This window comes from Hetaerina americana, unplaced genomic scaffold, assembly GCF_022747635.1.
Source record: "Hetaerina americana unplaced genomic scaffold, ioHetAmer1.1.p SCAF_84, whole genome shotgun sequence".
In the NCBI taxonomy this organism is placed as follows: domain Eukaryota; kingdom Metazoa; phylum Arthropoda; class Insecta; order Odonata; family Calopterygidae; genus Hetaerina; species Hetaerina americana.
In genome coordinates, this window is record NW_027287472.1 from 1,548,042 (window position 1) to 1,609,147 (window position 61,106).

The window sequence follows — 61,106 nt, forward strand, 5'->3', positions numbered from 1 at the left end:
ACTTAAGAGCAAACAAGGCACTAAGGATAGACGATATTCATTTGCTTTTACATCAATATAAACACCCCTTTATCCACCAAAAAGGTATGTGGCAGGGTGTGAGAGCACCAGAAGGTATGGGCAAGGGTTAATCTTCATTAGTCCTTGCCCATTCTTCCTGTTGAAGGGTTTGTAATGGGCGAAGGAAAGGTAAAAATGCACGAAAATCGAAATAGAATCACGTGTGTAGCGAAACTCTGGAGGGGAACCGACCCCAGCGTGCACACGCAAACACATGTTAACGCTAAATCTCGTTTAATAAAGTCTCACTAATAACTACCGCAAAAGCTTATATATTACAAAGTAGGATGGGAAAATAATGAACGCTGCTGTATTTTCCTCGGAATCAACAAATTATTGAGGAAATAAGAATCAAACCCAGTAATTCAACCTGGAATGGAATAGTATGCTCCGTATTGTAAAGTAAATTGGAATGAACTACAACGACAGGATATTAATACACGTTTGAGGTAGAGAACAAACAACAATCGTTTAATGTGGAAAAAGTAGGAAAGAAGCTAAAAATAAAGAAAGGAGTAAGAAAGGCCTGCTCAATATAGCCACTGATATCTAATTTATATATTAAGAAGGTAGTTAAAAAGATAAAGATAGTAGTTGTTTTCCAAATTCAATGAGAAATAATGATAATTCTACGCTTTGCAGACTATATCAAAGCAAGTTTTGCAGACTATATTGGCAAAGAAGAAAGAAGACCTTGCAAGGAAATTAGCAAATATGGTAAAGTTGATGACAAAGTTCAAATTCTAAATTAACTAGATTAACGCTGAAGTTTGGTCTGGCCTGCGGTAAAAGTAGGGAAGAAAACCTCCGAAAGAGTAGGGAGAGAAGAAAGTATGGAAAGTAGAGTATGGAAATACACACTGGAACTAGCGGAAGAGTTTTGCTATTCAGGTAGTGGATCACTAGGGATAAAAGAGACATGGGGGATATAGCAAGCACAAAAGGAATTCCGAAGAAGGTTTCTTATCAAAGAAAATAACAATTAACGGAAAATGGAGCTATGATATCTTAGGGAGGAATTCTTCTAGAATTATGTATTGAGTCTATATTTCTACGGATGTCTTAGACAATTATTTATTTTTTCTATTTTTCATTCACAATCTGAATAAACAAACAACTGCTTACAGCAAATAATGTTAGCCTGCTCAAAAGTAAGCGATTTATTGAAACTTATATATGGAGTCAATTTTTTGCGATTGTGACACGTGGACGACATGGAGAAAAAGAGAAAAGAAGATTGGAGACGATGTGAATGTGGTGCTACCGAAGAATGATGCAAATCAATTGAATAGACGGAGACATAAATGAAGAAGTACTTCGAAGATTGTGTGAAGAGGGAACTCTACGGAGGACCCGTACAAGAAGAGGGAAATTGATTGAACATACCCTGAGGCACGGTAGTCCACTGAAGATCAAGGAAATTCAAGGAGCATGGGAGGGGAAAAATGATAGAGGAAGGCATATCGTGAAGAAGATGATGGAAAATGTTGGAGCAAGAAACTATGAGGGAATGAAGAGATTGGCTAGGAACAGAATGTAATTTGGAGTGCTTCTGCAGCCCAGTCCTCAGATTGCTAACCCAATATGATAAAACCAATATGCCACGAATTTGTAAATATTTTTAGGAAGATGCTTGCTTATTTCGGATATAAAAATAGTCATAACTTGCTAATTGATGTCTGTTGCTAACAAAATAATTTGAAATTAGGTAAAGAAAAAACGAAGTCACTCCCTGCGCAAAAATTGCCCACTATTTATTGAACAACTGAAATTTCTTTCAATATTAATTGTCTAATAAGGTGTATATATAAGAACGATACGTAAGGAGTCCGAGATGAAAGAGGTGAAAGATATCGACAAAGTGGAATAGCGATTTCCATAAAAGAGAATAGATTTTCATTTTCGTTGAACCAAAAGGTGGAGGATATCGTCAATGTAACGGACCCAGACGAGTGGTTTCATATTTGCTTTTGAAGGAAAGTTTTCGAGTTGGCCCATATGGAGGTCGGCATGAGATGGATCAATGCGGGTGCCGATGGCGGTGCCTTTAATCTGAAGGGAAAATTCGTCATTGAAGGTGAGGGCGTTTTTTGTGAAAACTAATTTTGCCGGATCCATCCTCTTTTCTTGCAAATCTCAATTCCTCTTTCTTCATGTCCTTTAAATTTTCCGTCTGCAACATTCTTAGACATTGGTATCCATCTCCTGAATAAAATGTGTTCCACTGAAATCTAGAAAAAGCCAACAAACTATGAATAATGGGTACATTCCTTAGTTGTCACCCATTCCATACTCAACGTTTCATACCTTTGTCCACTCCGGTCTCGGCCACTGCATACATGTATGTAATAATGCCCCATCCCTAAAGTAATTGAAAATCAGCCAACCACACCTTAACACACACACCAGTAACATACCTCCATAATAGTCCCAAATATGTAATGAGTATTGGTATTCTGACGGTTTAGGCAGGTTTTGGATGGGTACAGCCTGCACAATGGCTCAACAATATATTTATCAGCATCTCTTTATTTCCCCGTCACTCACATAATTCCACAGATCCTTGAGGAAATTTACCAACCTTCACCCAGACAACGTCATTCTTTTAAGTCCGATGACGGCGCCGTTGTCAAACTTTAACATCTGATTTTAATGTGTCGCGCAAATTTGCGGGACGTTTGAAATAAACACAGGGACAAGTTGAAAGGATGGATATGAATCCACTATTTTTTATCATGGGGATCTGTCGGACCCTGTGAATGGCGGATATGAGACTATCAGGGCGGTGTGTTTTGTAATGAGATATGTATATGGCAGAGTGTGTGTGTGTGTATATATCTACATCCACCTACCTAACTTATAGGTAGCTGGATGTAGGTGGACCATCTTGAATCAATATCGTTCATTTTGCCAAATCACAACATAAATTCCCTGAATAGTCATTTTCATTGTTGCCAAAGTTGAGTATCAATGGATTCTGTTTCGAAGTTACTGATTTCTAGTTGGCTTGTATTGAAGACTCACGAAATTTAAACGATCCAATTTTGTCAGTTCTCGCTTATACAATTTAACGAGGATAAAAGATAGCTACCGAAAGAACTTGGGACGGGAGTGAAAGAAGAAGGGAAGTAGATTTTGGCTATTAGATAAACTCAAATCTAGTTAGCTGTTTATGAAGTCTAGTTTATGGTTATGAAGCTTGGATACATTATAGAATCTGGGTAAGCCATGGAATGAAGTTAATTCTCAAGTGAACGAAAGTAATGGTATAATCAAAAAATATCATGCATATTTCGATAAAATATGAAAAATATCAATGTTCATCAACTTCGAGCATACATTATATTTGGAGGAACACTAAACGCATATGAACTGTATTTGAGGCAAAAAAAAGGCCTATTGTTAAGGATATTAGGGGAATAATTGCGTCAAAAAAAGGTGTTTTCCAAGAGGAGGGAATGAATGAAAGGTACACTAATGTCTGATTTGGCACGGAAACTACAGGATATGGTGCCAATCGTACTAATTCAATTCCTGTTAATATAAACGCTTTAAACTAACAAATATAATTAAGTATTTACAAATTTGCTTTTATGGCGTTATGGCAAAAAAAGGACAATTCTTTTCCTTAAGTCAGTTCTCATGAAAAATCATTTCTTCTTTTCTATGTTTCGTTCAAAGTTTTGTTTGGTATTATTTTGGAAATGCATAAATTAAAATATCATGAGAGAAAAATGTCAGAATTTGAGGGTCCGTTTCAATAGGTAAATCATTCATGAAAATGTTTTTAATTCTGAGAAATAAAATACTTGGTTCTTCCACATACATTCAAAATGTATGTCTTCCATAATTGTATGTGGAAGAACCAAGTATTTCTTTCTCAGTATGAATCGCTTACACGAAGTGATGCCTCCAACCGCCGAATTAATGTTCCCAAAAATTAGATAGATCGAAATGGAAAACATAAACGTTGTGCATGGAAAAAGAAAGTACTGGAAAAAGCTACCAGTCGACATTTGTCATTTCGCAATCCTCGTAGCATCATTTCATTTATCCTAGCCATTTAGCGAGAGTGTCACTTGCCCAGGCGGTCCTTCCAGAGGCACTCTGGGCGCCAAGCAATAGGAAATCAGTCTTAACTAGCACTCACAATTCTGCAGTGCGGTCGCGAGTCACCTGCAGGATCTTTCCTATGGAACAGATAATGAAGCTGTCGTGAAAAAATATGGTGGGCATCGCTATTGACGTATGAGCATTGAGAAAATTTTCGCCAAGGCTACAATATTGTAACTAAGCACAAATATTAATTTGAGGTACTCAAGATATCATATTTTGCCTTACGCACTACGATGCTCACAAAAATGGCCTCACAGCTCAATGCGTGTATCATTTCTAAGTAAAGATACATATCTTTACATTCTATATTCAAATCTGAATGTAAATATCGCGAGAGGAAAGTTTTAAATTAACATTACATCAACTCATTCTCGGGTAACTTAACAACAGGCATTTATAAAATGCATTGTATAGTTTTAAAGAAAATATGGAACAGTTCACTATGGAGTGTCATCCCAACCATTTGCTCTCTTTCATTCAAATAAACTTATAATATATATACCGTCGAAGCGTTAATGGTAAATTAGAAATATATATCTTCCTATACCCTTGTATGGGTCGCGGTAGCCAAGGAGTAGAGCGTTGGACTACTGACCGGAGGGCCCGGGTTCGATTCCCGGGCCAGTCTTTCTAGGCACCTACAGTACCACCCAAGTTATGTGATATTTCGGGTACCCGATCTTCCTGGGAAACCATAACCGGCACAGGGAAGGGAACTGGCCCTCCTACCCTGATGAGTGAATTTCACCCGCCGTCGGGCTTAGTACTGGGTAAACTCTACCATCACCTACCAACACGACCTTCGGGTTGATTAATGTGTTTATGGTTTTTTTTATTCTTGTGTAAACTTATTCGCGAGGGCTAATAGTAATTTGCATGATAATACCATAAAAATGATTGTTTGGAATATTTCATTTTACTGTATTTAGTATTAAATGCGGGCTTGATAACACTAGACTTTCATGATTTGCAATGAATTAGGGTTTTTACTCTTTTACGCTTTGGCACCACACTAGATAATATGTGACGTTAGCCTCTATGACTTCCCGGGTTTCCACAATTTGTGAGGAAATACATGTAGTGGATAAGAATGAGATTTCAGAGAAATGTCAATTCTTAAATTTTCACAACATTTAAAAAGTTCCGTGTATCAACTTAAATCCGAAGTAGCGTGGCATTACCCTTGTCTCTTTTCCGCATTCCTATGAATTAATGTATTCCTCTTCTATTGTGAACATGCCGTCGAAAACGGATCGGTCGGATCAATACCTTCTATTGCAAATAGTAAGCTGTAGACGTCATTGGGCGTATCCATTAGGTCGGAACGCACAACAAACGTGAGTCAATGGTCCATAGCTGAGGAGGAATAGAGGGCAAAGAAAAACCCTTAACTTCATACTACTATGGCGGGCGACCCTTTATATTTCTTATAATTCTCTGTTCCATTCACTGCGGAGAGTGCACGAGACGCTAGATAGAATCAATAAGCTATTCAGTTTTTCGTCTGTCACGCCCACCTGAGTTCTTTTATTCCAACACTTCTCTCCAAACAACCAATACTCCACCTCCATTCCGCATATGCGAAGCACAAGTGAAGTCTACGTAAAGGATTAATGATAGCGGAAAGATTGAGAAAGAGGGTGACATTCGAAACAGCTCCTTAATATGGGAAAGTAGAACCAGAAGGGTGATGCTCGTTTTTGACGCATCGAGGGCAGAGGAAAGGACTTTGCCAGCACGACGTCAAAGGGCATCCATGTCTTCGTCTAGAATATAGTTTCTGATTGAACGGAAGACCAATCAGCCCATCAGACTGACAAAGGGCGCTTAAGTTACAGATTCCTCAGCGAAAGGGTCTGCGTGAGTTACGGAGGGACCCTATCGCAGAGGAAGCCATCAAGTTCCGAATGTGGTATTCATCAACATAATTGTCTACCGAGTCAGCTATTGGCCGTATCCTCAATATTACTGTGAAGCATTGCATTTGAGCGGCACTAAAATATAAAATAAATAGCAAAGACTACAAAAAAGGATGAGCTCTACAATGTTTTGTCACTGAAACAATCGAAACACAATGACGACTTACTCGCTGAACATTGAGGTTCATCATACTAGCACATCAGGCTGTATCACTTCAAATCCTCGATATCTTCACATTCATGCAATTTTCAGTTCACTCTATATCACTCTACTTTTACCGCATGAATTGCAAAAGAGGGAACTTGATGTTCGGCAGCAATTTCACGCTATAGGAATTATCTCCTGCATTGATTATTATGTATAATAGTCCACCGGCATAGCGTAGGTTCAAAGAACTGCTGGAGCTGCCGCGGCAGTTACTTTAACGGAGCCCTCCACTTATGAGCAGCGAAAATGCGGGAATATCACATAGCAAACATCATTTCGGGATTCGACCCCAGGTCCCTAGGTGGTTCGAGTGATTTGGCCAATCAAGCTACGGAGGCGTCCTCTTACGTACAGTTTGAATTTCTGTGGGCTTTTAAGAAACAAGATGTGACGACTTGCTGACCATACAATGTCACAAGTAACTGTAGTCGTGCGCGCTGCGCCAAAGTCCTCGAGACGTTGAGTGATCCAGGTTCGAGTCCCGTTGATAAGAATTATCACTTTACTGTAAAATTCTAGCAATTCTAAGGGTATGTTTATGATCGATCCTGGGACTAACCATTATAGTACTTATAATCCCTAACAATGGGTCGCGGTAGTCCGAGAGTAGAGCATTGGACTACTGACTGGATAGCCTGGTTTCGATTCCCGGGTAAGCCTCTCAGCTCCACGCAAGCTGTCATTTTTCAGGTCCCAGGTCATCCGAAAAAACCACAACCGGCACAGTAAAAGGAGCTGCCCCCTACTCTGATATGTGAATTTCACACGCCGTTGGGCTTACGTAGTGCAGGGTGAACTCTAGTATCACTTACCAAACCGACCTTCGGGTTGATTATTGTGCTTGTTTTTTCAACCCTTAACTAACATGACACAAATTATCCTAAGACTTCATTCTATATACTATATACACCTGTATATTGCAATAACTCATTCTTTAGCTCTGCATACCGCCTCCATTAATTCCATCCAAAATGCGTATTATTTTTCTTCCTCTACCACATTTTGCCAGTACCCTCCGTTACTGCATTCAGCATGCCATTACCTCTCAGTATCTCTTTATCCACCTGTCCTGCCTCCTTCGGATTTCTCCCAACAGCCTAATCTCCTCCTTTGTCATTCCTAGCACTTCATCGTTGGTTTTCCTTTCTGTCCATTTTATTCTTTTTCCATTCTTCCCCGCACCCAAATCTCAAAAAAGAATCCAATTTGGCTTTTTGGCAATTTGAGATCATGCTCTTGCCTCAACGACCGAGTTTCCGAGACATACCAAATTATGCTCCATGTTAAAGTTGTCACTAGTCATTTCTTTAATATTGTAGTTAAGGTGCTTGTCAGTTATGTTTTCCTAGAATTTAATTTCCCATATTTTCTCATCCCATACCTATCAGACTAATTCCAAAGTGTAATCAGTAATGATTGTAACCCGGTGTCAGCCCTTCCTCTTACCATTATCTCCGCACATATGTGGAAAAGAACAGGCCTTAAGACAATGAAATAAATAAAAGAGATAATTATAGATTTTGAAACTAACAAAGCCAATGGAGAAGAGTCCATAATAGCTGAATTAATGCAATGGTTCCAAACAAATATAACTAAATACCTATTGATATTTTTTAAGAAATTTGAAAAACATAAATAATCCCAGAAGAATGGAAAGTGACCTATACCCATGACAAAAGCATGGATATAAAGCCGACAACTACAGAGAAACATTGCACAGAGGAGAAAGAACTCTGAACAATCATATCAGTGAATATTAAGATAAATATTGGTAGAAAGAGCAGATCTTTTCCAGAACAGATCTTAAATCTGATGGCAATAATCCGTCACAGGTTGCTCAAAACATAAACACAGTAATTAATCCGAAGGTCGGTTCGGTAAGGGGACCAGTCCCTTTTCCCTGTGCCGGTCATGGTTTCCCAGGAAGACCAGATAGCCGAAAAATCACATATCTTGGGTGGAGCTGCAGGTGTCCCGAGAGGCTTTCGGGAATCGAACCCGGGCCCTTCGGTCAGTGATCCAACGCTCTACCCCTAGACTACCCCGACCCTACAGGTTACTAAACTCTTTGAATTAAACAAAGGCGCTGTGTCGGTGGTCTTCGATTAATATTATAGAAACTGCAGGAGAAACGGAATCTAGCCTGTTTTTCTGAGTCGGTATCTTCCTATTTTGGCTCATCCGACAGCAAAAAACCTTTCCTGCCTTCAAAACCTTTCATCTCTAATTTTGATTCCCCTCCACCACGCCCTCTTTTGAGAGTCCCGCCGGGTTCCAGTCAGGCCATCAACTTCCTTCGCGGAGGGGATGTCAAGTACAATCAGAGCTTTATCAATGGCGTATCTTAAAGCCAGTATGGTTGAAAGGGAGGGTGTGCGGGACCGTAAGGAGACCGTGAGTCATCCAAATCGCATTCTAAAAACCGGAAGGTACCGAAGGGTGCGGGGGCAACTTGATGTTCTAGCGGTTAAGGGGGAGTTTTAGCTAGAGTATGATGCCGAATTATTTCCTGACAGCGTTGATTCATAGGTGAGTTGACTGTGAACTTCATATCGATATACTTTACTCAACCCAGACCACGGAACGTAAAAAAATATGTCGTCATGGAATCGGTTATTATAGGTTGTACCTAAAAGTACCAATAGATTGTATAAGAACGAATACAAGTATATACATACATACTCTTCTTTACATACTCTATTCATACTCTTGTACATTCCCCTTTTGGGACGCATACAAAGGAAGAAAGGAAACACAAAAAAATACTTTGAAAAATCACTATTCTAATAATAAGTAACCATTAATGCATCACTAAATCAATTCCAAAAACGGGTGGCAATTTGCCATTATATTTGAGATAGTGCCGATGAAGAGAAACAATATCCTAATCTTGGGAAAAGCATTAAGGAGACTATAATCACGCAAACATTTCTTCTTCTACGTGATTATTTCCAACACTATTGTCTAGTAAATGCTATAATAATTTAGATGAAGTCAGCGATATCGTTAATTTTTTTGAAACATTACAGAAAAGAAAAATCTAATATCTGAAAACGTAAATGAAAATCTACGACAATAATACAGGGTTCGTCCGGAAAATAAGTGTACTGATTTTTCCCGCCGCTCCAGGCGCGCCCAGCACCGCTCTGACGGGCTGCGATTGGAGGGGGTATGTTGGCAAGCGACGCTGAAAAAGGCAGTCGGCTCTGAGCTGTGGTGTAGTGAGGAGCTCTGTTAACGCGAACCTCCACGCTTCGACCCACGTCACGGAACGCGATGCCGAAGTTTTTGGAGCAGCGTTATTCCATCAAATTTGCGGTAAAGCTTGGGAAATCGTCTACCGAAACTGTCGGTATGATTAACCAGGCTTACGGGGAGTCAGCCATGTCCAGAAACATGATCTTTCGGTGGCACAAGATGTTCGTGGAGGGCAGAGAAGAGGTCGACGACGAACCACGGCCTGGACGCCCATCAAAGACACTCACCGACGAAAATGTGCGAAAAGTTCGCGATGTACTGAACTCTGATCGTCGTCTTAGTGTTCGGATGATAGCAGAGCAGTGTAATGTGCCAAAAACAATAGTGCACGAGATTATTAGGGAGCAATTACAGATGCGAAAAATTTGTGCAAAGTTGGTGCCGAAAGTGCTCAGTGATGATCAAAGACTCAATCGTTTGGAAATCGCGACACAACTTGCGGATCACTGCAAAAATGATCCACATTTTTTAGAGAACGTTGTTTCGGGTGACGAGACGTGGATATTTGAGTACGACCCGGAGTCGAAGAGACAAAGTGCGGAGTGGCACACCCCATCATCACCCTGTCAAAAGAAAGCTCGCATGAGCAAATCTCGGATCAAGGCGATGCTCATTGTCTTTTTTGACAAAAGGGGAGTCGTCAACTACGAATTTGTACCTGAACGACAAACTGTAAATGCTGCATTTTACGTCCAAGTGCTCGACAGGCTTCGAAAACGAGTCGCCCGCGTCCGGCCAGCGATCAAAAACATCTGGCGGCTGCATCACGACAATGCGCCGTCTCACACCGCGCTTGTCGTGTCGGACTTCTTGGCCAAGCACGGCGTGGCAACGCTGCCGCACCCGCCCTACAGCCCGGACTTGGCACCACCGGACTTCTTTCTGTTCCCGAAGATAAAGAGGAGTTTGAAAGGAACGCGATACGGGACTTTGGACGCCGTCAAAGAGGCGTGTCTTCGAGAGGTTCCCGATGATGCCTTCGCGGGAGCGTTCCAGGAATGGGAACGCCGCTGGAACAAGTGTATCGACTCACAAGGGTCCTATTTTGAGGAATATTAGCTTAAGATATGTAAAAGTGTAATAAATTTTTTTTCCTGAGCTCAGTACACTTATTTTCCGGACGAACCCTGTATGGCAGATGCCAATGACTTGGGAGAATATGATAACAGAGACAAAAACTCTTGCAATTTTCCGTCTCTGTTACTATGGAACGGTTCCACCACATCACACCAGAGTCTGTAATTTATATTGGAGATAGCTGTAATATGGTTTTAATGTGAGATTAAAATCGAAACAGGCCTTATAAAATCGAACTGAAGTACCACGGGTTATAAAGTTGGATAATTCCATTCTCTAAAAATTTATCTACGTCTAGTGTATGAACACTAGGGGAATCCAATGAAAAGGGCCCACTCCGTTATTTCAAGAGTATACGAGGGTGGTCTGAAAAGTTTCCGACCAAACAAAGATACAAGACATTTTTTCTGAAATTTTCTGAGGTCGGAAACTCTCGTATTAGTGGGTTGGTGTGACTGCAAAAGCCTGTGGTTGACAGCCAAAAATCATGCCCGGTTGCCAAAATTCAGATTTTAATGCCAAATTTTAGTACCAATCACCACAACCAAGGATTGGTTTCCCAGAACCAGAGCCAGTTGCCAAAATCTCAGAACCAGAAACCACGAGCCACGGTCTGCATGGTTTACTAGAACGAATGTTACTCCGGATGAAACAGTTAATGTATCTATGCCATAACCTCCGAACCTTCATGATAGCGTGTGTCAGGTGTTAAGATACCAGATTTTGATTATGATATTCAAGGTAATTTCATTGCGCGAATTGTACGATGCATGACGAAATTAATATGTCTGTCACTACTGGCGTTTATTCTTATTTTATCTGCATTATCTTAATTGCTTATGTAATCATCTTTGCTATAATGCTTCCCTCTTTAGTTTGGAGTAAGCTCAATCGCATGTATCTACTTTTTCCTGTACATAACCAGTACACAGTTTAAAGAAACTATACTTTTGGATCATAAACACCCTATCGACGAGCGGATTTTTTTCTGGATCAGGCGTTCCAAGAAGGAAATTTAACAAGGGTAGTATTTCGATCTTAGAACCAAACCCTTATATTCCAACCCTACGGACATTCAGAACAGAAACGAGGTGAGTTTTTAAAATACTGACTTCGCTACATTCAAGGGAAGAACGTTCGTTTGCTTGGAAGCTCCCAACCATCATCCCTCCCCTCTCGATCGGAACTGGCTTCGAAGAGTTGATCGCGATATCAAATTGATAATCAAACATTGAGGGCTGCCAAGCCAAAGTTAAGAGGGACTCATAAATCCGTCAAGAACTCGTCAACCACAATTGATTGTGGGGAGTTGGAGATCTCCCATCTCTCCCATAATGGCGGCTCCCCTGTATTAAGGACCGCCACCGAAGAATGTAGCGTGACTACAATGCAGCATGAAGCGAGGGGATTCTTTGAAATCGCCTATGAAAGGAAAAGGGTACGCTAAGAGGAAAATAGGTACTCACCCAAGGCTTTGAACTTTCCCAAGACATGAGGAATAACGTTTCCGTGCTGTTGATGCGACAGCCTTCCAACATCCACCAAGGAGGAAGGGATATCTTGAGAGCAGGTGAGAGTCCAAATCTCTTGTTGTGATCCCATTGCTGTAACATAATTATGTATTTATATTGCCCATATAAATTGTGAAATTTTGTCACAGCTTTATCAGAGATTTTTCAGATACTTTACGACGCAGGTAAATATATAGTACGATGCAAGATACGTACTTTACGATGAAAATAATTAAGTGACACGAAACACAGGTAACAAATTGAATCTTCTTCAAGCTTATTTAGAACAAGATCTAGCCTTTTTGAATGATTTTTAAAGTTAGAACACATCTGAATAAAACACCCATCGAACAAACTGCGAGCGGCGGTAACTTTAGTGGGGTCACCGGCTGATATGCACATAAATGCGAGCACTTCACTGAGTTAAAAATCATTTCCTTTGACCGGTTTGAGGACCCAAAGCCCACACTTTCCAACCGGACGCTTCAGCCAACCACCATCCTCTGAGATATTCATATTCACATTTGTAAAAGAGCGTCCCGGGGGCTTATCTGACCCACTGTCCCCTTTTCATAGTAAATATTTCGCAATGGTTTTTAATTGATCTGAAATGAAAGTCAGTCTATTGCAATTAAAAGTGAGTAAAAGCGGGAGTAAAAAGTTCACTCTATTCGCGAGCTTATCAGCATCTCCTCTCCCTACCGCACGTGAGATGCAAAATCTGCAAAAGGATGTTCCCCTATATTAACGCGCAACCTATCCCTAAAACAACTAACTCCTCACTCCCCTAGTCAACGATGCACGGTAGAATTTAAAAGTTAAATTTAAAAGCACGGTAGAATTAAAGTTACCGCCGCTCGCAGTTTGTTCGATGGGTGTTTTATTCAGAGGAAAAAAGGGCTATTATGAGGTCCCCATGACTCCCAGAGTCGTTTTTGTTTCCCGAATCCGTTTCCCCTCAATACCTCGTCTCACTGCAGTCTCCAATAGATGTGAAAAGGGTTCGTCCACTGACAGCCCCATCCTTCTTTTTTATTTCCCTTGCACCCCCATCCTTTCATTGTCAACCCCACAGGCCGTCCCCCCGCTTCTCCATCCCGCCCCTCCTTCCCATTGTCTCTGCGTCGCCAGCCGAGTGGGTCATTCTGACTGGCGTGTCTTGCCTTCGACCCTGTCCAGAGTGCTAGGGCACATTACGCATTGATCTCTTTACTCACCCTTTCGCACCAAATTCGGAGGCAAGCTCGTAGCCGTTACTCAGTCTGAGTTCCAGGTGTTAGGCAACTTGATTAAAAGTCACCTCTGAGGTTACAGCGTGTGATTTTATAATTTTCTTGACAATTCAAATAGCCTTTGGTATGGATGTGGTAAGTGTACCAAATTTCAATTCCATATTGGACATGGAAAAAATTAGACTTTATTGCCCCTAGGACTATTATACATGAAATCTAATATCTGCAGTTTTACACTGAGTCATCAATTTATGAAGATAGGAACCCCAATGGTAACGATACATCGCGTATTTACGTATATCATGGTAATTTCCGTTAATCCTATTTATGGTGTTTAACCGGTTAAGGTAGGATTTATTTGAACACAGCCTATACACAATGCAATGATACATTCCCTTACCTCTCCTAACAACACACGACCTAGCATCCGACTCATCAAAATCCATTTTCAATTCCGCATACTTCCTTCCTCCCTTCTTACAGTCCAATATGTCTATATCTTGCCAACTAATACCTCGCTCGCCCTACCTTCTCCCATTTATGACAGGCTTTAACATCCCATTATCATTCAAAACGCTCCGTATCCATCATGCCTGCCCACTTTGGATCTCTCTCAACAATACCCTCTCCTCCCCCACTAAGTCAAGCACTTCCTCCATACTAAAAAGAAAGACTCGTACTTTTCCACAGATTTTACAACGCGTTTCACCGACTTGCGGCATCATCAGGTACAGCACTTCCTCGTTTGTTTTCCTTTCTGTCCATTTCACCTTTTCCTTTCTAATCCACACTCACTCATTAAAAAACTCCAATCAACAATAATCGTCTTGCTTCAGTGACTATTCGTCATTGTTTCAGCTTTTACCTCTTATAATATTCTATCATTCATTGGCTCTATATTTACTTCGCTCCTTCCTACCTTTATGCTCAATATTATTGCCACCCTTCGCTGGATCTATGCCCTCCGCGAACCAAATACCATCACCGCGACCGATAGAGATGTGAGCTCTACACTCACTCATCAAAACATCCTCTGGGTGGATACCTGTAATTTTTTATCAATTCTGAACGACATATGCCCACTGGACACTACTTGATTGCCTGAAAAAAGTTTCATTAGTAGAAATAAATCATTTATTTGGACAGAATATATTTTTGTGGGTTATGCATTATGGTTGAACAATGATTTCTTTTCCTTAGGCTGTCTGCAAGAATTTTAAGTGTTGGCGGTGGGTCCACAGGTTACCAGCCCCAGCTGTGAAGTAGCAGTGGTGAGCGACCAGCTCCTCGCCGGCCTTTTTGCTGCCCAGCATTTCTGCTCATCAGCAATGATTCATTAGGCTTTCAGTGTGAAGTAGCACTGTCGATCTTAGTGATAGCAAGTCCCTCTAGTCTAGTAGCGACAACTTGAGTGGCAAAGACCATATTAAATGACATCTAACGGCCATTTAGAAAACTAACCTTTAAATCGCATATTTCTATATTAAAACCCGTTCCTATTGTGTAAATTGTCTTTTCAATTGAAACGCATAATAATAAGTGGCCCGAATTTGTTCAAATTATCTAGGTACCTATTGTGACATCTCAAGTTTTTTATCCGCTAATAAACCCGCGCATAGCTAATATATTTTGAAAATGGAAAAATATTAATATGGAATTATGGTTTGATATTAAGCAAACAATATATTATGAATTTAAACTCAATTCCAAACTGGTTTCGTTCAACTAAACTGATGATGGGTCTTTTTTCTCTTTCTTCTTTATCGCTTCACTGCAATTATCAACTACCAACGACAGAGATATTTCGGGCCATCAATACAGCAAGTTTAATTTCATTCTGAAACATATAAGACTTCTTTTTACATATTCTACAAGAGACCAAGATAGTTATGATTGCTAAATTATAAATTCACACTCGTAACGACTAATATATTATCAAATGATAGTTCACAGTTTATATTATTCATGTAAAAAAATGATATCATAACATATACACACCTTGATTAATTTTCCCTAATTATGTTTCCATGAAGTCTGCAATAATTATTGAACCGTATCCTTAACTATTAAACACATTTATAACCAATAATTTGTCAAAATAAGTACCTGTGATACAAATGTTCCGCCATTCTTCGTGGTCATCCAAGGTAGACCTCTACCGATATTTTTCACTACTGATTGTAAGTGATAAATGAAATCAACGAGATATTTAGTAAACAACTGAACGCAACATGGCAGACTATCAGTTTGTAAAAGCCGTCAAGTTGAACCTCAAACGTAACGATTTAGGGTAAGTTTAATGTGCATTTTTAGTGTAATGCAAATGTATGAATACTCTTGTTAGTACTGATTTGTTTTCCTATAGTCCCCGCAAAAAAAAGAAACGCAAGAAGGTTGACGAGGTTGATGAAGAAGGTGGAGGAAAAGATGAAGATTCGACTAATCACGGTACGGAATTAGTACATCTTACTCCTACTTATCATTCTTGTATTTAATTTGATCGTGGTGAATTCTAAGTAGAAATATATGGTAGACGTCAATGTTTTGTTAATAGTAACCGATTAAGCTTTCGTGAGGGCAGTTTTTTGTAAACATTATAGTAAACATTCGAAAATGTTTGTTTTTGGGCAATTTTTCAATCCTTCTTCACGGGATTTTTTTTCAGGAGGATGGTGGAGTGCAACCTGTACTGAGGAGATCGTCGGATCAATTGCCATTGAATTAGGGGAACAAACCTACATAAGAGCACTCGATAATGGTCTTTTCACTGTTGGCGCACCCCATGATCAAGGTAGCATTAATAAAGAGCATGGTGTGAACGAAAGTTTCATCGGCATTCCTTTTCTTGCAAGATAATTATTAAGTACATCATTGAGAGCTAGCTCTTATTTGAGAGTAATAATATCGAAAAAATAACATCAAATTGAGGGTTTTATGAAAATTTAACTGATTAAGACACGGCTTTGTTGTGCTTAAGTATCAAACATGTAAGATGCTCATAAAATCTTCGGCATTATTCATCAAAGAAAGTATCTTGATTATTGTTATGTTATTGTGTTCGATATTATTATGTTTCTGTTATCCGTCCTCGTGACTTTTAAAATGTCAACATTAAGTCCCAAATAGTGTTTTAAATGAACGAAGTTACTTAATGAGCTGCTTCATTGTACTCCATCAGGAGATGGTCCTTCTCCTGAAGAAATACTAACTGCTGTAAAAGTCGGAGAAACAAAAATAGCGCTCAAGAGTGGATACGGCAAGTATATACGGGTGGAGCCAGCAACTGGTAAAGTTGTTGGAAGGTCAGATGCTATTGGAGCTCTGGAACAATGGGAGCCTATTTTCCAAGTGAGTGGAGGTTTCTACCCTTTTCAATTAGATGTTCAAAAATATTATCTATTCATGGTATGCATATTGCAGACCCTGAATAAAAATATTGCGATTAATTAAAGTATTATGAGCAACGTTATTCATTTAAACCACCGGTAGTCATATTATCCCAAGATTTAACATCTAGCCAAAAGTGTCCTTTCCTTTGATCCATTTTCTAGTTCTTTTAAATAATAGTGTCTCAGAAATTCCCTGAATATATTTTTCTGGGGTCTCCTAAAATGTGAGAATATAATTAAATGAATTCGCAACTTGAAACTAATGCAACATTCTTTTCCATTATGAAACTACAAAAGCTGCCGGTGGCTTATTTTTAAATTGCTATTGCATGCTACCCAGCATTTTAACTAGCCATTTCCTTTTCAACGTAAATGCCAGTTTTGAAGTGTTCATTTCTCTATTTGATATGCATTTCTCTTTGGAGAATTTTACATTAGGAGTTCATTGAGTATTTTGTATATTAGGATGGGAAGATGGCTCTTTTAGGGAGCAATGACCGGTTCCTGGGAGAAGACGTTAGCAGTGGAGATGTCATGGCAACTGCCAAAGCTGTTGGCACTGGGGAAATTGTTAGGATTAGGTCCAATGCACCACGGGCATCAGATCGAGCAGGTACAAATAAAGGAGATGAAGATCATGACAAGGGAAACATACGCCAAGTGGAAATCAATTATGTGTGAGTTCATTGCTATTAAAGGCTTAAGTTTATGTAAAACTTTGTACTTACTTGATACTTTGTACGCAAGAAAATGATCATATTTATGTTCAAATACTCTCAAATAATCATTGTGCACATTGACTTACATTTTTGTTTTTAATTTCAGTAAAAAATTTCAGAAATTCCAAGATAAACGTCTTCGTATTTGTGAGGAAGGAAGGGATAATTTGGAGAAAGCAAGAGAAGATGGCAGCTTGCATGAAGCACTCCTGGATAGGAGGGCTAAAATGAAAGCTGACCGTTACTGTAAATGATTTAGTCTCAAGTTTGTGGGATCGAACAAACTCAGTTGTTTTTCTTTGGACTCCCCTCAATAGTGATAATGCATCCAGATAAGTGTTATTTCCTGATTGTTATTACATGTTGGTGTATGTACTTCACAAGAAAATCAAAGCCTTTATAAATCTTTAAATCAATGGATCAATTTTTTATGCATGCCAATAATGATAGCAAGATAATATTGTTCACTTTTTGCATATTTAAATTGTATTATATGATCTATTTGTTGATATTTGCAGAGATAGTATGTAAATGAATTTTGATTTCCCCTGAAGATTGCATTAGATGTATTTTAATTCAAGCTATGTTCATCACTCATTATGGTATTTATAATAATTATTAGGCGCATTCTACTGGGCAAGGTTGAGTTCCAATGGAGCCAGGAATTTCACTGTGCCATATTTCAAAGCCCAGCTATCGCGACACAATGTATCCTTCAATTCCATCCAAAATGCATGTTCTTTTCTTCCAACTACCTCACTTTCATCCCTGTCTCCCATCTATATGGTTTTCAGCATCCCATTACCTCTCTATATCTCATGCAGCCATTTGTCCCAACTTCTTTGAATTTCTCCCAAAAACCCTCTATCTTCAATGCCTCACACTTTTCCTTTCTGTCCATTTTTTATTTGAAATTTACAATAACAAGGTATTCAAAATCAAATTTGTGTGCTGTGGAAGTACCCAATACAAAATTGGAGATAGAGCTTTTCGATCTGGACCATTAAAGCTAAGATTTAATTAAGAAGTCCTTGTGTGTGCATACATATAATGTGCTGGTGGTTAGGCATACAAGGGTGCCTTGCTACATTAAACAAGAATAATTTGCATGTACATAGAAGGAATACATAACCATTTGCAATCACCCACCTGAAGGTTGCCTTGATTAAATTACACATTTCCATTTATATGAGTGAATTGCCATTAATCCAATTTTTGAAATCAAAAGTTATTCAAAACATCCATAAAATGAAAATAGATGATTAAAACAAACAATTATTTCCCAAAAGCAGAAATTGTACTTTCATGGCTAACCGAAGTACTGCTAGTAACACTCTGGAAAAGTGACAACAGTTGAGGATGTGGGCTACCTTACCTGTTTGTAATTGCTGATGGGCTTGACAGATTGATGAGAAGGAATTCACTCCATTTAAAATATTCTTTCCTGGAAGAGATGAGTAAATGTGAACGATTAATAACTTAAAAGGTTACTCCAAGAGAAGTGAAGTTACCTTTATATTTAAGGGTGTAAAATTATTAAGAGTGGTTGACCAGTAAAGTTTTATTTTTCATGGATTTGGGGACTAACCACTACTAAACTTCAAATCCAACAAAAACATGCCACCAAAGACCTTTGTGTCCTACACTGCAATGAACCATTTTTTAATCATAGGCATTTTACCACTCTTCTCTCCAATATGACATATTTTTCTACCTCACCTCACATTCTTCCTTCTCTCATAGTCTTTAACATCCTTTTGCCACTCAATAATGTCATCCTCTGTAATGCATACTACTTCTCCATTTGCTTTCCTTTCTGTTAAGACTTAAACCACAAAAACTCTTCCATGGCCCTTTTTCCTGTAACTGGGAAGTTTTAATGAAACTGAAATGTAAAACATCATTAAAAATTATAATACTCATGTTATTATTACATTTTAAATGCAACAAGTAAACCCCTTGCATTTAATATAAATGAGTCCATGGATGGGGTGTTTCCAGACTCTAAATATTACATAAATTTAGTCACAAAAAGGGGTGAATACAGTGTTGACAATTACTGCCCCATGAAAGCATTATTTAACTTGCAATAGTGAATTATTTATATCATTACAAAACATTTTGAATACAACAAGAGAGAAAAGGTACTAATGTTGCTCTTGTAAGTTTTTTTAAATGATGATTTCCTTTAGTGATATTTTGTGGACCATAAAATTTTTCTAACAATGTTAGTAGTGGAATCAGAGGGACTTCTCATGAATGGTACAAGTCATCCTGAAAGAATAGGAAGTAGGTGATGTTGGAGTCATCAGTATCATGAATATTTGCTTGTCCTTTGGTGGAATAACAAATGTCGAAGTTCCACAAGAAAACATTCTCGGACTCTTGTCGACTTTTGTCATTAATATGCCTAAAATTTAGTGCTTTGTCATTATTCCTTGCATACTCGTGCTTTCCCTATTTTGGGATTGACTTAATACTGTTTTAAATTGAGGCCAACTTTCTCCCCCATAAATGCTATGAATGAGCCTATCGAAGCTTACTCCTACATTTTCCTAGGCCCTTAAATATGCCTGCTAGGGTGGTATCTATGCCCTTAAATTTATTTCCTTGAATGCTTTTTCTATTTCATAATTGGTGTGTCTGGATTTTTGGATCCTAAGGTTACCCTGATCGACATATACTCTCTATGTCACAATATACAGGCATATCTGAAACATATAGTTCTTCCATACATTCTTCTAATCTTGCCTGAATCTCTCCTGTGTCTGTTCTTTTCAGTCATACCTCTTATATTGTGAATGGATTTTCCTTTCAGACTTCATGAAAATGCTTTCATCAGACAGTACAGCTCATCCAAATCCTTCTCTACAATGGTCTCTGTAACCTCTCAATAGTCTTGTACTGTCCTTTCCGCCGAACTTCTTTCGCCCGTCTAGCTTCTCAATTTCATTCTAGAATTAAGGAAGATTATTTCACATGAACTAAGATGTAAAACAAATAATTTAATAACTTATTTTACCTTGTTATCTATAAATTTTGATGCTGTGAAAGATTTTCTTTCTGGTGGGAGATGCATATTCATCTAAATGGCACTCTAAAGGTGGTAGCACTGGAGGTGCTATGAAGAGACGAAAAGCGCTAATGGAGGTGGGATATATAATATGAAGAGGTAGTGATGACAATTATTATCTTAAAATGCAAAAATCAAAGCACACTTAGGTAAAAGCAAGGCAAAAATGCTACTTTTCTACCATGCCTATTCTTCCCTCACTTTCATTCCTCATTTTTTTCCTTTGACCACTGTTGCACTCTTTGGAGCTTCCTTACCTATAGCTGCATCATTCTCAAATAAACATTTTTTCAATGAGTGTCTATCCTTCTCTTTTAATCATTACTCAAATTTTAGTTTTTAATATATATTTTCCTCATTCAGCTTTGAGCAAGTTTATCTCAAGCATTCATTCACATTAATTTTGTCAAAATGCCTTAACTAATAACTTCAAGTACTCTCACTACTTGTACAATAAGGAGTTTAACACTATTACATACAAGGTCTGTCCAGAAGGCATCCAGCCATATTTTATTTTGAGAAAAATGGTCTACCTAGAAAAATTACACCTGAGTCCACTTCAAAGTATTCCACTTCAGACCTCACAAACTTATCCTAGCATCTCTTCATTTTTTCAACACAATTGGCAAAGCCGTTTCTCCTTTTTCAGAATGGTCATTAGCTGCCTTGTTGTATTCTCTTTTATCCTATCAACCTACTGTTGGGAAAACTGGACCTAAGTTTTAAGGTCATTTTCCGTAGACTCATGACTCATCTCCAGTTATGACATTTTTTAGGAAATTTGGGTCATCATTTGCCACTGCAGCACAAAATTCTTGACTTAGACGAGATACATTAGAATGTGACCAGGCACCTGCTGGCCATACCAAAAAAGGACTTTGCCAAATGTTTTGAAAAGTGGAAGAGACGCTGGGATAAGTGTATCAGGCCCCAAGGGGAGTACTTCGAAGTAGACTAAGTCCTCATTATTTTAGGTTGACTATTTTTCTCCAAATATTGCATGACTATATACTTCCTGGACAGATCTCATATGTCCATCACCCAGAACCACAGTTAAAACCCTCTAATGGTGGATAAAATCATATTAAAAAAAATGAAAGCATCTGGTAATAAAAGCTTTTTTCCTTGCTTCCTAATAAGAACTTTTATATTAAAATGGCACTCACTTCCTTCCCTTGGTAACCATTCCTATAAACTTGCCAACCTCAAACTCTTAGCATTTCCCTGTTACTTTTGAAAATGTGTACCACAAGAAAAATAAAGTACCCCTACAGATGAAATCTGAAGTGTAAAAGCCATATATAGACCAAAGCAGAGTGTTCTGATGCACTCAAAGGCACATGTAAGGTGCTTAAAAAATGCTTTCTGCATCTTTGTCCAACAAAAATTTATTAGAAAATACTCTTAGCAGGAAATTACAAGCCAGTGCTCTAACCTCATTAGCAAAAGGTTATGGGATACATTAAAGTCCATTGAAATTTCCAATGCTTCTGAAGTGCCAAGCTTTTCTCCTTTTGATGAACTATTATTCCAAACTTTCTATTCTTCACTGTGCATAATCTTCTTTCCCCGAAATAATTCACCCCCTACTCTCCCCCGGACTCTATTGGAATGAAGTATCTGAATCCCAAACATCATCCTAAGATAAATTGATTCCCCAGTCATATTGGGGATAGGGCTGGTGCAGTGGCTAACATGCAGGGTTCCCACCCAGAGAGCCAGGATTCGAATCTTATTGATGGCAGATATTTTTCAGTGGTATCACAATCCCTACTTGAAGTGCTTTGTGGAGAGCACTTTGAGTGAGTACGCAGACTGTCAGATGGAATGTTAAACTATGGACCCCTTAGCACCTTTCTTTATGCGTAGCCTAATGGCGTAGCCAGATTTCTCTCCACCCTTCCTCTGTTCCCATCCATCCCGAATGGTGCAAATGACCTTGGCTATGGTCCCGTAAAACTACTACTACCCGTCATATCTCCCAATCATATTTTTGAAAGACCTGCAAGCAACTCCCAAATGCACCCTTCCATTTTGCCCTCTTCTGGGGGGGTGGCATGCAGCCTTCATCTATCAACACAGCCAAACCACCTTACCTAAGCAGTTCCTTCCCTCCCCTTCGGCTTCCCCTCTCCTTATGCTTCTTATAAATTGGGATGTATTCTTCAGAAATTGGTGCTATGTTAAGGTGAAACTGATCAAATTAGCTTTCCATGAACTTCCTTTCCCCACAGTTATTCACTCCCTCATGCCCCAGAACTGCCAATGGACCTCAACCATGTGTATGGGTCCCCAAACCATCTTAGGATCCACTGGTTACCCATTCAATCCATTTTTATTGCCCAATACACTTTCTAATGAGCCACAAATTGACACTACCATTATTGTTGCTGTCATCTTTCAGAGCAATGAACATCCTTAATTTTTTTTATGTTTACCCCACCCATTCTTCCTTAGATGCAGTGATCTGCCTTCCACCCCTTCAGCTCATGCTTCATATATATTGAGATGGATGTTTCAGAATGTTATTCTGAGATGACATAATAAGGTGAAAACATGACACTTATACTCATCAATTTCAAATCATTACGCCCGAAACAATGAAGTTAATTCATACACAACCTCTTGCAACATGTTTAAGAATTTCCTGGTTGCTTTGAGAGTTGATTGTGATTAAGGTTAATAAGCCAAAATTTTTGCCAAGTGAGCCTAAATTATATTATATTCAAAAGAATACACAGGCAAATCTCACTCAACTGGTGTTAAATATAGCATTCCAAATATTTCTATGCCAAAACATGAAAACATTTTACTATGTACCAGAAAATTTTCTGTATTTTTGCATGCAATTATGGCATTCAGTATCATATGGTTTGACCTAGGAATATTAGGATACTATTCCATTAACACCACAGTATAAAAATAAATAAAACAATTAATGTACACAGATATTCTTTAATGTCAGTCACTTACAACGTCTTACCGGTACGAATACCGCATTCGTTTTTCTTGGGTTTGATGCCCAAGTATTGGTTGGGAAATAATTTAATTTGACATAATAGTACCAAACCTTTAACAGAATGCAATGATGACTGAAGCGATTCTCTCTTCATAAGCCAGTAACAAGTTCTATAACTGGTGGTGTAACATGCACAGTTTTAATGTATCAAAATGACAGATGAAATTTCAATTCACTCTCGAGCATAACGGTGATTATTTCATCCCAATAGGAATACAAATGAAAGAGGGATGGTAATAAGATCACCAAATATAGACTGGGCTTGTAACAAAACTGGAGTTTCATAAAACCACTGGATTAAAGACACCCACCTAAGTAGCAAAAAGGGTTACTCAAACTATGGAAATGTGAAGTTTTAGCAATTTTAAATAAAAATCATTTGAGCATTCATGAAGATGATAAAATTTCAATCTCACAAAATGATCCTGAAATTGAAATGCAGACTGCAGGCAATATTTTCTATTTTGCAAAAGAATGCACAAAGAAAACTGCTTTTGACAGATTTCTTGATACCCTTCCCGACCACAAATGGATCTAATTTGCACGAACCTGCAGAATAAGTTGATTACACAGCCCCAACATAGATATTTTTTTACAAATGCTACACTAAAAAATAGTAACAGGCTGCACAGGACCATACTCTTCAAACACTTAGGAATTTTATTTTTTAAACATGGCGCCAGACTATATGGCTTGGTTATGACCTTATTTCATAGCTTCCAGCACATTTACATCATTCGAGGTCATTCACTCTTTCATTCCATGTGTGCTTTTTCACATTATTGGTAATTGTAGAATAATGCCATTGTATTCTTCCAGCCTTGATAAACTCACAACTCATTTCAAAAATACTCCAGTCCACCTTAGAGGCATTTTAAAAAAAACCATTAATAAAAAATAATAAATTGTGGCACTTTAAATCCAACTCCAATCCTAACAATACTTCTCTTTCCATATGAGTGGTTTTAAAATATCTTCAGCTTCTTTGATTCTCAAGTTTTATTTCCTCATGATTTTTGATTTGAGGTAGCCAAGAAAACGGCTCAAGTAAGCCACTTCTTTGCATTTACCCAAATAATAAATCCAATTTTTTCCCTTTCAAGTAATCTCAGCGAATAGTGTGCACTTAAATTTTCCAGAATAATTATCAATCCATTACATAGTGTGTTTTCTTTGTGTATTTTCGTAATACAAAACACAGAAAATAACAAATAAACAAAAATAAGAAATTAAACTGTTTAAATAACAATGAGTAGCAGGATAATAATGCTTTCAAAATACTTATCAAAACAAAATACAATGGAAAAACTGGTTACTCAATGTAATACATTGAATTTCCAAATAGAATGATATTAAATTTTAAAAGACAGTAATACCTGAATGTAATAAATTGAAATATAAACAAATCGTTAGTGCAAGAGATGAGTAGAAACACCTTTGCTAACTTCAACTCGTGTGGTATTTTATTCCAAACTTTTAAGTAGAAGTTAATTTCCTCCTTATTTTGATGAGAAATCCAAAGAGAATGCATTAATCCGTGAAGTGTCATTATGATGAACTTTTCATATTCCTTGACACACCAGCATTTACCTTTATTAGAGGGGGAAATCGTCGATAGCTTATTGCAAAGGATTATTTCCATCACCCTTTGAATGATATTACGTACTAATTAGGCTCCGCATACATAAATGAAAATTACGAGGTAAACATCTTCATCAACCTAGAATCTTAAGGTAGCTTGTTATATACCTGACTCTCAGTAGATATGTTTCATGACATCATGCAAATCCAACGACAAAAATTCGAAAATGAGACACTACCGATCACGTCTCTAGTCCTCCAGCAATTCCACGGTTTTCAAATAGCAAGATCCAACTACAAAAAAAGGGGAATAAAACACTTCCACTCCAACGCACTGCCCTCTCCCTTCCTTCCTCCTCCTCATGCCTTCCACTTGGGCAACTTAAGAGCCATTCTCTCCTCGTGGATGTGGTCCTGCTGTTCTTGTATCTCTCTTTGAGGTTCCCTGCAGCCTGCCTCACAATGCAGACTCAGCTGCGGTTTGCAGCCATTGGGGTGGGCATTAGGGAGGTCAGAGAAGGGCCCCGGGGTGAGGATGATGGGGTGGCACCCGCACCCGTTGCCCCTCCCTCCAACCCCTTTAGCCAATCCACAAACTCATCTAACATCACAGGCCCTGAAAACATAAGAGACAATGCCAATTTAGCCAAAGAAAAAAGTCTGTTTTGAAGCACTTCAATAGAATGTCAACTCAAAAGCCATTCGGCTGACAATAAGTTTTAAAGGTGAATTATTGTGATGAAAAAAATGAAACATGACAAATGCAGTCTAAAAGAATCATAAGAGTAGCCAGTCTGTAACCCAAATCAGAACCTGAATGGTAACACCAATGTGCAATTCACCAGATAGCATATACTCTCCTTGGTACTAACAGAAAATGAGAAATTTCCTGAGTAAGTAGGTCTAACACAGTTTTTTCCAATAATTAAGTTCAACGAGGATTCAAGAAATCTTTCATGAATTTCAACTGCCATCTAACAAGTATTGTATATTGGGTCTTGATACTCTAAATATTGCATAGTCACAATGGCAAAAACATTATTAAAGAATTTCTCTACCCTTAAGATGCACTTTTTTTACTTCAAAATGTGCTCTAAATTCAGCCTGCATCTTATGGACCAAGGGTACACAAGTATAATTTTGGCCTATTAGTGCAAGCCGATTCACTGGAACAATACATACAGTTATAAATTTTTCCAGCATTAGGCATAGAAAGTGGTTGCCGTTAATAAAATTTGCATAAATATCACTTTTGAGTTGGTATTAAGCAACAACAGTTTTAATACTTCATAGAAGTATTTCCTAAAAAAATTCCCAAATAAATCGTAAATGTATGTGATGTAGTGTTTGGTTACCTCTCACTTGTCGTGCCGTCATAACACTAGATACAGCATTGGGCTAACAGGGATGTTGCCCCTTTGCTAATACATACATACATTGTATCTCTCCCGATAAACTTGGAGTCTACAGGCAATCAACCATAATTAGTTTGAGAGATTTGCAAAGGCATAGAAAATGGTTGCAACTGCCACAAATTTTGATAACATCAAAATAATAACAGAAAATAAGCATCACATAAAAAGTTAAAAAAAATAATAACCTCATGGGATCTTAAGAAAAAAGATTCTCATAAAATATTGCATTTAAACTTGAATTCGTGAATTGAGGTTCAAAAAACACGCAAACAAGGCAGCTGAAAGGATTTTCGGCCCATTGATAATGAATTCCTGGGGTTCTACAATAAATAGACATTGAGATGGGTGTAGCTCCTAATTTTGTAATGAAACAATTCAATTTTCTTCATTTTGCATTTACATTAAAATAATTTGATCTTTTCTGTCTGATTCATGATTTTTTTGTTAATTCTGGCAAGAAAAATCAGGCTGTGTCTAATAGGCCAGGAAATACAGCAAAGAGTAGTAGTTATTTGGGAATGCGACCAGCAGATAAGGTCATTCACACCAGTGAGGTTGTGTGGGAAATTTGGTAGAGGTAGGCTGTTTAGGAAATGGAAGAAGGGTAGAGAGAAACCCAGAAATGGCAAATTTTCTTTAACTAGAAGGCAGAATCAAAGAGTAAACGATCTGTAGAGATTTACTTTTTGAAGGATAAAGGTACCCTTAGCTTGAGCTAAGAATTTTGGCTCACATTTAAGCAAAAAATTATTTATTTCAAGATTTTGCAAAAACATAATCACACATTAGGCAAACATGTTACTCATTAATAATGTCATACTACATCACAAACTCACTAGATGGTCATGAGTATTAGAAATCTCTAGAAACTAGAAAGATTGTTATTCGTAAAAAGAGAATACTAGAGTCAAATGGCAGAAGTATAGCTAAACTCTTAATGAAAGGCTATTAGCTAATAATTTTTTGATGCTGCACACAACAGGTGAAATATTTTAAAAAATATAATATCAGCCTATAGAATTAACTAACTTCAAAATTTAAATTTAAAGAGTGTTTTGAATTGTTGACTAATGATTACCACTAATAATATTTTTAAGCAAATAATTATCAGTAATTTCCAGTATTTATGTTTTTTATCACACTGCATTTGAAAACTGGCTATTATTGAACAATTACCCTGATTAACAGATATTCCATGAACAGCTATAAATAATTTCGTTGAGTACCAGCATGAGCTAGCACTTAATGAAGCAAAAGAGTGAAACTGTAGCCAATATTTTTACTTACATGCTCCATCAACATCATAATTTGACAGATCAGGAAGGACTGAACGGGAAAATTCAAGTATGTTGCACCACTGATCCTTGTTAAGAACTCGGTAGGAAGAACGCTCAAGGAAGGAGCAGAATGAGGGCAATAGCGGCCAGCGCCTGCCCAGAAGGAGTTGCAGCATGGCCTTGCCCGTCTCAAGATCCATGCTACGTTGATCTTTGTCCTAATTTGCAAAATGAACATTATTTATAATTAAACTTGACAATATAAATAACTAACCATGCAATTCATTGAAGAACTCGAAAAATTTGAGTATACACCCTTTTAGAACATTAGTTACTAAAATAACTCTACTTATTACGTATATAGAAGTAAAAATAAAAACCGTTCAGGCAATGCTAAAAATGCCATGACCAAGATTAATGAGCATTTTCAATCAGTTTTCGACAAGCAGTATGAGCTAATAAAAATGAGAAAATCTGAAAAACAAATTCAATGAGAAACATCTTGTACAAATGTACCAACCGCACTTTCCTGAAATTCCAATAGGCAATTTCATGGAAACATGGACAAATCAAATTTAATTTAATTTGTGTAGTTCTTGCCGTGCTTACGTTTTAGCTGACTCGTTGAAAATTACCTATTCCCTATATCTTAACCTTCATCGGTGGGGTGTGAATCTGATGGCCATTTTACATAAGGTATTACCTTGAGCAAGTTCATTTGAATGATAATGCACATTACGATAACTTCCCGTATTATTTGGAAAATTTCAAAAAGATTATGAAATCAAAATAAGAGCAGGTTCTAAATTTGGTCACATGATTCCATGAATTATTACATAAGAGTGCTCAACATTCATGTTAGCAATTACAGCGTGAAATCACTTTAATATACTAAGAAATAAATTTTAATATTATTCAAAGATTGGCATCAACCTGTACGTGTGTGTTTGTGTGTGTGTGTGTGTGTGTGTCAGCCAGTTAGAGAGTTCATAAGTTGAACGGCAATGTGCATAAGCCCACAAATGGCCATATTTCGGAGGGAGAAGTCAGAGTAAAGCCACAGATTGGCTAAATGACTGTGTGGATGGTGTACTTGATGAGTGTTTAATTGGTAGAAATAATAGGAAAGAGAGAGATACACTGGGTGAGGAATTATAGTGGGCCATGAATAAAAATTATAATAAATTGTATGTGCCGGTGAATAGTTGAATGAAGAACTCATCAAACAGACATAAATATATTAATAAGGAGAAGAAGAGATTTAATCAGCTTGAAAGAGGGAAAGTAAGGGCTAGATTAAGAAATCCACAGGGTGAATATGGCCGAAAAAAACGAGGGATAAAATTATGAGTCTCTAAAGGAGCACAAGCAAGAACATGTCTTCTGTTCTCATCGAATGGAATGAATACATTGGTTGTTTTCTTCAATCTGATTCAGAAGAATTCATTGAGTTTCTCCCTCCAAAGGAGAACAGCAAAGGTGTACATCTCCACAAAAACATCTCTGTTATTACCAATTTCAATAAACATTAGCAGCAATACACAAAATCAAAGTAATTACAATGTACAATTTCATTTATATTATTCAGTACATCCAATATGCAATGCCATAACAAACTGTCAACATCATTGCAATTTCATGACTCTCAAATTCCAAACCATATAACATAAAATAGAACTTGAGGAATTTTTCTGGAAATGGGTTTGAGTAGAAATTGCACTCCTTTCAGTTTAAAGTTTATAAAACGAGTAACCAAAACTATAATTTAATGCAACATGACTGCAAATAGCATTGAAGGTAAGGCAACAACATTATGCTAACATATTTACACTAAGATACAATTTATCCCTGAACACTTACCCTTGCAAAGTCATAGGCATACCGGTAAATGCTCTTGAATAGAGTCTGATCATTGAGCAGTGATCGGAGGTAGTCCAGCTTATCCTGTAACTTGTGCACCGTGTCACACCTATCAATTTCAATAAGCAAAAAGTGACAGGTCAGTAATTAGTTGATATTAAGTGACATTAAATATTAAGGCATCTGTGAAGGAACTGAATGGAATTCTTACTGAAGATCCGTGAGACCCCGCAGCCATTCTGGTAAGGTAAAAAAGCCCATATTATGGGCACCCATTTTCCAAGCCAGAACTAGCATCACTACATTTTCTGGCTCCACTCCTATGTCTTCACAATATTTCTCCATGCCCTCAGGACCTACAAAAAAATAAACAAGAGCATATAAGGGTTACATTCTAATACAACTCAATACATGATGCAGTTCTGGAGTGATCAAATTCAAGCTCTGTACCCACGACTTATGGAGGTGTTGGAGAGATTAAAATATTGAGCTGCCAGGGCATGAAAACCATTCTATCATTGTTTAGATAGCAACTCTTCATATGAAAAGAACTACATACTCCCTGAATGTGACTCTAAGTTACCTCATAACAATAAACTTCATTAGGAGCAGGTGAAAAAATTTGCTTAAGGGAGGTGTTACTGTCAAAACAAAAATTGAGAAGCAGTGCAAATTCAGTATCACCACACATGGTATCGAATATTGAGAAACAAATGCATCAACCTATACTTGGATTATTAACATATTGACTCGAATAAATTATGGGGACATGATATTCCAGTGGATATAGCTTTGGACTACTGACCATAGGTTTGATTTGGGTTCAATTCCCAAATATGCCTCTCAGGATACCCTCAGCTTTACCCAAGCTGTGCGATTTTTGGGCATCAAGAGTTTCCCAGGAAACCATATGCAGCAAAAGGAATGGAACTGGCCCCTATTCCCTGATGTGTGAATTTCACATGCTATTGGGCTTAGCACTAGGTAAGCCTCCCCTCATCTATCCAAATGACCCTCGGGTTGATTACTGTGGTTTTTTTTAGTTTTTATAAATTATGCCATGTGTGAAAGTGAATTCATATGCAAGCCATTGAATAATTTTAATTAAATGAACATTAACTTGCTGCATGCTCATTTTATGCTAAAAGTTTACATTTAATAAATTAATTATTGAAACTTTTAAAAAGTTATTTAATGCAATTGCAACAAATGCAATCAATAATCATATAATATTAATTTTAAAATACAGTGAATCATTCAGGGTAAGCTATCAGACCATTTACTTTACCATTACTATAATGCCATAAATCCAACATTTACTCTTAACATTAGCAAAGCACCTCATGAACATTAAATGTGTTACTTTGTACACAACTAATATAAGAAGTTGTCATTACAAACAAAGCAATACTGCATATTTTTTCCCTGCATAGCATACAAGGATCAACTTTTTTTGTTCCTTACCAAGGGTATCAGGTTCATCAGGAGTTGTATACTCCCTAAACCATGCAATGCATCGCTTATGGCTGAAACTGCTACCTCCGCTGGCATGGTACGAATGTGCTGGATGATAATGGTGATGGGTCTGATTATGGTGGTTATTTCCTCCCACAGTAAGGACGGCAGGAGCTGACGAACCAGATGACTGATCCTCAGGTGGGCCCTTATTTGCAGATGTGCGTCTGTGCAGGTTAAATCACAATTAATGACAGGGAACCATTTTTATAATTTCTGATAAATTTTCATGCGCCAAACAGATATTCTTTCTTATGCCTATCTTTAATTACCTGGATAACTGAAAAACATTTATAGTTCACCATTTGCATTAATCCTAAACTTTTGCCTTGCTTTGAGAGTCATTAAAGAGTCACAAAAGACACAGGATCAGAACAGAAACAAGTGTCCAGGATTAGTATCCAAAGAAAAATTATAGAAGGCACAAATACATTCTCATAACTGAAAAACATTGCCATAACTGATTCTGGATTTCAAGATAATATCCAATTAAGAGGCAACAAAAGTTGTTTAATTATGATTTCATGGCCAAATATTGAATGTAATCTTAAAATGATATTACAAAATGATTATTACGGCTTCAATCCAATATAGGAATGTGAATTTTTACTAGGCACACCATCAAGAGGTGAGCCAAACAAAATCCTTTCCTCGCTTTATTTTCCCTGTCCTTCTCTTTCATTTGGTAGAATAGAATGGATTAAATAAACTCATCAGCAAATCATTCCACGATAACATGCTCTTTCAATCAAAGCACACGAAAATTTCTGTTTTTCATAAAATTTGGATTTGTTTCCTGGTTATTACTCAGAATGAGAAATGGACCCACAGTTACATACTGATATCACCAAAATTGAACTATGTTAAAAGAGGAGACAATACAAAATAAAATTCAACAAACAATAAATTACAGTTTAAAAATTAAATATTTAGATTAACAGTTAGAAAACAGCAAAAAAATTATTATAGATTTTAATATCTAATGATATTCCTGAATTAAAAGGAAATTGGCAGATAAATACAGTTATAAAACTCCAATGTAGAAGAATATGAATGATGTATGCAATTGTGGGCTTTACCATTAATGAGAACTTAACGTAAATTAAAAATTTTTGTGTTTGAGAACTTATAGGAAATGTACAGGGGATGGTGTGGTGACTAATGTACTGGCTTCCAAGCCATAGGGCCTGGGTTTGAATCCTGGTAATGGAGGATATTATCCAGTGGTATACTTGAGGTGCTTTGTAGAGAGCACTTGTATGTGAGTGAATACACCGTCTGTTGGATGGGACATTAAACTGCAGACCCCTTAGCACCTTTCGTTAAAAGTAGGCTTTGAAATGAGATTATCCCTAAATAATAAGGATATATAAGTGTTGCCTACAATTAGAATGAATCCCAGCCATTTCTTTAATGGGCATATTAAGATAAGTTATTAACACAGTATATAAAATCTGAATAACAAATAGGCAAATATTTTCAAAGCAAAGACTTTCAAAAAATGCATGAGACATCAAATTTTGTTGCAGCAATTTCCAATACAATCAAATGAGTCCCTGAGTCATCGTCTAATTCATTCAAATCTTGCCCATGTCTAAGCTAATTAAGTAATTAGCAGGGAAAGGATCAAGATTTGTGTGTGAATCCTAGCAAAGTATAAGGATAATCATAATAGGGTTAGCACTGACAGTGAGGTACAACGAACTGCCAAGGATCTGCCACCAGCCTTTATGCAAAAGAGAATGAAAATTTATAACCTCAAAACAAACAAACCAACCAAGTCAAAGAAATAAAGATGATTTTCAAACAAATCTATGTAAGGTAAGAAGGTATAAACTTTCAGATTAATAATCTATCTGATGAATCAGATAACACAAACACCCCATTTGGTTTGTCCTTTAAATTATACACTACTACAATTAGTTACATTGGTAAACTCCTGATTGCAGATATGTGATTTTTTTATTTCAGGCAGCATAACAGAAGAGTACCCTAGAGAATTTGTAATCATCCATTGGCATATTTCATCAGTTAAGAAGCATTACCTACAGTGCATGTTGAACTAAATGCAAATTTGAACATCATGCAAGTCTGGAACAATTTCCAAGGTTATATTAACATTAGAAACTGAGATTACCTAGATGAGTTCCTCAGTCTCTTAGAATATGTTCTATCTCCATCCTCTTCTGGATCATCATCCAATCGATTTGAAAGATCCACTCTTTGCCGCTTACTCCTTGGCATCCCAATGGGGGAGAGAGGTTGTAACGGTTGATAGGTAAGTTGGTAATACTACTTGAACACAAGAACAAGATCCCAACCGGCAGTAATGGAAAATATCTAGAACAAGAAAGTAAATATTCTGTAATCACTTTGTAATTACATTCTCAGAACTACATCTAAAAATATTTGACCACTTCATATTGTTAGAATATTTTTTTAAACATAGACATTATCTGGCAAGTATAACTAAAATTCCTAAAAAAAACTTGATAAGTTAAGATAAAAGTGACTGATCATAGCAGATAATAAAGGCTGAGCTGACAACGTCTTGGAGCAAATATAAATAAATATATTTTAAGTACATGACTAACGAAAAAAATGGACGAGGTAGAAAGGGCATATTTCTAGGAAAAAAAGAAGTAAAGACTGTTCCTTTTTAAAGCAAAGTGTAGGCAGTTACTTATTGAATGTTCTAAACCAACAGTGTTTGCGTCCACAGTGTACGTTATTCGCTGAAAAACGCTACATAATTCCAGAGACAAAAAGATTTTCCACAAATTAATTTCAATTACCACATTGAACAAATAACATTAACCCACCAGTATTTACTTTGATTCTGAACAAGAATTTTTTTTAATTACGGGAATCTTTCCTGCTCATGATTCGTGATTCTAAGAAGCTTCCATGTGTGTGTAATAAATTTAACAAGGTACACTTAACAAGTGCGTAACGAGTAACGTGAGTAGGAAATTCTGATAAACAAAATTCATATAATGTATTGAGTGTTATAGAAGTCTTCAGAAAGGGAGAGACTGTAGATATTTCTGGCAAATTTACCAATGAACTACAACAGTACATTCATAACTGCATCGTCGTCTTTGTACTCACAACATAGCTTTATACGTATTTGTGTATTTCATAAGTGTCATACGAGTAGCTCACCTTTTCCTCTGAAAGACAAAATAATTAAGAATCGCCGAAACAAGGTGATTAATCAGCTTCTTCGATCTTTGAAAACTGCACTAAACCGCCGTAATTACTGTCAGACAAAAAAATCTAATTACTCAAAGGAGCACATACAATACTAGCCGATCGAGTACTCCCTAAAGAATACCATTACTGTTGATGTCTTCACATCACACATTTACCGATTACCAGGGTAACAGGTATGATCGGGATACCTAAGATTCTGAGGATTTTGCCAAAATTGTAATTAAGCACGTATTCAATAGCAGAGACTTGGAGTTCCACCAGTTCAATCGTAGAAACTAATTTCCTCCAATGCAAATATACAAATGACATTTAATTCTAAACAAGTACAAGTTTAAAAACCGGTTGAGATGCACCTTTCAATGAGTGGCAACAGTGTCAATTCTGATTCAAAGATATGCATAAACACTATCTTTACGAATAATGACATAATTTATTCCGATTTCCAAGGACAAAGTTTTTTTTTAATTTACTAACCTTGCTGAAGTATTGATTGACTTCTGTTTAATAAAGGAAAGTTTGAAACTTCAAGAAAACTGTTATCACAATATTGCGGTGACTTTGACTATCAATATTCTATTATAATGTTTTGACTAGACGTGTATTTGTAAAGGATAAATAAAATCAAGCGGAGCCGACTTCTTCTAAGGTGGTCGTAAGATGGCATTCAAAGCTCTTTAAAGTTAACAAATGAGTGATGATATTACACGCGCTTATATTCCAAAAATAATAATTTTTGATACATAAAGAAAGCTACAGGGTCTGCGAATTTCTGGAATATTATAAACACTTCGATATGGAATATGACAATGGGTAATAATTAAGTACAATATGCTCGGACTAATAACACCTGACAGTAACGTACTTAGATTCAGCAGGCATTTATAATAATCTAATTCAATGTCAATTGAAGTACTAACTAGGATGCAGCATGGAACGATATCTTCTATATGACTGAAATAGGATTTCTCCAAATAAACTATTGACCTAAAAAAGTATACTAATTTGAATAAAAATTATACAAATAAGTGAAGCTGGCGCAGGGAATCTATTATACACGTATGACAAGTACAAGCGAAAAATTTTTCTTTAGGTAATTTTCTCACTTTACATGCTCACCAAGATGTACACTGATGGAAAATGGTGCAATACGATATCTTCGCTACTACTTATTTAATTATTGAATAAAGAATTTATCGCGATTCCGAGATGCAGCAAATGAAAAATATTTCTCATTATATTAAGATTAGCGAGGTAATTTTCTTAAAATAATGAGAGTGAAAACGTACACATGCCACAATTTCCTTGCATCCACTGCCTCATTATATGGTACACCTAATGCATTCTGTGAATACAAAAATATTTTTCGCATGATAGATTAAGAAACTACTTAATGGGACTGTGGCAAACTTTTGTAAATTACTTAATTGTTAACCACCTGATTAAGTGGGTACAGGTTCATCTGCTTATCCAAAGGATTTCGGTTTAAGTCCCACCTGGGTAGGGGTGCTGTGAATTCTGGTGGTTCATCCCCTGGGATACCTGATAACAAGCGAAAAGTGGTGCATTGGAATTCCAGGGTAAAAGATACCCTCAAAGAGCAAAGCAAATCCCATGAAAGCTTTTGGTGTGAGGGGATAGTACCATATGGTTCATACAAGGTGCAAATTCATAAAGGAAGAGGAGATTCACGTGGTATATGACCACTTCCTTTCTCTTTGCAGCCTATGATTTCCCATGAAGATCTGGTACCCAAAAAATCATAGTTTGGGTGTAGCTGGAAATGTCAAAACTCACTAAGAATCAAATAATGGCTATTCCCTAAATGCTCTTTACACTATGCAACCTTGCCCCATTAGCGGTGGCCAACATAAGATAAAAGAAAGTGTCCTCAGTGATCAAGATTAGGTTGATGCCATCAATGTTATATTGGCAATTATTATCAATCATTGGCCATTGACAACCCCTCTACATAATCTTGCCATGTCATTTGGCCAATATGTAAGGCTCTTTTCCCTTCAGTCATCAAGATTAAAATGGAAATAGGATCTGGATATGCCCAACTTACAGAAGTGTACATTGTTGTTCTTTTGTCATCTATGACTTGTAATTCACAAAAGCACAAAGGTGGTCTAAATAAGTTAAAGATGATATCAAAGGCACATACTCAACCCAAAAAACAAAATCTACAAACACAAAATGAACCAGCTGATCTATAATTCAGACATTTCATTTCTTTATTGACCACATGGCTAGAGTGAATAATATGAGCAGGTAAGGTACATTGATTTTGGATATGTATATACTAGTGTGACATAGGTATCTGTTTTGGGTCAATCTTGTTGCTGGTCTGCATCAATGATTTATATAATTGCAATGGAAGGACAACAGAGTATAAGACAAAATCGCACTCAATTATCAAGGGTCAAACTAGGACAAGGTGAAATCCATTATACAATGACTTTAACCCTGTGGCAAAAGGTTTGGGCTAAATACATTATGGTTAAGTGAAAAAGTAATGTGTTATAATACGTGCAATTAGTGGTCATTTAATCAGAAATTGGCATACAATGACCCAAACTGTTCTCAATAAGATTTTATTATTTTATGCAGATTGCAAAGGTTTCTGAATTTAAATACTCATGAGTGATACCTAATGAAGGGCTAAAATATGAAAAACATTTTGATCGATCATCAATAATTTGTAATATTGCCTAGCAAAGTTCTACTTTGTTTGAAGTAAGTGCTCTCTTTCTTAACTCTGTTTTCTTAGCTCTTGGTCAACGGGCCAATAGAATGAGCATAAAGTGGTGACTTTTCAAAGGCGGCTGTGGGAAAGAATAGAAAAATAAGATGGATGAGAGAGAAAACAAGCAGAGTTCTAGGTATAGTAGCAGAAAAGAGAAAGTTGTTGGGATAAATTTTAAAACATAAACAAAAATGGATGCATGAGATACAGAGAGGCAATACGATGCTAAAGACAGTACTAGAGGGAAGAATATTGGGTAAACAATATAGAGAGAGGAAAAGAATGGATATTTTGGCTGGCATTAAGGGAAATAGAAAGCATGCAGATCTAATAAAGAAGTTATTGTAATATGGGGATGAAAGGGTAGTGTTGTTTTAAGCAGGTCTTAGACATGGAGAGTAAAGCCCAGATCCATATAAAACTTCCCCTAACTTTGTAGACTATTGCTAATAAATAATAATTACTATCCTGTGGCACTCTAAATTAAATTATGGTATAATTGGCTGAGGTAGCATTCCCAGTAACTTCCAAAGACCTGTTGTAATTACGATTATGTATAATAAGGGAAGAGTAAGGGCAACTGAAAATCTAACCACTATGAATTCTCATCTGTTATATTCCAAAATCTTAAGCAGCTATCAGCGAAGGATTTTCATTTTTATGAAGTTCTAAAATTAACCTACATTCGAAGTAATAAGCTAAATATTGCTAAAATGCACCATGGTTAATCCAAAAACAATGGTAGCACTGTGTTCCTTATACCTGCCATGGCAATATTCAAGCAGACTTTAATGCTTGGTTAAATGAAAATTGTTTACCATGTTACCAAAAACAAAATCATTGCCAATGAAAAAATATTCTTAAGACATAGAAAGCAAACGATATTCAGTTATATGAGTGTCGATGACTTTTTAACCATTGGTTGCCTGATTTTGATGAATCTCTATTGTTATTATTTCTAACCTTACAGCAATATAGGTATTGTAATTTTCATTGTGCTGCTTCTTTTGGATATCTTACTAAGACTTATTGGGATGGAGATTTATGTATAATTTTTTCAATTACTTCAGTACATTGTTTACATAATCCAAAATACATGCAAGAATTAAGGTGCATCTCTTCAAAAGCAACAGTATAATATATATAATTATTACCAAAATTTGAGTAAACCTCAGCAGAAATAAACTTTGCTTCACTACGGATCATGTTGTTCCATGAGGGAACATAAGCAATTGCCATTAAGCAGGCACAAGGAAATTTAAGTATGCCACCACACAGTTATCAACCCTAGGGTTGGTTTGATAGGTGAAGATAGAGCACATTTAGCACTAAGCCCAACGGCATGTGACATTAACACATCTGGGAGGGGGGCCAGATCCTTTCCCTGGGCTTCTTATGGTTTCCTTATGGAAGATTTGAAACCCGGCAAATCACACAGCTTGGGTGAAGCTGAGGGTGCCTAGAGGTACCACCCAGACTTGAACCCAAGCCCAGCACTCCAACCACCGGACTACCATGTCCCCTTGAATAAGCCATTGTATGTTAATGAATGCCAACACTTTAATGACAAACTCCAAAAGAGCAAAAGGTAAATTACAGACTTGTAGCCTTTCTTCTTCCCTTCAATCATGTCAGTCACCGTACCACCCAGTGTTGTGTAGTGGTAGGGTTCATAAGATTCCAAAGTCATTACAAACGTCTTTAATTATACTGAGAAACAAGAATTTATTGATACATAGTTCTTTCCATTGAACAGGATGTTCTCCCCATGCTCCCATGATGACATTTTATGACTACATGATATAGCAATAAACCAAACAATTTTTGGTCTATGGTTTAGCATGATGACAAATAAACTTCACATAATTCAAGAATCATAAGTTCCTCAAATAATTTCCATCCAAGAGACGTTTAATTATCAACTTTATAGTGTGCTTTGAATCTGAACTTGAGATTACAGTATGAAACAAAAATCTAAAATAAATATCAAATGAAAACCTAAAACACAATACCAAATACACGTTTTAAATATATCTTTGTTCATATAATCCATAGAAATAACTGCTGAATGTGTCAATGGAAGCGAAAGTCTAATACATTTACTCTCCCAAGAAGAATCACGGGGGGTCTAAAATACAGTACCTAATTTCACACCGAAGAGCATCAGTAGCTATCATTAAAACCATGAAATATACAGGGATGCAAAGATAAAATAAACTTCTAATAGTAGTTTAATTCTTCCATAAGCTTGGTACAATTTAACGAAAAGTAACTGTAAAAAATACAGATACAGCACATAATATTCCATTAAATCAATAGCTTCATTTATGACCAAAAAAATAGCTTAAGATTTAAGTAATATTTTTTCAACTATAATGGGAAACATAGTGCAAATGGAGAAGAAAATTTCCTAATGCGTTTGGCAGCTTGTCAATCCGAAACCTACCTAAACAGAAAGATTACAAAAAATTATAATTTTATTAAAAAATGTGGGTCGCGATAGTCCGGGGGTGGAGCGCTGGACTACTGAACGATGAGTCCGGGTTCGATTCCCGGGCAAGCTTCTCTGAGCACCTACAGCTCCACGCAATCTGTGATTTTTCGGGTACCACATCTTCCTTGGAAACCATAATCTGCACAGGGAAAGGAACTGGCCCGCTCTCCAGGAATGAGAATTTTACACGCCGTTGGGCGTGTATTACTGGGTAAAATCCATCACCTACCAAACCTACCTATGAGTTGATCACTGTGTTTATGTTTATGCAAAAAATTTTATGAATATTACAGACGTTGTTTGGCAAGGAACTTTCTATTCGAACGTTGATGATCATCTGCAGACAAAATCAAATTTGCGAGTCATAAAGACTAATAGACGAATCTTAAACCCGGTTAGCAAATGGCAACGACAATGGAACGGAGTATAATATACTGATAATATTTCAATTTCCTTAGATAAAAAATCTTCACTCTTTCAAGAGCAGGTAATCGAGCACATATACGCCATGGTATAAAAGTACAACAAATAAGTAAACATTCATAATATACCACTGCCTGATGAAACAAAGGTAAGAGTCTCAAGCAAAATAATTTACGATTAAATATATTGCCGATAAACTAAAACAGAGCATGTCAAACAGATTTAGCATCTCCCTATAACTTAAAAAATATCGTGATCGGAAAGGCTAAAAATTAATCTTTTTCCTTTCCTCGAAACAAAATTTGATTTCAATATGTTAGTGACCACAAATAGTTGAATATTTTGCTTTTGACACAGTAGAAAATAAATAAATTGGTAAAATTATTATTAAACTGTAACGCGATTTCTCAGAACTGGCCATTAACTGTTTCGACTAAAACTTGCTACAACAGAATACATAGCCCGTGACAAAAACACACTTAACCTATGTCTGTATTAAAATTGAAATAATGAAGATAAATGCGCGTTCCATTCATTATGAGTGTCTCAATTTTCAACAATAAAATCATTCCAACTTACTCTATGCCGTTGCAGGATGTGATGATTACACACAAATGGAAGTAAGAAGTTTACCGATCTACAAAAACAACCAGCAAGCAAATTCGGCAACAGCAACTACAGCGCATGACACTCGATATATTTTGATCATTACCCTCCACTGAAGCTACTAAAATGTAACTAACAGTTTTTTAAGAATAGATTCAAGAACTTCACGATGTTAACTACTACGAAACAGGCTAAGGGCAAAAGCCTATTTGTCAATTTCTGTGCACCCGCGCTATTAAATGTCTCTTATTGTTTTGCATTACGGTGGTCAATTGTTTATTAATACGAACTATAGTGAAACAAGAGGGAAAACTCAAATTAGATTTTCTTTTATTTACATCCTGACACGTAGCGGCGTAAATTGTAAGCAGTAAAAGAACGAGTTTCTGGATTGAGATGAACTTTGCACCAGCAATGGGTCTGCGGTTAGGGTATGCTCGGATTTTTATAAGTTGGAAGCGATGTCATAAATGCTCTTAATAACTCGCTTTCCTCCAATGGTAGAGTAAGATATTAGAGCCGCATTCCCAAGCGAGTGGGGAGGAGTATGTGCGGTCGTTAATGGACTATCTTCTCACTCCTGGTTCGAATTCTCGCGCTGGTAGCATTTTTAATATAATTCCGATCCCTTCCCGGGATACTCTGTGGATAGCACTTCAATCTTGAACGCTGTAGGGTGGGAGGTGAAATTGTATACCCTTCCGTTTAGATTAGGCTAACGCCGAAGCCAGATTTCTCTCCACCATTCACCCAATCCCTAAATATCCTTCCCCAACCAAATTATCCCTAATGTCGCAGATGACTTCAGCTGTTGATTTTATCCCTTAATGAATTACCACTACTTCTAGCGAAAGCCTATTTTAGTCCATAATTCAGAACGCCGTTTATATCTAGAGACTACTTAAGAAATCAATCAAAACTCTCTACATTCGACGGAGAGAATACCATGATAAGTAAAACAGCAATAAAGCACGATATTTTAGCAATGTTTCGCAGCAATGAAAAACCATCAACGTTTCGCTCGTCTTCGGGAATGGTCTATGAAGATGAGTGGATTTGAATGCTTCTTGAAGTCCGAGAAGCCTACGTCTTGGAAAAACTGATATATGCTAAAGTTACAGGTAGGCTATAAGCATGATTAGAATCAACTCTAATGCCTTTTTCTTTACCTAAGTGAAATTGTTCCAATTTTAAAGCTACCGAGGCCGGAAAAGATGGAAATAGGGTCACAAGCGCTGACCTACGTAATCTGTCAGCACATCACAGAGGTGAGATTGCTTTTTTTTGCGTAGTGCGATTAGCCCCAAAGGGGAAGCATAAACCGTTCTGTTTTTCCTTCAAATTTTTTGTACAGAGTCCTCTTCTGCTGAAAATATACACTACTTGGATAAGACTAGAGGTAAATACGCTTGCATGAGAGTATCTCTCCCATGATTATGAGTGATTGTGGTTCTTGTGGTTGATCGTAACAAGCAGGCTGTGGTGAAATAACGTTTCGTTGTATTGTGAAACGTTGAGGCGTGAATCTGCCATGCCCGCATAGTCAAGGAATAACAGTGAAGACCTGTTTGGTAGTTAGCGACATGATCTTGTTGCAATCATTTGATTGAAAACATCGGATTGGAAACAGCGAACGTCCTTGATTGTTATAGGTAGTTATAAATTACTACCCCTTTAAATCTTATCTAATTAAGTGTGGTATCTCCTAGTACATATCTTCGAAGGGCAATCGTGCTGATGTGAATGTCTTAGGACCCACATTTTAATGTTCTCGTTAGCGTGATATAGAGTTATCATTGTTGAGGGGCTTTATTTGACCGTATCATTATTGTTTTTCATTTTTCTGTTGACACGAAAAGTCTGGGAAATAAGACTAATTCATTTAGGGTATTCAAGGTTAAAGAATATGTGTTATATATCTGGTGACAGTTTTCCTCTTTTGAATTAAACACAGTTGGAAATTATGACCGATTTCTTTCGGAATTCAATTGTGTATTTATGTTTAGTTGAACGTGGCCACGAAATTATTTTTATATGCCTCGGTTGAATCCTTTTCCCACTGTGATTTCACCGAGGAATAGGTTACCGCAGATCCGTTTATATAAATAGAATCACCGCCGAACTTTTATATCCTAGGCTAATGATGTACTTGTTACGACGTTAGGGGCACGGAGTAGATCCCGCCAATATGCTTGAACATCAGCAGTCAACATCAGTGATTGTTCTTTCCTCTAATTATGCAATCCATTTAAAAAGGAGAAGACGTGATCCTAATCGAACTTGTAGGGACCCTTGCATAAGAACTTCATGCAATGTAAAAATGTTGTCGATTATTCCTTTCAGAAATATGTAAACGCAAATATTGATTTACATATGCACGGCTAGCCCCTAGATAGCTTTTGAATAGATTTGTGCATCTCGTAGAAGAAAAGGAATAGGTTTACCATCAATAGCCTTTCTAAGGAGGCATATTTAAGGACCCAAGAGGTTTTTGACACCTATAGGTCTTTGTTGGGGCCTGGTACGTTTTTGTACACCAAGCTTCAAACTTACAATTCATAATTGAAAGACAACTCTGAGAATAATGAGTGGGTCTATTTATCCCCATCGCTGGAGTAACATGCTCGAGTTCCTATCAAGAGGTCAGGTCATAAAGAGAGCTAACGCTACTGCATTTTTTAGATTCACATCCATTCCTTAAATTGGAACTCGGGAAATTTGTTACTCTTTGGCTATCTGACATAATTATCGATGTAGGTTATACCCTTTCCATCTGCAATTTGGTTGGGCTGTTAGTTGAATTTTACAGCTCTCTACAGTTCAGTACAATATCAGCATTTTCATTTTTATTCTGTTTACCATAGTATTATTACATCTGTGTTTGGCATAATGTAACCAACTATGTTAACTGCTATTATTTTCCTGAGGCATTGTCCTCTCAAGTGGGTTAGTCAAGGTAGACACTTCTCCACCCATAATGTTTTCTTTGAGGTCATTAATGACCAAATGAGTGGGCAACAAAATATTTGTTTTCATTTTAATAAAGAATAAAGGGCACTAAACACTTTGTGTCACTTACAGAAAGTGAAAGCTTGTTAAGGGAAGGATTTTTTTTCTAATATGTTAGAAATGCTCTGTGACTACCAGTTTTGCCTAAAATCTAGATGTCCTGTGGGCAAATAGATGAATAAGCAGTAGAAGAAGATCTCTAACCTCCAATTACTGTGTGATGTCCTTCACTTTTATGAGTGGCCACAGGGGGTCAAGGTTAATTTAAATTGTGGTTTGATTACATGTTCTTGAATCATCTGATTTAAAAAATAAAATTCTTCTTTTTGCCCTTCATTGAGTGTTAAGATCACAGTAGTACTCATTCAGTTTTGAAATGATACTATAATATTTCCTCATTTGATCTTCACAGACAATGGCTGAATTTGTTTCAGAGGAAGAGGGCTTTGACAAGAACCTCATTCTTGCTAAACTATTATCCATCTTTGGTGATTCTGTGGATTTTGATGTAATCAACATAGTTGCCCAGGAGAATGAATGGAATGGTGAGTCAGGTTTTCTCACATCTTAAGTGCACACTTTCGGTGAAAGTTTTTTGTCTGTGAAGTAAAAGATTTCTGCAAATGCTGCAATTTCTGCCACATTTGGAAGAATCAGATAGGTCAACTACTGTAAGTGGTATAGCAATGTGGGTTTTCAATTCTTTAGATTCCCAATTTTGGACAAAATAAGAAATGTCACAGCAACATCAACTTCTTATGAGGTCTTATGAAAAATCTGTCTTATCATTTAGCATATTCTATTAAATGTAAATATTTTCCGCAGCATTATTTCCAGAATATGAATGATAATACGTAAGACTTTAGAAATTCCTCTTGCCATTTAACTTTATTATTAAATGTACATGGGATAGCTTCTGTGAATTTTTTGTTCCTTAGAACAGAAACTATTGTTTTTCAAATAGTGTCACATGCATAGGAGTTTACCTATCTCAGAAGTGTTCCGGGCCGAAATAGTCTTAGTAGTAGGGATGTAAGACAAATAATTGTGTTAGACAAAGAAACTTACACAAAAAGGGAATAATTGATGACAGGGATGTTGAGTAAGGCTGTTGAGAAATGGCTCGTCAAAACATTTGTATGAAATGTGGTTTAACACAGTGTGGAAACATGGTCATTGAAGCAGGATGATAGGCATAGATTGGAGGCTTTAGAAATATGGGTGTGGAGAATTATAATAATATTTTATTGTCCACCAACAATACACATCATGTAGGTATAGGAGTCATCAAATACAAAGAAAAGTAAAAAATATTCTTAAGTAAGACTTAAAGAAAAGTAAAAAATTCTATGAACATGCTTAAAAAAGAGCATATATAGTAAACTGTATAATAAAAGCACGATGCATTATAACAGCTTTTCATTTAAAAATTCATTCAGTGAATAACAACAATTTATTAGAAGGAGTTTCCTTAGTTTCAATTTTAAATTTCATTATTTATATCTCATTTTTAACGGGTGTGATAGTGTGTTATAAATTCTTGGACCCATTGCCATTGGGTTTTTAAATGAAATGGCTGATGAAATGATGTTGGGATGATTTCTAGTTGGATAAGAGTGAATATCGCAATTTGAATGAAAGAGAGATAATTTTTATGAAGACTAACATGGAAAATATATAGTATAAACGGGTGGAATGGTAAGAACATTTAATTTTTTGAATAAGGGGCTACATTCTGTCCTTTAAGCAGTATCAAGTACACATCTAATAACTTTTTTAACTAAGAAAAATGTGCAATGTTAACAGATGATCCTCAGAACATTTTTCCATATGATGCCCTGGAAAAAAAAATTAGAATAATACAAGAGTTTTAATACTGCTAGAGACGTAGTGTTATGCGGCAACCGATTGGTGTACATCACAGTATGCAGTGAGTGAATGAAAGAGAACGTGAAGTGGACAGAGAGGGAAACAAACAAGGAAGTATTAGCCATGGTGGGTTGAATTTTTAGGAGAAGTCCAAAGGAGGCAGAGCATTTTGATTGTCATTGAGATTTCCACTTAATTTTTTATTCGCTACGACTAGTTTTGATGCATTGGCATCATCCTCTGATACAAAGCCGTCGAAGGACACCGATGTGTCGACACTTGTTGTACCAAATTAAAAATTGAGTGGAAAGATATATTGGCTTTTTTACATCAGTGATAATATTTTTGCACGAAGTTAAGCATGAAAACATCGAATATTTAAATGATGTGTTGAAGACTGCAATAAAGGGGAGAATGTTAGGCAAGCGAGGAAGGAAAAAAAATTGGATAGACATGTCGGACAGAATGATGGGCAGAAGGAGTTTTGACGGCTCAATAGTGTTGGATGTTAGGTTATGTTTTTTGAGCAGAGGCAAGTAGATTTATCGTTGTACCGTTATATAAGCTATATCTATCTAAAATGCGCCTTAACCATTAGAATACCAGTAAAAAATTGCTTAGGTAGGATTTACCCTAGCCGAAGGAATTGAAAATAATAATTATTATCATATGAGACTCATATTTAGCTGGAAGGGGAGTGGTAATGCATAACTACTAAAGGAAGTTTTCATTTTAAATTTATGAACTGATTTTGAAGATGTGTAACCTAGAATTTAACTATTTTTATACGAATCCAGTTTGTCAATTTATTTTTGTTTTTTTGTGGGAAATTTAGAAGTGAAATTTTCTTGATGTTATCTTTTCATCTTGTTCACCACTTGCCAAGTCTCCTGCAATAGATCCTGTAGTGGCAATAGCCAACCTCTCTTCTTCAGCTTGGTGATGCTTTCCCTGCGATCAAAAATATCTGCTTTCACCTTTACTTTGTGCTTAATTTCATGCTCAATAATGCACATCATCCTTTCAATGCAAAACCTACAATCCTAAGAAAAAAATTATTAGTTGGACTTTTGTTGGAGCATAGTGATTTTAGGAGAATTTAGATTTTTAGGAGATTTTAGATTCATCAAGAAATTACTAAAAAACACTAGTGGCGATGAAACTTATTAAACGAAACATAGCCTAGCATCTAAGTTCGAATTTAGGAAAAATCATTTATGATGACATTTTTTCACCTTTTCGTTGATACCTGAACATAAAATATTTCTGAATCTTGAACCGTCAATCTCATGGCAGAAAAAGTTGATCTATGTGTTTTTTGCCCCTGCAAGTGGCATTCATTTTACTGATCTGTGATTTGTCCTGCTGATCCAGAAGAGATTTTAATTCTTGATGATTTCAACTTCAAAATTGATTGATTGACCCTCGACCATTGACAGATGCTCTGTTGAACTTAAAGTGCTATAACAGGGCACTTAAAGATAAGTTGTTTGTTTTTTGTTTTGAATTAATTTTAATGTTAAATACATGGCAATTCAGTATCCTTCAGAAATGTTTGTATCCTAAATGACTTTTCATAAGGGGGTTTTGAATTGGGAGATTTACTACTTCCTGGAAATTCTGTTAAGATTCAGCATGTTACTTCCACTTATTTAAAACTCACCTCAAGTTATCCAAAGAATTTGTAACCATCTGAAGAACAGCTAACCAGGCTTATATGGAAAACACCATTAGCTGCGGCCACAATTAATTCACTCTACATTTGGCTGCAGCAGCAAGGTGCTCAACTTTATGCTTGATTGGATCTAGAGTGTATAGTATAATGTAGAAAACAAGTTATCATATTTAAATTAAAACGGAAATGGCCACACTAATGAGCAAGCATTTCATTGGAGGCTACTTATTTAAGTTACAAGCCCTGTAAAACCAACCAAAACGACCATCCTGAATGACATCTGAGAATTTTAGATTTGGTAAATGTTGAGAGGAGTTTTTGTCCTTAGCAAGCTCTGAAAAGGTCACTTGCAAAGAACTGAAAAAAGGCTGTGACTTTTGGTTACCTTGAAGAAATGCCTCGCACAGCAGTTTCCGTTATAAGAGAAGTGAAACCAGTGGAAAGGGATGGGTAAAGAAAAAATAATACCGATAAAGTGTATGTGTATACCATATATGTTATCTATTTCTTCATTTTTGGTTCTTAGGGTTTAATTGATTATTTTTAACTTTCTTAACGGTGAAATGAAGCCATTAATTATTCAAGATTTAACCTGTATAGCTTCCAAGTATCATGAATGCTACTTAATGAAATATTGTAGCTGAGTGGTTTATTGTCAACCTTAATCAGTTTTATTTAATGTAGATTTTTTCATAAAGATGGATCATGTGTACTTAAAAGTACATAGAAACATCTCTGTTTTATTTTTAGGAAGTAATAAATTTTCTATGAAATTATTTACAAAACTTTCACTTCAAAAATTTTTTAAATAATGTAATGCCTGAAATTAATGTCATCGGTATAGCTTATTTCACTGGCCATTTAGTGACTTCATGTTAGGGATGGCATAATTGTTCACAGATCTAGATTTTTTTTTCATTGATTTCTTGAAGTATGATGTTTAGGGATTCTTATTCATTTGATGCCATCAAGTATATGTTGCCAAGCTAAGAATGATGAACTTAAAATAATTACCTCGCTGAATCCCCTGTTTGTAGTGCTTATACATGTTAACCTGGTTGTGGCAATGGATTCGTTATATTTTTGACGGGTATAAACTTTCTCTTATCAAGGAATGCTTAAATATATGCTTTTGTTAATATTTCATGTTTTGTTCTCCAATTATTTGATGCCCTACAGTCAGTCCATTCTTTTGCAGCATATGTGAGTTTTGTCACATAAAGTTCATGTAGTGAAATTAATGGTTTTTGGGGATTAATATTTAATCACTATCTATTGATTGATTTTTTTGGTTACTTTTTCACATCTTCTCCAATAGCATTATAGTAAGTTGAATCTCTGAATGCATGACTTGAAATTTAAGAGCAATTGGCATTCAGTATTTTTTCCCAGACTAGAGTAATTGAATTTATCTTACCTTTCTTTTCTTATTTTTTTTAAATAAAATGTATATCATGCAACAATATTTAATTGTGTCCAAGAAATGCATACTTTTATGTATTTCTTCATGTTAAAAATAATATTCCTCTCTTTGGCCCTGTCTTAAGTTACCATATTAATTTTACTTATGAGGTATGCAAGCTACATCCAAAGAATAGTTGGTAATTTAGACATTATTTGTATAAAACCATAAACACAATAATCGACCCGAAGGTCGGTTTAGTAGGTGATGGTAGAGATCACCCAGTACTAAGCCCTATACGGCGTGTGAAAATTCACACATAAGGGTAGGGGGGCCAGTTCCTTTCCCTGTGCCGGTTATGGTTCCCCAGGAAGACCTGGTACCCAAAAAATCACTTTACCTTGGGTGGAGCTTCAGGTGCCCGGAGGGCCTTGCCCGGGAATCGAACCCTGGACCCTCCGGTCAGCAGCCCAACGCTCTACCCACTGGACTACCGCGACCCACATTATTTGCATAATTATCAATAATTGTTTGCATTTTTGATTGACTCATATTAAAATAAGCCATATTTAAAGTTGTAAACAATGTGACAACCACAAGAAAGATGCATTATTTTAAGGTATTTTTTTGAGGTCACCAAGTAATAACAGCTACATCATTAAGGCTGACCTTACAAGAAACACTGCAATGAACCATATCACGTACTCTAGTTAATGCCTTTGCAATTTAATGTGTCTTTAACTGAGCTTTCGTCATTCTTAAAAATGTCATTGTGTTTTGTTTACATGGATCGTCATCCTATAACCAACACACTTGTTTTAAAATGTTCTCAGTAATGACCAGGCCTCATTGACTGACTAGGTAACTAAAGCTTGGTCATCCACAAATCTAACTGCTTTCATATATTCCACTCAGACTTTAATTCCTATTTTACACCTTTTCAATGCCATTTAATTTGCATGTACATGGAAAAGTATTGGTAATAATAAACAGGTCTGTCTTACCTCCTTCCTAACAGTTCCCATCCTCACTCCATCTATTATATGCAGACAAGCTGACTGAGACATGTACATGTTTTCCTCCACACCTATTTTGCTCTGTTTATTTCCTGCCTCAATTTAATATTCAACTCCGCTACCTCAATCTGTGTTTACATTTTTCCATTTCCTTTATTCTTTGTTTACATTTTTTCATTTCCTTTCCCTGCCTAGCTTTATAATCATTTCGTTTGTATTTTTTGTCTTTTTCCTGTTTATTGTTTCCATAGTTTCATATGCAGCTTTCCATGTCTCTTTTTTTGTATGTACTCATTTATTCTGTTATACCCATATTCTTTAACTTATTCGTAATTTCCTCTACTTCCTCCTGGTGCTCCTTTCTTTTCATCCTGGTTATTTGATCTATAGTTTCAATGCTTTTATTGATGATCTTAAGTATCATCTTCCTGCTTGCAAACTCACTTTTTGTTTTATAGTTCTGGCATATGGCTGCCTTTCCCATTTTTGGGATGGGAACAAACACTGATCTGAAGAAATTTTCTGACCAATTTTCACCTTCATAAATGTTTGAATTAGTCCTTAAACATTCTTCATAGCATGTTTTCCTGAACCCTTAAGTAGTTCTGCGGGAATGTTATCTACCCTTCACACCCTTATTTGGTTTCATTTAGTGTCCTTCCTATATTCCAGTCAACCATGCCTTGACCTAAGCTATCCACAACTATAAACTATAACATCTCCTGTCTATGTCAAAACTACGAGGGTCATCCGGAAAGTAGTACCCGTTCGTGAAATAAAGACACAAAAGTAAATATTAACAAACATAAAAAATTTTATTTGAAAGAGGATACTTTAAACTACTTCTCAACATAATCTCCAAGCAAATTAAGGCATTTGTCATAACGTGTGACAAGTTTCTGTATTCCTGCTGCATAGTCCTTTGCCGCCAGCTCATTGAGATACGCGAGGGACCCATCTTGCACCAATTTTTGCATAATGCAGATGGTGTTTAACAATTTCATGAACAATTGTTCGAGAAACATTGGGAAAATGCTCACAGATGTCATCAATTGTGACGCGCCGATCGTTCCTCACGAATTCGTCAACTGAGCTCACCAGTTGGTCTGTAATGACAGACGGTCTCTCCGAACGCTCATCGTCGTGTGTGTTCCCCCTCCCCATGTTGAAGTTGCGACACCACCGCCGAACAGACGACTCGTCCATTACATTGTCTCCATACACCTCCTTTAATTGGCGATGAATATCACATGGGCGAACGTTTCTTGCATTGAGGAATTTAATCACTGCCCTCACTTCACAACTGGCGGCGTTCTCAATTTTTTAAACATTGTAAACAATCACAGAAACAACACAGGCAATGCTAGCGTCACGCAACTTGGCTCAGAGAAGGCAGACAAGCCACTGAAGCTATCTGACCTCGTCCAGCGGCTACTCGCGTCGTCAGCACTTCATGCGGCACGAACGGGTACTACTTTCCGGGTGACCCTCGTACTTACCTAATATCTTTACCATATAGATCCTCTGTATTCTCTCTATCGTTCTTGAATCTTTCTTGGGTCAAAAAATAATATTCCTGCCATATCTTTGATGGGTTTTCTCTTCTACTTCCTGATAAGTTTTTTCCTCGTAAATTCTCCTTATCATTATTGTTTCCATCACATTCTATTTCCGTATTAGTTTCTTGCCTTGGACATGTATTTCTTTTTGCATCCCTTTGCAGGGGGTATCCTGTGAGATATTAGTGAAGACGCTTTGAAAGAATGAATTTAATAAGTCAGCCTTTTCCAAACTGTTGGTTAATCTTCAGCTGGTAGCGCCTTTAAGTATTTAATTGAGTCAACACTAAATGCTGATGCAGGAAACACACATTCATTCCGTTAATATATTTTGTTGTGCTGTGAAGCTATAATTTAATCACATTAACCTTATGGAAACGCTATCCTAAGTTAACTTACTGTAGAAAATTTACTATAGGATAAAACCATTTATGATGTAATACCAATTTGTTGGAACAAGTAGAAACGTGAAAATTACCGATTAGACGGACATTGCCACCAAACGATTTTGGGTCATTGTAAGAGAAAAATAATATGATGTGTAACACGCAGGACTCTTGTATAGTAATGAAATAAAGAAAAGAAAATATTCATAGGGAGCAAAAAACTTTGTCCTTCACTTTCTTTAAATAAATGAAAAACAATACTTTTTAAGTGGTTTCCCTTCCTCGGACTAATTAGATGTTTTTCCCCACCTACCACCATTCAAAAAAAAGTTTTTTTACATTTACCTTTTCGCTTTAATCAGCAAATTTTCGTTAAAAATAAGAGAAGACTTTTTAAACTCTTTAAATTGTAGAATGAAGTTAAGAGGAAGAGGATGTAAAGAAAATCGTTGGCATCATCGACTGCCACGGTTTAAAAAAATTATTTTTCCCATCGCGTAATAACTTTCAGCCCGTTTACCGTTATCAACTGGAAGATGACCGAATTCTCTTCATAATTTTTGTTCAAAATCTTTCCTTTATTCCATTTAATGCGGAAAGAAATCGACTCTAGTATATAGGAATTAAAATTTACAAAAAAGCTGGTAGAATATTTTTTATTAGTGATTTGGTTAAATATCTCGTCGATTTCCTTTGATACTTGTTCAGCGGAAATGTCGGAGAGGTGTTTCTTGGAGAAAATTTGACCCTGCCTTGAGTGATGTTCATTTTAACTAACTCCAATTGAAATTTCTTTCAAGTGCTTAGCGACATAGCCTAATAGCATACTATACAGAGTTATCCGTAATACTGAGGATATAGCAGCTTTAGCAGATGACTCAAACGCCATACAACGCTGGTGCGACTAATTGCAATTAGAATAATACTTCAAAAAGTGCGTAGTGATTAATTCTTGTAAAAAGAGCTATTCTCTTCTGTAATGTCAAGGAAATTGTATATGTATTGGTAGTTAATTGTCGAAGTTTAAAAAACAAATTCGCAGAATATCAGCGCCTTATTCAAAGCACAGGTGAAAGTTAATTATTGGGACAGAAAGCTAATATTGTCGGCGGTGAAAATCTTCCAAAACCCTTTCCATTTACAGAAATGACAGAGCAAATAGAATTTGGGGCGGCGTCTTAATTGCAAAAATTCTTGCGTCAGCAGGGCTGAGGTAATCAATTCCAGGTAATGGTTTGGAGAGTATTTGATGCTCCATTAAAAGTTCTTCACCCGAAGGAATTATTATTATAAAAGGTAATCTACCGGTGAAGGTAGGTTTTTGGATGGTCACAACTATCAAATAAATATTTCATTACTCCTAATAAAACACAAAATTCAGCATCCTACCCTACATCAGGTCCCTCTTCATCTCTGAGTACTTCCCTCCTCTCTTCATCCCGTCCAACATCCCTATCGTGTTCCCACCCTTTCCTCGTTTGCCTAACATTCTCCCCTCTATTACAGTCTTCAACATCCCCCTGCCGGTCAATACCCCCTTCATCCACTTTTCCTGCCTCCGTAGGATTTCTCCCGACGAACCCCTCTCTTCGCCCACCATACCCAGTACTTCCTCATTTGTTTTCTTCTCGGTCCATTTCACCTTCTCCATTCTTCTCCACACCCACATTTCAAAAGCCTCCAATCTACGTCTATCCTCCTGCTTCAATGACCACGTTTCCGGGCCGTACATAGCTACGCCCCATATCAAAGTTTTTACGAGTCTTTTCTTAACATCCTTACTCAACGCCCCTGTCATCAACTCCCTCCTCCTTGTGAAAGCCCCTCTGCCTAGCGCAATTCTTCTCCTTACGTCCCTACTACTTTGACCGTGTTGGTCCAAAATACTGGCGAGATACGTAAACTGTTCTACGTGCTCCAGTTTTTGCCCTCCTATTTTAATGTTTATCTTTGCCCTTTTCTTTCTGGAAAATCGCATAACCTTTGTTTTATTAATATTGATTCTCACCCCATATCTGTCACAATGAATTTCCAATGCACTCAGCAATGCTTGCAGCCCCTTGGCTGACTGACAAACTAAAGCTTGGTCATCAGCAAACCTAACTGATTTTACGAATTCCCCGCCCACTTTCATTCCTACCTCGAGTTCTTCCCATGCCTCTTTGATCATTTCCTCTGCATACAGGTTGAACAGCAACGGTGATAATGGGCAACCCTGCCTTACACCCCTTCCTAACACTGCCCATTCTGACTCCCCGTTTCCCACCCGCACCTGAGCAGTCTGAGACATGTACAGGTTGCGGATTAGCCTCCTTTCCCTCCAGTCTATTCCTATTTTCTGCAATATACTCATTAGTTTTTCCCAATTCACCCTATCAAACGCTTTTTCGAAATCTACGAAACAGGCAAATACCTCCTGGTTGTATTCTACATTCCTCTCGAAAAGTTATCTCATTACTGCTATGGCATCTCGCGTACCTCTTTCCTTCCTAAACCCAAACTGATCATCCCCTAAGTAATCATTTGCCCTTCTCTATCCTTTTCTTTATGACTCTGAGAACAACTTAAGCTGCGTGGGATATCAAACTTATTGTCCCTTAGTCCTCACATGATGTAGCCTTTACCTTTTTCGGAATAGGAACTAAAACTGATCTCACAAAGTCTTCCGGCCAGATTCCTTCTTCATAGATACTACGAATCAGTCCATGTAGCCTCTTCCTCTCACATTTTCCTAAACATTTCAGTAGTTCCGCGGGAATGTAATTCAACCCCACGGCCTTGTTTATTTTCTCTCCCTTAATTCCCTTTCTATCTCATTGTCGAGTATGCCTGGACCTAAGTTATCTTCTGAAGGAATATCTACGAGCATTTTACAGACCGTCGGACGACAGATATAATTCAATATTAGAATTAGATAAGTTAATCCAAGGTTTCTTATCCCGACACAATGATCGCGACGTTATAATCGGTGGAGATCTCAATGTACCATCTATTGACTATAGCACATATAGTTTTAAAACGGGGATAAAGACAAAGATATCCGCAAATCGCTATTGAATTCTTTTACGTTGAACGCATTGAATCAACTTGGCACTTCACACCAACTAGGGGCGACAATATTCTTGATATGTTAGCCACGAAAATTCCCGAAAAAGTCTTAACAAGAGAAACTATAAAAGGAATTAGTGATCACATGGCAGAAAAAAAACTGAGTTTCCGCTTCATGGGATCCGAAATAAGAAGGAAAGGAAAAGTTTACTTGTTTAAAAAAGGGGACTACAATGGCTTAAAGTGCGTGCTACAGTATCAATTTGCTAGTTTTAAGAAAGATATTAGTCTCAGAAATACTGAGGATACTTGGAATCACTTCCTTGAGATCAAGCGCTCAGCAGTCAACAAGTTCATTCCGAGGAAATTTATTGAAGATAACACGGAACGTACCTGTAGATGGTACCACGCGGATGCTAGAAAGGCATTACGACATCAAAGGCTATATCACGTGAAGATGAAAAATATAAGGGATGATATCTCTGGTGACAAAAAGAATGAGATCACCTATGATAATTAGATATCCAGGGCGAATGCCAAGAATGAATTTCGGAAACCGTTGAGGGAATTCAAAAGGAAAAGGTTAGCGGAAAATTTGAAAGAGAATCCAAAAGCATTTCAGTCACACTGTGTGTCAGAGAAGGTCAGGGATATCAGTCAACTGTTAAATCACTCAAAAATGATACAGGCGAAAGAGTAACCAGCTGTTTGGAAAAGGCTAACTTATTAAATTTCTTCTTTCAAAGCGTCTTCACTAATCTCTCACAGAATTCCCCCGATAGCTTACTAAATCGTGCCGGTCAACCGATGGCCATTATTGAAATCTCATATACTGGAATAGAACGTTTGCTGAAAAATATTGAGCCTAACGAATCCTCCGGGCCCGATGAAATACCCGCTCGTATATTTAAGTATCTAGCTTCGGAAATTGCGCCGAATGTAGAAATAGTATTTAAGAAGTTGCTGGTAGATCACAAGCTTCCCAGAGATTGGAAAACGGCTAACGTAACACCAATATTTAAAAACGGAGGCGAGGAGGAGCCGACTAAGTACAGGCCTATTTCCCTTACATCCATTTCGTGCAAGGTTATGAAACATATAGATGCTAGTTCGACCGCGAGACACCTCGATAATTAGAAGTTATTTCTGAAAAATCAGCGCAGTTTCCGAAAATGTAGATCCTGCGAGGCGCAACTTGCGCTTTTTGTTCATGATATTCTTACTTTGGGAGAGAGCAATGTTCAAGTGGACGCGATTTTTCTAGATTTTAAGAAAACTTTCGACAAAGTATCTCGTAGTAAACTCCTCGCAAAGCTAGAAGCTTATGGCATAAATGCAAATATCCGGGGTTGGATTAAAGACTTTTTGAATGGTCGGGCACAAAGAGTAGTCATAGATGAAGTTAGCTCTAATGCAGTAGAGTTACTTCAAGTGTTCCCAGGAAAATGTCATCAGACCTCTTTATTCCTACTTTACGTAAACGACATCGACTCCGTAGTCACTAGTATGATACATTTATCTGTCGGCGATGCAGTGGTTTACCGTGATATCCGTGATCCTGAGGACACAGCACCTTTATTAGATGGCCTTAATGCTATACAATGCTGGTGCGACACTTGTCAATTAGAATTAAACTTAAAAAAGTTCGTTGTGATGAATTTTTGGAAAAAGAGGAATTCTCACCCGAACGCCTACTGCATTGGGAACACCGAAGTGGAATGTGTAGACTCAATTAAATACCTAGGCGTTATCCTCACTCACGATCTCTCCTGGGTGAAACACATACGGGGAATATGTGGGCAAGCTAACAAACGTTACGATTCATTAGAAGAGTACTGGGTAAACGTGTTGAAAAGTCAAAGAGAAATGTAATCTGTCGTTGATTAGGCCTAATTTAGAATATGCTGCAAATATATGGGACCCTCACGAAGTTGGATTAATTGCCGAGTTGGATCGCGTGCAGCGTAGAGGAGCTAGATTTGTAAAACGTTGCCACGATAAACTTAAACAGGGTATATATAAATAATAAATAAAATAATATAAGTATTCGTAATTGAATAGGGGCTAGTAGTACGTTCGGATGTCAGGCTGTGTTTTGTTAGGAGGAGCAACTAAATTGTTCGTAGTGCCGTTGTGTAAGCCTGCCTATCCTGCCTTAACCAGTCACTGGACCAAGGGAAGGCGGTGGGTGGGTAAACGCTTCTATAGCCTTGGGCAGCATTAAAAAATGCCAATCCAATGTCCCTATTCACCATTTATTTATCGGACAATGATTACAGTGGCATATTCCAATCAATAATTCTAAACTCTTTAGTGGAAAATTTAAAAATGAACACATTAGAGCAACGTGAAATTTCCATTTCATGTTAGTGCCAAACATTTTTCTTTGTAACTGACAATTATTCCCAATCTTTTTTTACTTTCCATCAATTTTTTTCTCCAAAATAATTCATTCTTCCCCGGGTCTCTTGCACCGCTCTCCCCCGTCTCACCTCAAAGGCTCCCGAAACGGCGAGCCGAGGGACCTTGGCCAAGGGAGTGGTCGAGTTATTGGGTCCCAGCATGGCCCTAAGATCTACCGATATCCCGGTCATTACTCCCTTTCATTGTTTTATAGGACCTCAAGTTGTCACCCCCTCATCGACCTTCGGACGGTCGCCCTCTTCTGGGGGCGACGCGCAGCCTCCGTCTGTTGACGCCAAACGTACCCACCTCCTTCCCTAGTCGCAGTACCTTCCTTCTGCTTTCCCTAAAATATCCCTCTACACTCGCTTCTTATTACTTTGGATTTGTTCCTCGGAAAATCCAGGAAGGTGCTTTATTGATGTGAATCTGGTCGTATTTGTTAAAATAAAAAACTGGAGAATTTACCAAGTCTCACTTCTTTGAATAATAATGCCTAAGTAAATCAACTAACACGTTGGCTAATGAACGGAATGCGATCAGCGTGACGGGATTTTTGAAACCTTACTCCATAATGCTTGTTCATTCACCGTTTAAGTGGTAGAGATAATTTGTTTCCTTGTTCTTTAGGCTTTGTGGGTGATTTTGAAATGTCACCACGGTAATTCACCGATATCTGGAGTTTTCGTCAGTGGGTAATAGGTAGTGTTGTTATTTAAAATTTCCATTATGATTCAAATAAAGTCGAATGCCAGAAGATCCATCATTTAGAAGGTAAATACAGTGGTCCATGATACGCAGATTCCCAGATGTTTGGAAATAATTTAATCTCTCGGCCACGAAGTCAGAGATGTAAAAAGGGGTGCGATACGCAGATGATGTTTGGAAATCATTTAATGTCTCGGCCACGAAGTCAGAGATGTAAAAAGGGGTGCGAGTAAAAGATGAACTCGCAGAAGATAAAGGTATAGAAAGCAGGCGGAATGAGGTCATCGAAGAACTGTAAGGAGGACCGGAAAAAAATGGCCGGACGATAGAAAGGTGGACGAAGTCAGCCGCCTTTGATACACCGCTGTGAAGTGATTTCGGAGAAGCAGTGAAGAAGTCTGGGAAGCACACACGAGGCACCCGAAGCGAAAAAAGATCTAGCGGAGAAATCATCAAGGCTGTCAACGGTAAAGCCTAGGGTAGTCCGTCTGTAATGACCAAAGACAGCTACAGAAAAGGAAGATCGCTGGGGGCTTCTACTTTTCTCAAAATGTAATGATTGCGAAGAAAATGAGGGCGCAGAGATATGAGGAACACCGAACGTTCCCTCTAATACCACGTGTCTAAAAAATCTACACAAATACTTTGCGAAAATATTAAGACAGCCTGCCAAAAAGCCCTCGGAACCTATGCTATACGCGTCTGCCTAAGATCAAACGGACATATGAAATGGGCAGGCAGGAGGAAATGGAATGGAGCGCACGATAAATATGAGATGAACGTGATTGATTGGGCCAATTTGGAATTCGATGACTTGGTTCGGAACACTGGAGGGAACCCACCAGGAGGAAGGCCAAGTGGCATACACGTTATTTAATAAGGGGCGAAATAGTCACTACCGTCCTTTGGGGGTGGCAAGTGGTGCGACGGCACCGGGCACCACCGCCGAGGCCCCGCGGATGTCGATTACATATATTTTACGAATTACGATCACGTGAGATTTTGTGACTTCGCGAGGGCCTCACAGAAAAAGCCATGGAATGTACGGCTGGGATTTCCTGGGAAATGTGGATCCTCAATGTGTAACTTAATTTTACCGTTAAATTGATTTAAACCTGCAGCGTGGAAGCGTTTTTGCGCGCGTAATATATTCATTTTTTATACCGCAAAATGCCGCGAGACAAACTCTCTAGTGTCAGCGCGAAGAAAACTTAAAAGCGATAGAAAGATTGCCGCAACCCATCGACGTTGTGCTGTTATTATTTGCTGTCTTCTCGAAACCATACTGCTCCCGCCGGTCACATTGTTACCACTCCCGTTACAATATAACCACAACGTCAGGCCCCGCGCAGTGCCGGCTGCACTAGTCCCCGCTGACCAGTAAGGCCGCCTTTGTAAACGGTAGACTTATAAGGGAGTTCGTACCTTTAACGGGGACAGTGGAGGGCTGCTGTAGGCAAATTTTCAGATTGAAATATTGATGATGAAGACTGGACGATGTGAATTAATAAAATGTCCGATTAAAGTACGTACATTTGCTTTAAGTCTCCACAGTTGCCGTGTTGCTGGCTTCTTCTTCCCACTCGAGAGTATTTTTGCGATTGACGAAAATCTTTACACAAGCGCATCGCCCTCCTACTTGGCGACCTTGGCCGTGCGACGAATGTATACAAACCGTTTTTGTGGCGGTCGTTTCATCTCTTAACTCGTGAGGGAGAGTAACTACATCTAAGTGTAAATTGTTATCGTCTGGTACACATCGGTCTAACCTAGTATATCGCTGGTGTACATTCAAACTTTCGGGACCATCTTCCAATTTAAACATGCCTTACGAAAGCGAAAGCCCTCCGTTGGCCATGATTCACCGTAGTAAGCTCTCCGTAGTTCCCCCCCGCCCTTACTCTCAAATGCGTCGCATATCAATGTGCTGACACTGGTGTGTGCGCTACGATTTACGCTTGTGGCGTGGAATCTTTGCCACAAATGGAACCATTCGAAGATTAGCAATTGTTTTTGTGTGAATTGTTGTTCCAAATTAATGGTACCCGTTACACCTCATGGTATCTTAGGGCAGTAGAACTGTGCTTCGTCAGGTCTAATGAACAAAAATATTGGACTCCGTTATCTTGCAGACGTCGTCGCTGTTGTCAGATATTCAAGGCACTGTTGCACTGTTTTCAGATAGTTCAGACACTGGCGGATACGTACGGTTCTCATTTCGTTCAAAACGATAACTTCTTTAACACAAAATGTAAGACAAATATTCGGTAAGCATTAAGTGTCAGGAATATTACATCTTCTGGTTCGCGGGAAACGTACGTTCTGAAGGTATATTTCATACATGGATGGGCGGTTCTCGTGAATAGTAGCAGATATACAGCATGATTCTATTAATGACACCTCCAAACAGTAGACATAGCCTTTTTCGTATTTGCTCGTACTTTTTATTGACGAAATTGATGAGTCCTCTCTTTCGAATCGGTCAAGATGTTGAAGTTCAAAGGAAAACCTTGTGAAATAATGTGTGGTGTTAGTCTAAGAACGACGTTTAACAGCTTTTCCAATGTATTTCAAGAGCATATTTCTGAAGAAAATATCATCTTAACAATATTTTGATAGAACTGATTCTTTATTTTATTAATTGACTGTATTTACCGTTTTTATTAGGATAAATTAACACTAAAACCTAGTATACGTTTTTTTGATGTAATCGTTTCCAAGTATGCTGTGATTATTAACACTTCATAACTTCTCCAACTAAATGAGAAATTCTTTTTTTTAATACTGTTTCAGTGACAAAGTGCATTGAATCACTGACTGTGCTTGGAGAATATAAAAATCCACCACCCACGATACCACCTGAGGAAATTGAGGTTAGTTTTGAAGTTTGCCAAAATTGCATGAATGCTATTTTACTGATAACATTTGTTTTGTATAGCAGACAATCTTAAAGGCTTTCAGTTTATGTGCCCTGTCTGGAGGCCTCTTGATAATTTGTTAATTGTAGGTATTTGGCTCTTTGGCAAGCAAATTTACTAATACATATGTGTATGTGTGTGTATATATATATACACACACATACATATATATACATATCTGTATATATGTACATATATGTGTGTGTGTGTATATATATATATATATATATATATATATATATATATATATATATATATATATAAGTAAATCAGCTTGCAAAAGAGCCAAATACCTACAATTTATTAATTATCAAGAAGCCTCCTGTCAGGCCACATAATGGGTGGATATATATATATATATATATATATATATATATATATATATATATATATATATAT

At 37.3% G+C, this 61,106-nt stretch overlaps 2 protein-coding genes and 1 long non-coding RNA gene across 5 annotated transcripts; 2 read left to right on the forward strand and 1 right to left on the reverse strand.

Annotated features, from left to right (window-relative positions):
- Positions 1-15,544: 15,544 nt before the first annotated feature.
- Positions 15,545-19,399, forward strand: FRG1 (FSHD region gene 1). The gene is made up of 6 exons (XM_071597281.1): positions 15,545-15,671; positions 15,747-15,829; positions 16,047-16,172; positions 16,560-16,729; positions 17,236-17,447; positions 17,596-19,399. The coding sequence occupies exons 1-6, from the start codon at positions 15,613-15,615 to the stop codon at positions 17,741-17,743; spliced, it is 798 nt and encodes a 265-aa protein (XP_071453382.1). The 5' UTR covers positions 15,545-15,612; the 3' UTR covers positions 17,744-19,399.
- Positions 19,400-23,497: 4,098 nt separating this feature from the next.
- On the reverse strand, positions 23,498-40,921 carry SCCRO4 (DCN1-like protein SCCRO4). Of its 3 annotated transcripts, none has more exons than XM_071597278.1 (7): positions 40,688-40,921; positions 33,367-33,569; positions 31,179-31,396; positions 29,926-30,070; positions 29,715-29,823; positions 27,865-28,072; positions 23,498-25,778 (listed from the first exon to the last, which is right to left on the reverse strand). In XM_071597278.1, exons 2-7 carry the CDS (start codon positions 33,471-33,473, stop codon positions 25,633-25,635), a joined length of 933 nt encoding a protein of 310 aa, XP_071453379.1. In that variant the 5' UTR covers positions 33,474-33,569; positions 40,688-40,921; the 3' UTR covers positions 23,498-25,632. The 3 variants fall into 3 exon arrangements, with proteins under 3 accessions (XP_071453379.1, XP_071453380.1, XP_071453381.1); XM_071597279.1 differs by lacking the exon at positions 40,688-40,921 and adding an exon at positions 34,920-35,070; XM_071597280.1 differs by lacking the exon at positions 40,688-40,921 and adding an exon at positions 34,395-34,476.
- Positions 40,922-42,186: 1,265 nt separating this feature from the next.
- On the forward strand, positions 42,187-60,662 carry LOC139698390 (uncharacterized). Its single transcript, XR_011702913.1, has 3 exons — positions 42,187-42,366; positions 44,136-44,268; positions 60,583-60,662. It is a non-coding gene; the product is annotated as an uncharacterized lncRNA (long non-coding RNA).
- Positions 60,663-61,106: the final 444 nt, after the last annotated feature.

Bases quoted from the DNA above. Each gene is read 5' to 3' on its own strand.
- FRG1 (XM_071597281.1), top strand. From the start codon at position 15,613: ATGGCAGACTATCAGTTTGTAAAAGCCGTCAAGTTGAACCTCAAACGT. The intron at 15,830-16,046 runs GTACGGAATTAG...ATTTTTTTTCAG, and splicing joins TGAAGATTCGACTAATCACG to GAGGATGGTGGAGTGCAACC. The intron at 17,448-17,595 runs GTGAGTTCATTG...TTTTAATTTCAG, and splicing joins CAAGTGGAAATCAATTATGT to TAAAAAATTTCAGAAATTCC.
- SCCRO4 (XM_071597278.1), bottom strand. From the start codon at position 33,473: ATGCCAAGGAGTAAGCGGCAAAGAGTGGATCTTTCAAATCGATTGGAT. The intron at 31,397-33,366 runs GTAATCTCAGTT...TAACCTGCACAG, and splicing joins AGACTGAGGAACTCATCTAG to ACGCACATCTGCAAATAAGG. The intron at 28,073-29,714 runs GTAAGTGTTCAG...TTTGCAAATTAG, and splicing joins ATGCCTATGACTTTGCAAGG to GACAAAGATCAACGTAGCAT.